This window comes from Juglans microcarpa x Juglans regia, chromosome 5D (assembly GCF_004785595.1).
Source record: "Juglans microcarpa x Juglans regia isolate MS1-56 chromosome 5D, Jm3101_v1.0, whole genome shotgun sequence".
In the NCBI taxonomy this organism is placed as follows: Eukaryota; Viridiplantae; Streptophyta; class Magnoliopsida; order Fagales; family Juglandaceae; genus Juglans; species Juglans microcarpa x Juglans regia.
This window is the reverse complement of record NC_054602.1, coordinates 21,181,607-21,237,319: the sequence shown is the minus strand read 5'-3', so window position 1 is coordinate 21,237,319 and position 55,713 is coordinate 21,181,607. Positions and strand designations below refer to the sequence as shown.

Here is a 55,713-nt window from a genome sequence, read left to right as displayed (position 1 = left end):
AAAGAAATCTTAACTACATGGCATTCACTACCTCTGTCAGCAGCAAAAGTCAATGTAGTGAATCAGTGTCTGATGATGGGAGCATATCTGGAAATGAATCTGGGTATGAAGATCAGTTGCAAGAAGTCTACGAGAAGCTGTACAATGAATGTGTTAAATTGAGAAAGCGCAACAAAGCGCACATTGAGGAGATAGACTTCAGCAAACGAGAAAATGAAGAGCTTCAAAGCAAATTAAATGAAGCCATTGGTTTAACTGATCAGTTGAAAATAAGAAATGTTTCTCTAGAAGAGGAATTAAAAAAACAAGAAAGTGAGATGATTCTGTTGAAGGATGAACTGAAATCCTTGTCCACTAGGAAAGAAAAGCTGGATGAAATCCTGGAGTCAGGAAAGCCTCCTGGTGACAAGAGTGGACTAGGATATAATACAGAGAAATTTGATGCAGCTACTACCTCAAAAGTCTCCTATAAGAATGAGAGGAAAACTGTGTTTGTTCGTGAGTCAATTGCAAAAGGGGATGCTAACCCATCTGACAAGGGTAAGAAATCCTCTCATGTAAATATGGGTGTTCAGTCTCATGATAAGTCAAGAGTTCGAAATACAAGTCCTGTGTGTCACCACTGTGGTAAGACTGGTCATGTTGTAGGAGACTGTGTTAAATTGAAGAGATACACCATGTATGATCATACACGCTCTCAAAGTAGAAGTGTGTACTCACCAAAAATAGATAAAAATCCCATAACTGCTCCTAAGTATGCCTCATTCTTCAGGGGACAAAGAGATCGCAAGGAGAATTATGTGTGCCATAATTGTGGTAAGTTTGGTCACATTCGACCAAACTGCTATGAGCTTAGGAGGAATCCTATGAGAGATGGAAATAGTAAATCAAGAAGAGAGCATTTGACTCTTTGGAGTCAAGTCAGGGCCCTAACCAGACAAAATGAGATGCTAAATGTCAAGATAGACCAACTGTCAACTAGCAAAAAGGACATCTCTCCAAAAGTTAGAAAAATGTGGGTCAGAACTGGAAAAATACACACTTGCCATGTGGCACACATTGCTCTAAAGACCAGAGACACCTACATGTGGTACCTTGATAGCGGATGTTCTCGCCACATGTCAGGTGATAAAAGTCTATTTAAAACAGTTGAAGAGTACAAGTGTGGAACAGTAACATTTGGAGATGGAGGTAAAGCTGATATAATAGGAAGGGGTGAAATTGAAATACCTGGACTGCCCATCTTGAGAGAAGTCCTATTTGTTGATGGATTAAAAGCCAATCTCCTCAGTATAAGCCAAATGTGTGACAATGGTGCAGAAGTCCGTTTTTCAAAAGATATGTGTATTGTTTCAGATAATAATGGAAATTGCATGATGCAAGGAACAAGGACATCTGATAATTGTTATGGCATTGCCCCTAATCCTCAGCATAGTTGCAATAGTGCTAAGAATGAGGCTACTGACCTCTGGCATCAAAGACTTGGACATGTGAATCACAAAAATCTGTCTAAGATTGCCAAGAAAGAGATGGTGGTAGGATTGCCTGAGCTGGGTAAAGTAGAGACTCCTGTTTGTGGGTCATGTCAGTTGGGAAAACAAGTTAGAACAGCTCACAAGCACACAACGGCTATTCTGACCGAACGACCATTAGAGTTGCTGCACATTGATCTTATGGGACCCTCTAGAACTGAGAGCCTGGGGGGAAAGAAATACATACTGGTAATGGTAGATGATTTCACCAGATACTCCTGGGTAGAATTTCTGAGAGAAAAAGGTGAAGCTCCTAATGTGATTAGAACTTTGTGCAAGAAACTTCAAAATGAGCAAGGGAAAGCAATAGTCAGAATTAGGAGTGATCATGGAAGAGAGTTTGAAAACTCAAATCTTGAGAGTTTCTGTGATGAAGAAGGTATCAGTCATGAATTTTCTGCCCCTATCACTCCACAACAAAATGGAGTGGTCGAAAGAAAGAACAGAGTTATTCAAGAAATGGCACGGGTCATGATTCACAGTAAAAATGTACCTACTCACTTCTGGGGAGAAGCTGTGAACACAGCATGTCATATTGTGAATAGAGTCTATCCACGACCAAACACTTCCAAAACACCATATGAGATGTGGAAAGGAAAGAAACCAAATGTGAAATACTTTCGGGTGTTTGGTAGTAAATGCTACATTTTGAGAGATAGGGAAAACTTAGCTAAGTTTGACCCTAAGAGTGATGAGGGAATTTTTCTTGGATATTCCAGAAACAGTCGTGCGTATAGGAGCTACAATCTACGCACCCAAACCGTCATGGAATCCATAAATGTGGTGGTCAATGATGCTCCTAGAGAGGAGTTGAACAAGGAAGAGCAAACTCACACACCGAGTGAAACTGGGCAAGAAGATTTTGGTACTCTAAATGAGAACTTAGAGACCTCATCAAATGAGAAAGTGAGTTACCAAAAGGAGCCCTCGTCAAGAGTAAAGTTAAATCATCCTCAGGATAACATCATAGGACACATTGATGAAGGAATGAGGCTGAGGAGGAAAGTGATAAATCAATTGGCTTACTCAAGCTACATCTCACAAATTGAACCAAAAAGAGTCGAAGAAGCCTTAAATGATGAGAATTGGTTGAATGCTATGCATGAAGAAATAAACCAATTTGTGAGGAATAATGTGTGGTACTTGGTGCCAAGACCAGAGAATCACAATGTCGTGGGTACTAAGTGGATATTTAAGAATAAGTCGGATGAGAATGGTACAATAGTGAGAAATAAAGCAAGATTGGTTGCTCAAGGGTATGCACAGATGGAAGGAATAGACTTTGACGAGACCTTTGCTCCAGTTGCCAGACTTGAATCTATCCGGATATTATTAAGCATTGCATGCCACATGTGTTTCAAGCTATATCAAATGGATGTCAAGAGTGCATTTCTGAATGGGATCCTCCAAGAAGAAGTGTACGTCGAACAACCAAAAGGCTTTAATGATCCAAAATATCCTAATCATGTCTATAGGTTGAAGAAAGCCTTATATGGTTTGAAACAAGCTCCTAGAGCTTGGTATGAGAGGCTTACTTCATATCTTGAAGATCACAATTTTCTGAGAGGAAGTGTTGACAGAACACTGTTTATCAGAAAAGTTGGAGAAGACATAACAGTTGCTCAAATCTATGTGGATGACATTGTCTTTGGATCATCGGTTGACGCCTTGGCTCTTGAGTTTGCTGAAGAAATGAAAAATGAATTTGAAATGAGCATGGTAGGTGAACTAACCTTTTTCTTAGGACTCCAGGTGAAACAGTTAGACAATGGGCTGTTTATATCTCAATCCAAATATGCAAAGGAATTAATCAAAAAATTTGGATTAGATGGGAAAAGCCATGCCAAAACCCCTATGAGCACGAGTGTTAAGCTTAGTACTGATGGGTCAGGCAAGAATGTTGAGCAATCCTTGTATAGGAGCATAATTGGGAGTCTACTGTATCTCACTGCAAGTAGACCAGACATTGCTTTTAGTGTTGGGGTCTGTGCTAGATTTCAAGCTAATCCTAAGGAATCTCATTTAGTAGCTGTCAAACGCATACTTCGCTATGTAAATGAGACAGTCAATTATGGGATCTGGTATTCTAGAGACTCTAATACTGAGCTTGCAGGCTATTCCGATGCTGATTGGGCAGGTAATGCAGATGATAGAAAAAGTACTTCTGGTGGGTGTTTCTATGTCGGCACAAACCTTGTTGCCTGGATGAGCAAGAAGCAAAATTCCATATCGCTGTCCACGGCTGAGGCTGAATATATTGCTGCAGGCAGCTGTTGCACGCAATTGTTGTGGATGAAGCAAATGTTGTGTGACTATGGTATTACTCAAGGTATGATGAGCATTTATTGTGACAATACTAGTGCCATGAACATTTCAAAAAATCCTGTCCAACACTCTAGGACCAAGCACATTGACATTAGACATCATCTTATTCGAGAGCTGGTAGAAACACGTGTGGTGACTCTTGAGTACATTCCCACCGAACACCAACTAGCCGACCTTTTCACTAAACCTTTGGATGGGCTTCGGTTTGAATTACTTCGAAAGGCTATTGGTATTTGTGCATTGACCTGAGGGTTGAAACATGCATAACATGCATTGCATGCTTTACCTGCATTGTCTTTTGTTTTGTTTTTGTCTTTGTTATTTTGTGATTATTCCTCCTCGTATTTTTTTTTTGGTATTACTGCCTTTACATGCTCTCCTTGGTTGTGATATTAGTTATTGGTGTTGTTAATTCTAAAAATCTAGGTGCATGTGTCTTTTGAGAATTGTATCATATTTCTATGGCTTACAAAGGTTTGAAACGTGAGTATCAGTTGTAATCTGTGACTAGCTTCACACACTTCACTCCATGCTTAGTCAATCGACGTTTCACCACCGTGAGTTTTTGGGGAGGCAATCAAAAGTGTTAGGAAACTCTACCTACACACAGAATTGACCACGGGCTAGACAACCTCATTATTGTTCCCTTGTGCAAAGAAAAAGAAAAGAAGATGATATTGTATGTCATTGAAAAGAAAAAAAAAAAGGGCTGTTGTTGCATATATATATTTATAAAAAAAAAAAAAAAAAAAAAAAAAAAAGGGTAAACAAGTATCTTAACATTGATACAGATAATCAAACAGAAGCATTTAGGTTCTAGCAGCATTGGGTTTGACTTTCTGCATCTTGGAAGAGTTTCTCAAACACTTGTGGTTTCTTGTACAGCCCAACCCCACTCACACCTTTGGTTGAAATTTCTTGAGTAAGCAAGGAATTTGTTAACACGGCTGTCTTTATTACTTGTGATACTTTGTGTCTATTACCTGCGTGTTTTATAAGGACATGATGCCTTTCTACATTTGATGTGTGTGTGAATGATTTAAAAATTAACTTCATTAATAGTTGGATCACACTGATTTTCTGCAAGAAAAGAGGAATTTCTGGGCATCCGCTCGAGCGAACTTAAACTCCGCTCGAGCGAACGTGTTTTAAAACCGCCCCTCCCTTTTCTTTTTCCCCAGCCCGTATTCCCCCCCCCCCTGCACCGTTTCCTCTCCCCAGCCGTGCGATAACCTCTCCTCTTCTCTCCGTGTGGTTTCCTTCTTTTTCTCCCAAAATCTTGCTTCAATCACGGTAAGTCTCTTATTTCTCCCTCTTCTCAATCATTTTTGGACATTTTTTTTCATTTTACAACATACATCTCCATGCATATACATTTCGGAAATTAGGGCTTTAGATTTGGGGATTCCGAAATGTCACACATTGGTTGGTTTGTTTGGTGTTTGAATGGACCTCTTGGTTGTCCATTCCTATTCTCTTTGTATTTAGGAGGTTCTTAGAACCCCTAAGGGGTTTTTCATTTTGTGTGTACTTGGATGCACTCCAAGTGCTCGATGAATTGCTTCAATGAAGTTTGATTTCCTATTTTCATCATGCTTTGGTATTGCCTTGTTCCCATGGTCATTTTTGTCTGTTCTAAGTGTAGGGATAGTGTTTGGCATTGAGGCTTGGGACCTCCATTGGGTTTAAAACCCAACATTGGCTTAGTTGCACTTGAAGTGCTCAAAATGCCAAATGGGTTGTTCAATTGTGTTTTTGGGCATGTGCATTGTGCATTTTAAAATGGTTTTTGACAACATTCATGACTTGTTTTAAAAAATTTTTTTTTACCTAAGTTTGGCTTGGTTCAAAATTACGCATGTGCATTCATCAAGCATTGGGCATTTCACATTACCTTTAGCCTTGTCTAACGGTCACTGATTTTGTCCAGCTTCTGTCATGTCTCGAAGAGTTCGTTCACGCCAAAATCCTCCAGCCCCCGCTCAAGCACATTTCCGCAATCCTCGTGCAAGAGAACTTTACACTCAAAATTTTTCTACCCGTTCTCCTATTGTCGAGCGGGAAGTTCTCCTTGGTGAGCTTTCTGAGACTGTTATTCCCCGCATTTTTGAGTCTCGCCAGTGGCTGGCTTTGACCATTGGTCATCCCACTCCTTCTGTGGAGTTGGTTAAGGAGTTTTACTCCAATATTGCTGCCATCTCTGATGATGGCTCTTTTGAAGTCAGTCTCCGGAACATTGTCTTCCGGGTGACTCCGGGCATGGTTGCGGAGTTGCTAAATGCCCCGCGAGTGGCAAACCCCACATATCCATATACACGGACTTCTCCTCCCAGTCCGACTGTCATTGTTGAATGTTTAATCGGTCCATTTTCGAGTTGGGATGGTAAATCACCCATTCTCACCTCACGTTTTACACCCGAGTTTCTCATTCTCAGTAGGATAGTCCTTACAAACCTATATCCTACTGGTCATCAAAGTGATGTCGGTCCTGACCGCGCCATTTTTTTGTATGCATTGATCAATGATGTCTCCATTGATCTGGGGAGTCATCTCTGTCGGGTTATGCTTGAGGCATTTAATTCCCCGAAATTACGGACTGGCTTGCCTCTCGCCTGCCTAATCACTAGGATAGCCCTCTCTCAAGCTGTTATGCTTCTTCCTAATGAGCCTAGAGTTCCTCTTAAGGCTCCTATTGGGCGTAGGACCATGCAGCTGAGTCGTGCTCACATTACCCCTCACCCACTGAATGTTGAGCATCCTCCTGCATCCTCCTCCCAGCCATCCACGTCTCAGCCATCGACCTCTCAGCCTTCAAGCTCACAGCCTCATAGCTCGGCACCTGGTTTGACCGAACCCAGCCTTCAGCGGGTCATTGAGTATCTTGCCCGTCTTGAAGCCCGGTTTGATGCACGGTTTGATAGCCTTGATGCTAAAGTTAACAACCTGCAGCAGCTTGTGACTCAACGCTTCAACGATATAGAGGAGCGCTTTGATGATGATGGAAGTCAGCCTGATGGTGATGATGATGGCAGTCAGCCTCATGGTGATACTTGAGACCCTTGGCGTTTGTGACAAAAAGGGGGAGTATAGATTAAGGGGGAGTGGTATAGAGATTTAGGGGGAGTAGCAAGAAAGATGTTGGAGCAGCTTGTGTTTTTGTTTTGTGGGGGAGCAGCTATTTTTATTTGTATCACATGCTGCTCTTGCTAATATTGTTTGTCTAAATTGAAAACAATGTCTGAATTAAGTCTTAATGAAAAGTCTTTTCTGAAAACTGTGCTACAGATGTTTATGCTTATGATTATTTCTTGCATATCGTTATTGGTACGTTTAACCGTTTGCTAAGTGTTTGCAGAAATATCTCAATGTGCTCAAGACTTTTTGCCTGAAAAATGGGAATCCTGATTTGGGTGTGTTAGGATTAGGTCCTATGTATAGGTTAGAGGTTTTGTCACAGAAATGCCAAAGGGGGAGATTGTTGAGGGAAAAATGAGTTAATTGGCATATTCTTGTGAAAACCTATGTAAAGTTGAGTTGTAACAAGTGTGTTCATGAAAAAGATTGAAGTGTGCTCAACATGGCTCGACTGGCGCTCGAGCGGAACCTTCCAGAGAGGTTCGCTCGATGGGCGCTCGACCTGGCGCTCGAGCGGAACCAGGCAGAGTGGTTCGCTCGATGTGCGCTTGACTAAGCGCTCGAGCGGAACCAGGCAGAGTGGTTCGCTCGATGGGCGCTCGACTAAGCGCTCGAGCGGAACCCAGGCAGAGTGGTTCGCTCGAGGTGAGCTTGACGTAACGCTCGAGCAGAACCCATCCAGAGTGGCTCGCTCGATGTGCGCTCGACTCAGCGCTCGAGCGGAACTCATCCAGAGTGGTTCGCTCGATGTGCGCTCGATGGTGCGCGCGAGCTGAACTCATCCAGAGACCTTCGCTTGACCTTCGCTCGACATCTCGCTCGAGCGGTTTCAGGAAGATAACGTGCGCTCGACATTCGCTCGACACCTCGCTCGAGCCAATGTTCAAGACAACCTAAAGATTCATGTTTTGAGCGCCGTGACTTGCTTGAACTATAAATAGAACAGATCATTTCTGTTCTAATGGGTGGAAAAAGAGAGAAAAACCCTAAGTGTTTCAAAAGCCAAAGAGAGAAACCTATTCCTCACCTTGTGAATCTCTCTTAGCCAAACACATATCCACCACACCACACTCAAGATAAAATCTCATTCAAAGTCCATTGAAATGGACGTGTTGTTGGCCGGAAGGTTTCCGGAGCTGCTGTGATGCAGAGATCGAGAGGTTCTCGTGGAAAGCTATAGAAGGTCGGAGTTCCGACATTACATGCGTGTAGAGATCGAGTGGGTCATTCGTGATGTTGCAAGCCAGGTTTAGGAACTACAAAGGTTTTGTGAGTGTCTCTAAATTGGTTGTAATAAACTTTTTCTATAGTGGATTTTAGGTGGTGCCTTACACCCGGAGTGGTTTTAGAATTTGAAGAAGTTCTTCAAATGAGTTTCCACTTCGTGACCAAAATCATTGTGTTAATTGTTTGTGTCTATTGATTAACTGTTTATTTGTTTCTAATATTGAAAAGACGATCAAAATTGGAATACACCTATTCACCCCCCCTCTAGGTGTAGTGATTGGTAGAACCACTGCTTTTTCAAAATAAGTGCTGACGCGGTGTCAGAGGGGTGCGCATACAGGTACAATTTCTGCTTGTATGTAGCAGAACTGAACAACTAAACACCTATACCAGAAACAAGGCAGCGTCGTTGCGGTTGGAGAGTAACGGAGGACTTACCGACAGAAGTTTCGAGCGGCGGAAAGCGGCTGGGCACGGCGGTTGGGGTCGATACGCTGGCGAGCTGGGCATGGGAGAGAGAGAGAGTGAGAGAGACCTCACGTAGAAAGAGCGAGGGACCGAGAGAGAGCTCGGCGTGAGAGAGAACGGAAACTCACCGTGAGGCAGCGAGGCGTGCGACGGTCTGGGGCTGGGCGTCGACCAGGGCAGCGTCCGAAGGTGGAGGCTCGTCCTCCGGCGTCTTCTGATGGCTGTGGAGTCGAAGTGGAGGGGGCTAACGACGTGGCTCACGGTGGGGATGCTTCCCCTGTTTTGGCGTGCAAAAACAGAGCCCTACACGTCCAAAGCGTATCGGCGGCTGGGCCCGGAAGTGCAGGGCAGAGTAGCGGTGGCCGACTCGAGTTGGGCTTCTGCGATGAAGCGGCGTGCAACAGCTGGGCTTGTTGCTACCGGTGGAGATTTACAGTGGCGCGGGTCATGCACAAAGGTGGTTGGCCACGGGTGCTGTGGTGGTGGCGTTAGTTTTCACATGATCGAAGATGGAGGCCGATATGGGTCTCGGTGATGGTGGTTGAAGGAGGTAGCAGCGGCTGCATGGGGGTTCTATGAAGGTGCTTGCTGCTGCGGTCACACGTTGGCTGTAAAACAAAAGGTGATTTGCTGGGTTATGCTCTCTGCCTTTAATGGCTGACGAGAGATTGTATATAAATAATAAACTGTTTACAAGATAGAGTCAGTTACAAGATTTGATATTCTCAATATGATAAATGTTATCTCCTGGAAACTTGGGCTTGAGACGGTGGTATCCGAATACTTTGGGATGGAGTTGGACTTGGAGTTGATGTCTTTTGAATCTGCTTTGAACTAATCCTGGAGTTCGACTTGTTGTTTGAATCTGTTTTGACCTTATCCTTATCAAGCTGGGCAGTGGGCTGGCGGATTTCGCCGTGCAGGAGAGAACTAGGGAGCGTGGAAATGGAGGTTGGCGTCGAAGCAGGGGAGGCTGGGTGATTCTTGTGGCTGGTTGCAACAACGACGGTAAATAGGCAGTTTCCAAAGGCATGAGATATATGCGTATATTTATATGGGTTATATGAAAACCCTAGAGAAAGAAAAGGGGCTTGAGGTGCATGGGTAGGTAGTGTCGCGCGAAGGGGGAGTCGGAGATAAAAAATGAGGGATTTTCGGGATGAAGAGAAAACTATCGAAGAAATCTCATGATCGTTTTAAACGGTACGCTTTGTACCAAATTGAGCTGGGTGCGGCATTGGGCCATACGATGAACGAGTAGAGTCCATTTTAAAAATTTAGTTACAATGACAAGTAGGGGTGTAAACTGGTCGATCCAGACCAGACCGAACATCCTATAGTTATCGGTCCGGTCGATCTATTTGGTCCGGCCTATTTTTTTTAAATCAATTAATAAAAAAATTGTTTAAAATACTAAATTACATAAATTGACTTATTAATGTGGATTATGTAACAAACTCAACAAAAAAATATTTTATATGGTCAATGATAATAAATTAAATGAAAATTACATTATTAATTTATATAATTACTATATAAATAACTAATTGATATTATATATTTGTTAATTCATATAATATTAAGAAGTGTTAATAACATTTTTAAAATTTTATATTGTTAATAGTGATAGGTTAGATGAAAATATATATAAAATATTGCTAATTTATAGAATATTAACAAGTATTAATAACATATTTAAAATTTTATATTGTTAATTGTACAATTATTATATAAAAAATATATATAATTTTTTTTTATTCGGTCGGTCCGGTCCGGTCCGAGAAATCTCCACCCTGGATCCGGACCGAAGACCGAAATTTATGTAGTGTTTGGACCGAAACCGACCATGCATTTGGTCGGTCTGGTCCGGTTCGATCGGTTTCTCCGGTCCGGACCGACCACTTTACACCCCTAATGACAAGTCTATTAGAAAAATTTGATAATAGTTAAAAACCAATTTTGGGACCATAAAATAGTATTCGAAAAAATAAGACCCATATGAAAAAATTAATTTTTTAAAAAGAATTCTACATGTCCCGATAAAGGGTCCCGAAATTTTATTTATTTATTTTTTACTCAATTATGTGGGAAGTATTTTGTAATGATGTTGTATTTTTTTAAATGTTTAACAGTATAAAAGAAATGTATGAAACAAAATGTCATTCGGCCTTATCGGTGACTTCTCCCGTGCTACATCCACCATTCTTTTAATAAAGTATTCATTTTTTTAAAAGATTGCTCATCGTTTGCACACTCTATGATTGTATCTAACATTATTCAATATAATACATTTTTAAAATTATTATTAAAAGAACTATAAACATTTTTTATCCTTTAAAAATTTATTTTGACAAGAATAAGCTTTTATTTTCTAAGATCGGGATGGCAATTAAAAATTTGAAAAGTAACAATAATATATATATCTGTTCCAATAAGAAAATAATATTTTTATAATTAAAGAATAATATTTTAATACTTCAGGATATCCTTTCATATTATTTCTCATAATAATGAATCATATTGAACACATCTTTAAAATTAATATTACTTTCATTTAAAAAACATTATACTTTTTAAAATTTCAAATTAATACTCTATTTTTATGTTTTATCATTCCAATTACAATTATATCCATTTAGTTTTCTGAAAAAATTAACAATTATTTTATTTGAAATTATTTTCTTTTATAAGAACATTATTATTATTATTATTATTATTATTATTATTATGATTTACATGTCTAATAGGTCTTATAACAGGTGGAGCAATGCATGTCCTGTAATGACTTCAATATATAACTTAATTCTAAACATTTGATTTGTTATGGGTTCAATCATTCTAAATTTTCTGTTTCATTCATTATTTTCAAATATAATTATATTAGTTTGTAAAATTGGTTGCATAGATTTATGATTACGTTCGCTTTCATCATACTTGTTGTTTTAATTTAGATACTTCATTAAACCCAATCTTGATGCAAGGGGATATGGGTTTGATTCGATGTTAATAGCAGCTCTGACTCTGGACTACCTAGAGAAGGCATATCGGCACAAATCCAGTGGAAAAAGGTGAAACTATCTCGCTTTGTCTCTTTCCACGCCACATGTGCCGGATCACCGGAATCGCCACCATAAAATCTTTCAGATATGATTTTTGTGGCAGAAAAGAGACAAAGCGTGTTGCTTTCATGCGTTGTCACAGATTTTAAAGTTTATTGGAGTTGGTACAAAATGTAATCCGTTCTTTTTTGCGTCTATCTTAGTAGTTTCCTTATTGTATAGTAAAAATAAAAATAAAAAAAGGAGTTTGCCTTTTGGACCATTTTTTTGTAGAAGTTGAGTCATCTCTTTCTATGAACAGTGAGATTGAGTCCTTATTGTTGTCTCTTGGATGTTTGTCTATAGAGAGTATCAGCAGTAGTGAAGACCAGACCAGTCACAAAAGAAAATATTGTACTGATTGAGCTCAAAATGCATTAATTGGTTTATGAAATAATGCTTGATAAGGATGAAATAAAATTGTCCAAGAAATGACTTTTTAAGGATGAAATTTAAATTTCATCCCAAAATATTGACAAAAGACATTTACCGTTCCATTGATCAATAAAACATTCGAACGGGATATTTACTGATAAGAAATTTCTTCCTCAATAAATTTTTTGTTGTTATGGGAAATTGTAGGAAAACTCCCCAAAAAGAACCATTTACAACGATTTTTTGTCACCACGTAGTAGCCACTGTTGTCGTCCCCACCCTCCAATAACTTTTTGTCGTATTTTGCTCACCACAAAAAGTCCAAAAAAGTTCTGAAAAAGTTCCACAACAATGGCAAACAATGCTCCACCTAAACTATGTCCAGTCACATACACATGCCATTTGAGCAGTGGCTCAGAAAGATCATCTCTGTCACCAAAACAAAAATCACAATAGGACATGTTAATATAGCCAGAATGCATGACAACAGTGTATCAGTTATTCAACATAGCCTGATCATTCAACTTAAATATCAATATCTTGTAATGCTACATATCAAGCCAAACCCTAAAGATATGAGCTAGGAGCTACATATATGTTCAAACCACTAAAACAAAGTTTGGAAAATCTGTACATACACATGGTTTGAAACATAATATTCTTCTAATTATTCTAAGAAATCATAGCTTTCTTTAGTTTAGTAGCTACTAGAAGCAATATGAAACACTAAAAATAAACTTCGAACATCAGCATTGATTAACTATCAACTATCAAGTTCCTTGCGATTTAACCCTCTACATGTTTCTCTCATGTGACATTAAGATATATATTAGTTTCGCTTGGAATTGATAAAGTTGAACAAAAGAACAACTTACATATGACCAACTGTAGATTTAACGAGAGAAATTATCCTTGTCCTGACTGAATCATATGCACTTAGAAAACCACTGTGAACCTGAAATAATTGGCGAACGGTTACTTACATTAAACTAGAAAACAATTTTTGTTAGCATTCTGTGTATCTCAAGAATCCTTTTATAACTGCTATTATATTCAACAACAGTTGAATTTTTTAAATGATCACTTTTTCAATGGATCCTAACTCTCACGTTTTTCAACACTTATACTCTAGAATGATTGTATTTGTCAATGCAAATCGAAGCATTTTCACTCTACATTTGATTAATTTCAGAAATAGCTAGGCCCTATATCTATTATCTTCTCTTGTAGAACATATTCTTGAACTTGATCACCTTCTATATGACTCTTCCTCCAAAGATGAGTTAGAAATCATTTATGCTTTTGCTATGCGCACAAGAAAAGTGATTGAATACAAAAAGCAAATCAACATGCATGGACATGCCACAATTCTGGCTGACTCAGTAATTCTTATATTAGGCATAGTAGTTTGAAAGACCAACAATACCATTAGGCATGCATACTTTTGAGTAGTATTACAATTTACATCATGTACGTACACATATATTTACGCGATAATATTATATATACTGAAATCTGTCCCTAATTTTTACTTTTTTCCTATTTGAATTTCAAGTAATTTTAAAATCTTCACCATTTCAATAATTGTCACATTAATTTGTACGTATATATATACATTGTGCGTAAAATTATAATTACTATAGATTGCATTTTCAAACCAACATTAATATATCCTCCTGTTTTTCGAAGAAGGCTTCGCATGCTTCATGAACATTTTCTTTGCATTTATTCCCGTATGTTCACAATCCTTCATGTTTTGTCCAAGCTGCAAGAAATGCTACATAATTATAAGATATCTAATAAATAACTATCAGATTAGTACGTATATATATGCATGATTGTGCATAAAATTATAAGTACTATAGATTGCATTTTCAAACCAACAATGTATCTTCCTGTTTTTCAAAGAAGACTTCATATGGTTCAAGAATTTTTTCTTTGCATTTATTCCTGCACCATTCTTTTTCCAAGCTGCTGCAAGAAATGCTGCATAATTATAAGATATCTAATAAATAATTTTTGGTAATATACAAATTTATAGCCATCAAGGACGAAACATCGGATTAGACTCCTTTTTATTGAATCCTAATTTGTTCTACATACTAGGCGTGTAACTGTAAAATATATTAGGCTAATATTTTACCATTTATATATATATATATATTATACAGTATGTGAAATATATAATTTTTTTCTATTTTTTTCTTTTTTGTGTTTTTGACACAATAATTTTTTATATTCTAAGTTTCGTATAAACTTCAAAATAGTTTAATTAATTCATTTCTTAACATTCAAATTATATAAATATTATATAAATGAAACAAGCTAGCAATTACGAGCTGCTATGATCAACAAATAAATGTGTGTCTGTGTGTGTTCAAAATTTTCTAGTAAATATAGGGAAAGAACGAGGCAGATGAAATTAGATATATAAAGAAAAACTCAATATAATTTAGCAAGAATATTTAATTTGCGATTGAAATTTTAAAAATCTGAATCTTATAAATTATGATCACATCCAAGGATTATAGGTTTTTCTTAAATGGTAAAATTTGATTTGTAAGATTTAAATTTTAAAATTTATTTCATAAATTAAATTATGCCATATAGGCACCTTAGTAGTAGTAGGTGTGCTACCTATACACCGGTTTTAGAAACACATACATATGAATATTGATGAAACATAAAAATAACAAAATCACTTAAAATTAACATATATATCAATTATTGTCAACCCTGAAAGCTCTATATAGTACTTGGATCGATATTGAAGATCATTCTTCTCTGCCACATAGGGTTAATGATAATATTGATCGAAGTTTTATTAGGAATTAATAAAAACCATCTCCATAAATCCGGTAGAAAATGTCAAGCCAGTACATAAATTAAGCTGCCAAAACTAGCTAGATCATCATCTTATATAAACTAATACTTAAGTTCTCTCAACAAATTAAAGATTAGTCGTCAGACTCTTCACTGCCATCTCTATCAACAGGATTATTATTTGGAACACTACCGGGAAGATGTACATACGACTCTTGGTAAAAGCTATAACTACAAGGATCCAATTGAGATAGCAAACTCATCAACAGATCCTCTTGGAATTCACTCGGTTCATTTGGATAGTTAGACCCAAAGACTCTCTGATCTGTGGAATTATACACCCAGTTGGACCACCCGATTGGTGGAACCATCGTGGCAGGAAGATCATGAGGACTTGCATAATTGAAGTAGCCATTGAAAGTAGCCCCAGTATCGAGAGCATGAGCATTACTGCATTGAGCATCAAATTCTGGCTGCTGGAACCCGTTTTGGAAGGTACTGGCCGTGGTGGTCGGCATATTATCCCAGGCACCTATTATTGGTACTTCAACATCAGCAATAGCGGCAGCTTCGAGATTTCCAAAATTCATCTCATCATCCCTCCCATCATGATCATCTAGCAGTGAAGTTGAACCAACCATCACAGGAGCATTATCTGCAATTTGAATTTTGATTGATTTAACAGCTTTTTTATAAATCCTGCATAAGACCCAGTCATCCAACTGCATAGTACAAGATTTAGTGCTGATCATGGTCAGTTTTTGAGAATAGAATGAAGAGTCTTAAAATGAACATATATATTAATTAGTAGAAGGATGAAAACCTACATACCCTCATGCCATTTGAGCCTCTTTCGCTACAGGGTGAATCCTTGACTCTAAATTCATGCATAATCCAGTCGGTCTTTTTACCCTTTGGAGCCTTTCCTATATAAAAAACCAATGCCTTCCTATACCCAACTATTGTTCCATTGGATTTGATTTTTCTGTCAGCTCCGGTGGCTTTCCAATATCCATCACCAGCAGCTCGATTTGGCCGTCTTCCATTTTGATACTTTCGATCTCTTGGGGTGAAAATGTACAACTGATCTTCTTGATAATCCTTGTATTTTGTTGTCAATGGAAGAAATTCAAGTGTTACTTTCATAGTAACTTCTGATCTTTAATATGAAATAGTCTTAATTTAAGCTCAAAGTATCGAATGTCATGACTGTATGCACCACATGAATATGCACTCACAAGAAAGATAATTAGTTCTACTTGTTTAATTGCACATGATTTAATTCAGTCAAACGAAATGAAACTCCATCCAACGTGATGAATTAAACAAAATTGAAGCTAAACATGAATATTTGTTTAATTTCATATATTTATTCCCTTCCAGTTTTGCTAAGTGCATTCGACATGGAAAGAAGAAGATGGTTGACATAAGGAATATTAGTTCCAAGAAAAAGAAGCACATCAAGAAAATTAAGGTATCTGCACAATATCTACCATGATTCTCACATTCAGATTATAAATAATTCGCAAACAAGAAACTTTATATCATGCGAAGTTATGTTCAAACCAATTTCATTGGAAAAGATCAAGTTCCAAACAGCTAAAACCATTAAAGAATACCAAGAAAGAAACAGGATGTTTGAACAAGATCAGTACTACCTACCTGCAAGAAAATCTGGGTTATATGCATATAGGTTAACCTCCACGATCTTGTTAATTGGCAGGGGCTGGTTCCATACTTTCTTCTCTAAGTAAAAGATGATGAGCTCTTCATCTGTTGGAAGGAATCTGTACCCGGGAGGCTTGGAAAAAAATCCTTGATCCTTAATCTTGTTGTTGCTGTTGAAATTGTTTGACTCATCATCGAGATCAGCAGGAAACCCCAGATCATGAGCAGCTCCAATATTATTCGTTGTGATCAATGAATTGTCGTTGCTCTCTGGTGTATTACAGTCGAGGGCTACTTGGGGTTGCTCTCCAGAGTTATTGGTGAATGATTGGGTAGTAACAGCAGCCATGAGAATCGGTTTACGTTCCTTGCCATTCTCAGCCTCCATAGCACGACTCTTCTCTGAAAAACAAGTAATTTCAGCAGACGTCAAATAACTTGAAACTCGTACGACATTCTCTCTCTATAAATAAATATATTTTAACTCTTAGCGCCAGTCCACTTCTACAGATTTTTTTGGAGTCTTGGAGTAACTCCTCGGACCCGGATGGGTCAGAGAGTTACCTCTTAACACTTAAATTCATATCTCACTGTACAAATATAAACTCAAATTCCTCAATTACTCATAGACCTCATTGCTTTAAACCATTTACTCCAAAATAAAGAATTAAGAATACGACGAAGTCTCAAAATACATGCCAACTTCCCAAAGTACTAAGTCAACGGAGCAAAATGAAAATATTCAATAAAAATTCTCCAAGAACAAGTACACTCTTTGTATTTAAAATACTATGCTCACAAAGCCTTACCCATGCTTCCTATTCTTGAACCTCCGTAGAAGCATCTAAAATATCTGAAAAATGTTGTGGAGATAAGGGGTGAGTTATCAACAACTCAGTAAGCAGAGGACATATGCTAGCCTCCAAACATGAGTATTTACAAAGTACAGTATGCAGAACAAAATATTTTTCAAAGTTATCATGCAGAACAAAACATGTTTTCAAAAGTACCAGAGCGATGGTTTTAAGACAAGTAAAACCCAGAGTACTTTGGCATAACATAACCTGAGCATCATCATCACATCAAAACAGAGCATCTCACAGAGCAGAGACCATGTTTCACTCCTGTGGTAGGGTTGTGCTAACCCCGGTGGCCAAGCCAGACAGAGATAAAGGTGAAATATTTCCCTTATTACTCCTAGATAGGACTGAACAAAAAAGCCGGCCGAATATTAATTATGCTTTACCGACCCGAAATAGCTCGAACCGTTTAGTTTGCGAATTGGAAACGGAAATACTCGAACTATTTAAAAAACACACAGTTATTAACAGATACCCGAATTACACACAAAAAAGGAGGTCGTTTTTTCCAAAGATATATAACACGACGTTCTCTCTCTTGCATAGGACTGTTCACCAACTGCCTCCCTCAGTCCCTCTTTTCTCTCGCTCGAACCTGGAGCCTCTTGCAGACTTGGGTCTCTCTAGTCTCTTCCATCTCTCTCACAGACCCAACAAAAAAAAAAAAATGTATCGCAGCTCTCTCTCTCTGTGTTTCTCACTCTCTAACTCAGTCTCTCTTGCTCGCTCTCTATGGTGGTTGGATCGTGGAAGCTTTCTCTACAAGCCCCGAAAAAAACTAATCCAATGTAAGGAAAAACACTTGGTGATTTATCTGATTAGGTGGGTTAATTATGAGGTGTTAGGGTTAGGGTTTGTACTGGGTTTCCAGCAGAAGGGTTGCTGTCTTAGGGCCTAGGGTTTGTATTTTTACATCAATGTTTTGTTCGATATTTCTAATGAAGGGGTTGTGCTTGACGTGGTTTGTATCATTCTGATCCACTATGCCTGACTCCCATCATCCTCAGTTGATTTTATTCATATCACTTTTTTGTATTTATTTATGGGTCTCAAATGCTCAGTTGATTACATCAATGATTTATTTTATTTTTTTCTAGCCTTCAATTTAGGAAATATATAAAAACCAATTTCAGATTAAATGTGTCTTTCAATTTAAAGAGACTTCTGATCTGATCTATAAGAAGATCATTTTGGTGAGTTGATTTTCTGGACTAGAGTTTTTGATCTGGGTGTTGTAGTGGAGTGTATAAAATATGATGTGTTGTTGAGGAGGTGCGGTGGGAATGAGAAGAAGGGGAAAGTGGGTGTTAAATAAATATTGATTTTTCAGAAAATAGGTTGTGCTGTTGTATGCATATATATATATATATATATATATATATATATATATGCCCTGTGTATATATGATTTTTTGTGTATGCATGCCAAATATTTGGATATATGCGGCGAAAATAATGATGACTTCTGAGGGACTAGAAGTTCTGCCTCTTTTTTTTTCTTTTTTTTCTTGAAGCTGCCAACTACAATATAAGTTTGTCTATGTGATGCAAATTGGATGGAATTGGGAGTTACATAATGTTGTGGATAATAACTTAGGCTGATGTGCAATGAGGGTTGGGAGTTACTATAGTTTGAAGTTTTGCACTATATATTTAAAATTAGTTTGCCCTGTTTGTAATGTCCCTGGGTATATTGGAGAGTGGATCCTAGGGAGAGGGTTAAAGAAATTTAAAGTCTTACCCCTTTTGTTTAGTCTACTAACACTAAGGGTTTTCTTTACTTTGATGATGGCTACTGATGTGCTTAATAATGACAAGAAATTGCATGCTCTTAACCACACAATTTCGACACTTAACAAGCTGAAGCTCGAGATATTAAGCAACCATTGTTGGAGACTGTTGTGATTCTTTATTCTTCATTCTTTTCTTTTGTATAGAAGAAAATGGTGACTAATGAATGGTGTGTTGTAGTCGCTTATAACTGAAATGTTGAATAATTTGCAATTCAAATGTACAGAAGAATTCTGAAGTGTTGAGCCTTTTCTAGTCCATCATTAAACTCCACGATGGAATGTTGGTACGTTATTTAACGGACTTGTAATAAGCAGGGATGAATGAGGCTGAGGGTAGTGCATGCACTTGAGGATGAAATCATGAAACTGAAACTTTCTGTGGCTTGCCATACAATTTATATTATTGATATAATGTTCGGAGACTCTGGCCATGTGACATACAATTTATATTATTGATGTGGGATGTTCAACAAGATATGGAAGCTCTTATTGATTTGATCCATTAAATGGAAACATTTTATTTGATGTGGAAATATCATGTGATTTGATCGAAATGTGAAGAGTAAACATGGGTTCAATTTGAATGGCTCATTTGGGAATTGGAAAAATTTTGTGGGGGCCTGCCAAATAGAATGTAATCATCTATACCCATTTCAAATTGATAATATCTATATCTCATCTTCTCATAAATGATGAATAGAACAGGAATATATTACTTCTAAAAGCAATTTAGCCTATAACTATTCCCAAAAGTCGTGTCGATGATCAGAAAATTAGGGTTTAACAACAAGAAGAAATACAAAGCCATCAAGTTTGACAATACAATGAATCATAAGACACTCTTCATAATGTAAATTCCAATTACATTGAAATTCAACAACAAACAGATTCTACAAATTAGTGCACAATCACAACATCTTAAACAAAATCACAAAAGAGCATTGGAATAGACCATTTCAATTTTTTTTTTTTTTGAATAGAGTGGTAATCAAATTTTTCCAGTATACATATAGATTTAAAATTAACTAAAAAAAAAAAAGAGGTCGGGTCAGGTCGGCATTCCAAAAGTATTGTCGAGTCGAGTAATGGCCAAATGGAACAAGACTATGTTCAGTTCAGGTCGGGTCGGAGAACAGTTCCACTATTAGGGCCCCGAGTGTGCACACAGGAAAGACCACAATAAAACCACTTTGTTTCCAAAGTGGGTGCACTCAGAGACAAATAAGTTGGTACCAACTTAAACAGAGCAGAGCAGAGCAGAGACAGAGTCAGATACAAAATCAATAAACCATGCCAAAGGTTTTCACATGCCATATCAAAACAAAACAGAGTATCAAAACATAATCGATCATTCTCACATACTGAAAACAAAAACAAAACTCGGAGCATCTTTCTAAATCAATGCACAATTTTTCAGATTCACAATATCGCACTTTTTCAGATTTCAGAGACAACATGACAAAATTTGGCTTATCAGAAATCCTCCACAACAGTACTAAACGAAAATCAATCGTCACCTATAAAATAATCACGTAACTTCCATAAATTTCCAATCTACGTATTTCAATTTTCAATATCTAAACCTGAAATACCTATTTTAATACATCAAAACCTACAATTTCTCTCAGCTCTAAAATACCATCACTTTTTAAATTTATCATTTTTCCCACTTAACAACTCCGACCAAAACATTAATAATAACTAATATAATTTTGTACTAAAATATTTATTGAAAACTTTCGTAGCCCCGTGGAAAAACATGCCCTACCGGAAACACTTGTTCAAGAAACATTTGGCTAAAAGGGTAAAACTCTAATTATCACTCAAAATATTTACTAAACCCACAGAAGTTTACGGGAACAACTAAGAAAAAGTCTATTCGCAGGCGTGAAGGGGAAGGGCCCCGTGCACGCCAGCCATGGTGGCAAAATGCGACGACTTCCCTTTATTAGATTTCTTCCTCCTCCCCTCAAGATCAGTGTTCCCCTTCCTCCTCCACTCGATGAAAACAAACCCTAAGCCCTTTCTCTCAGGAATTTAGCAAAAGTTGTAGGTTCACAAAAATGTGGAGTTAGCAAAAGTTGCGGCAGAAAGATTTGTTCTTATTGAGCCTGACAACAGCGGGGCATACTCAGCCCTGCCAATCTATATTCAGGTTGGGGATGGAAGGATGCTGCTAAAATTAGAAAATCAATGAGAGATAGAGGAATGAAGAAAGATCAAGGATTCAGTTAGCTTCAAATACAGAAAAGAGTCCATGTCTTTGGGGTGGAATATGGGCTTCACCTACAAAAGGATGCTATATATGATATGGTGCCAAATATCTGGAAAGACAAAAAAAGATGGGTTTCATTACGGACATCTAATCAGATATTGAATGATGTTTAATTTCTCTTGATTTCAATGTACGTATGTGGTTTAACCATATGTGTCGAATTATTGTGCTCAAGTTTTCCTGGTTATTTCATTGTTCTATTTGACTTCTGAAATTATTTTCTTACATGTTTCTAATTCTCTTTCGGAAAGAAACCATGTGAGAAAAATGCAGCAAGGTTTCTAACATGATCATCAGTTTGGTATGAAATTCTGTAACTTATGATGGATGAAACTGTAAAGAAATGAAACAAAGAGATGATGGACGAAACTGTAAAAGAAATGAAAGCAAGAGAGAAGCCAGTCCAAAACTCAGCTTTTTCGAAATCATGAGATAAAAAAAGAAAGAAATGAAAAGTCTGTTTTCCCTTTCTTCTTCCTCCATTTTGCGTTTTTTTATTTTGAAAATAAAATAAGTGCTGACGCGGTGTCAGAGGGGTGCGCATACAGGTACAATTTCTGCTTGTATGTAGCAGAACTGAACAACTAAACACCTATACCAGAAACAAGGCAGCGTCGTTGCGGTTGGAGAGTAACGGAGGACTTACCGACAGAAGTTTCGAGCGGCGGAAAGCGGCTGGGCACGGCGGTTGGGGTCGATACGCTGGCGAGCTGGGCATGGGAGAGAGAGAGAGTGAGAGAGACCTCACGTAGAAAGAGCGAGGGACCGAGAGAGAGCTCGGCGTGAGAGAGAACGGAAACTCACCGTGAGGCAGCGAGGCGTGCGACGGTCTGGGGCTGGGCGTCGACCAGGGCAGCGTCCGAAGGTGGAGGCTCGTCCTCCGGCGTCTTCTGATGGCTGTGGCGTCGAAGTGGAGGGGGCTAACGACGTGGCTCACGGTGGGGATGCTTCCCCTGTTTTGGCGTGCAAAAACAGAGCCCTACACGTCCAAAGCGTATCGGCGGCTGGGCCCGGAAGTGCAGGGCAGAGTAGCGGTGGTCGACTCGAGTTGGGCTTCTGCGATGAAGCGGCGTGCAACAGCTGGGCTTGTTGCTACCGGTGGAGATTTACAGTGGCGCGGGTCATGCACAAAGGTGGTTGGCCACGGGTGCTGTGGTGGTGGCGTTAGTTTTCACGTGATCGAAGATGGAGGCCGATATGGGTCTCGGTGATGGTGGTTGAAGGAGGTAGCAGCGGCTGCATGGGGGTTCTATGAAGGTGCTTGCTGCTGCGGTCACACGTTGGCTGTAAAACAAAAGGTGATTTGCTGGGTTATGCTCTCTGCCTTTAATGGCTGACGAGAGATTGTATATAAATAATAAACTGTTTACAAGATAGAGTCAGTTACAAGATTTGATATTCTCAATATGATAAATGTTATCTCCTGGAAACTTGGGCTTGAGACGGTGGTATCCGAATACTTTGGGATGGAGTTGGACTTGGAGTTGATGTCTTTTGAATCTGCTTTGAACTAATCCTGGAGTTCGACTTGTTGTTTGAATCTGTTTTGACCTTATCCTTATCAAGCTGGGCAGTGGGCTGGCGGATTTCGCCGTGCAGGAGAGAACTAGGGAGCGTGGAAATGGAGGTTGGCGTCGAAGCAGGGGAGGCTGGGTGATTCTTGTGGCTGGTTGCAACAACGACGGTAAATAGGCAGTTTCCAAAGGCATGAGATATATGTGTATATTTATATGGGTTATATGAAAACCCTAGAGAAAGAAAAGGGGCTTGAGGTGCATGGGTAGGTAGTGTCGCGCGAAGGGGGAGTCGGAGATAAAAAATGAGGGATTTTCGGGATGAAGAGAAAACTACCGAAGAAATCTCATGATCGTTTTAAACGGTACGCTTTGTACCAAATTGAGCTGGGTGCGGCATTGGGCCATACGATGAACGAGTAGAGTCCATTTTAAAAATTTAGTTACAATGACAAGTAGGGGTGTAAACTGGTCGGTCCAGACCAGACCGAACATCTTATAGTTATCGGTCCGGTTGATCTATTCGGTCCGGCCTATTTTTTTTAAATCAATTAATAAAAAAATTATTTAAAATACTAAATTAAATAAATTGACTTATTAATGTGAATTATGTAACAAACTCAACAAAAAAATATTTTATATGATCAATGATAATAAATTAAATGAAAATTACATTATTAATTTATATAATTACTATATAAATAACTAATTGATATTATATATTAGTTAATTCATATAATATTAACAAGTGTTAATAACGTATTTAAAATTTTATATTGTTAATAGTGATAGGTTAGATGAAAATATATATAAAATATTGTTAATTTATAGAATATTAACAAGTATTAATAATATATTTAAAATTTTATATTGTTAATTGTACAATTATTATATAAATAATATATATAATTTTTTTTTATTCGGTCGATCCGGTCCGGTCCGAGAAATCTCCACCCTGGATCCGGACCAAAGACCGAAATTTATGTAGTGTTTGGACCGAAACCGACCATGCATTTGGTCGGTCTGGTCCGGTTCGATCGGTTTCTCCGGTCCGGACCGACCACTTTACACCCCTAATGACAAGTCTAATAGAAAAATTTGATAATAGTTAAAAACCAATCTTGGGACCATAAAATAGTATTCGAAAAAATGAGACCATATGAAAAAATTAATTTTTTAAAAAGAATTCTACATGTCCCGATAAAGGGTCCCGAAATTTTATTTATTTATTTTTTACTCAATTATTAGGGAAGTATTTTGTAATGATGTTGTATTTTTTTAAATGTTTAACAGTATAAAAGAAATGTATGAAACAAAATGTCAGTCGGCCTTATCGGTGACTTCTCCCGTGCTACATCCACCATTCTTTTAATAAAGTATTCATTTTTTTAAAAGATTGCTCATCGTTTGCACACTCCATGATTGTATCTAACATTATTCAATATAATACATTTTTAAAATTATTATTAAAAGAACTATAAACACTTTTTATCCTTTAAAAATTTATTTTGACAAGAATAATCTTTTATTTTCTAAGATCGGGATGGCAATTAAAAATTTGAAAAGAACAATAATATTATATATCTGTTCCAATAAGAAAATAATATTTTTATAATTAAAGAATAATATTTTAATACTTCAGGATATCCTTTGATATTATTTCTCATAATAATGAATCATATTGAACACATCTTTTAAATTAATATTACTTTCATTTAAAAAACATTATACTTTTTAAAATTTCAAATTAATACTCTATTTTTATGTTTTATCATTCCAATTACAATTATATCCATTTAGTTTTCTGAAACAATTAACAATTATTTTATTTGAAATTATTTTCTTTTATAAGAACATTATTATTATTATTATTATTATTATTATTATTATTATTATGATTTACATGTCTAATAGGTCATATAACAGGTGGAGCAATGCATGTCCTGTAATGACTTCAATATATAACTTAATTCTAAACATTTGATTTGTTATGAGTTCAATCATTCTAAATTTTCTGTTTCACTCATTATTTTCAAATATAATTATAGTAGTTTGTAAAATTGGTTGCATAGATTTATGATTACGTTCGCTTTTATCATACTTGTTGTTTTAATTTAGATACTTCATTAAACCCAATCTTGATGCAAGGGGATATGGGTTTGATTCGACGTTAATAGCAGCTCTGACTCTGGACTACCTAGAGAAGGCATATCAACGCAAATCCAATGGAAAAAGGTGAAACTATCTCGCTTTGTCTCCTTCCATGCCACATGTGCCAGATCACCGGAATCGCCACCATAAAATCTTTCAGATATGATTTTTGTGGCAGAAAAGAGACAAAGCGTGTTGCCTTCATGCGTTGTCACAGATTTTAAAGTTTATTGGAGTTGGTACAAAATGTAATCCGTTCTTTTTTGCGTCTATCTTAGTAGTTTCCTTATTGTATAGTAAAAATAAAAATAAAAAAAGGAGTTTGCCTTTTGGACCATTTTTTTGTAGAGGTTGAGTCATCTCTTTCTATGAACAGTGAGATTGAGTCCTTATTGTTGTCTCTTGGATGTTTGTCTATAGAGAGTATCAGCAGTAGTGAAGACCAGACCAGCCACAAAAGAAAATACTGTACTGATTGAGCTCAAAATGCATTAATTGGTTTATGAAATAATGCTTGATAAGGATGAAATAAAATTGTCCAAGAAATGACTTTTAAGGATAAAATTTAAATTTCATCCCAAAATATTGACAAAAGACATTTACCGTTCCATTGATCAATAAAACATTCGAACGGGATATTTACTGATAAGAAATTTCTTCCTCAATAAATTTTTTGTTGTTTTGGAAAATTGTAGGAAAACTTCCCAAAAAGAACCATTTACAACGATTTTTTGTCACCACGTCGTAGCCACTGTTGTCGTCCCCACCCTCAAATAACTTTTTGTCGTATTTTGCTCACCACAAAAAGTCCAAAAAAGTTCCGAAAAAGTTCGACAACAATGGCAAACAATGCTCCACCTAAACTATGTCCAGTCACATACACATGCCATTTGAGCAATGGCTCAAAAAGATCATCTCTGTCACCAAAACAAAAATCACAATAGGACATGTTAATATAGCTAGAATGCATGACAACAGTGTGTCAGTTATTCAACATAGCCTGATCATTCAACTTAAATATCAATATCTTGTAATGCTACATATCTAGCCAAACCCTAAAGATATGAGCTAGGAGCTACATATATGTTCAAACCACTAAAACAAAGTTTGGAAAATCTGTACATACACATGGTTTGAAACATAATATTCTTCTAATTATTCTAAGAAATCATAGCTTTCTTTAGTTTAGTAGCTACTAGAAGCAATATGAAACACTAAAAATAAACTTCGAACATCAGCATTGATTAACTATCAACTATCAAGTTCCTTGCGATTTAACCCTCTACATGTTTCTCTCATGTGACATTAAGATATATATTAGTTTCGCTTGGAATTGATAAAGTTGAACAAAAGAACAACTTACATATGACCAACTGTAGATTTAACGAGAGAAATTATCCTTGTCCTGACTGAATCATATGCACTTAGAAAACCACTGTGAACCTGAAATAATTGGCGAACGGTTACTTACATTAAACTAGAAAACAATTTTTGTTAGCATTCTGTGTATCTCAAGAATCCTTTTATAACTGCTATTATATTCAACAACAGTTGAATTTTTTTAAATGATCACTTTTTCAATGGATCCTAACTCTCACGTTTTTCAACACTTATACTCTAGAATGATTGTATTTGTCAATGCAAATCGAAGCATTTTCACTCTACATTTGATTAATTTCAGAAATAGCTAGGCCCTATATCTATTATCTTCTCATGTAGAACATATTCTTGAACTTGATCACCTTCTATATGACTCTTCCTCAAAAGATGAGTTAGAAATCATTTATGCTTTTACTATGCACACAAGAAAAGTGATTGAATACAAAAAGCAAATCAACATACATGGACATGCCACAATTCTGGCTGACTCAGTAATTCTTATATTAGGCATAGTACTTTGAAAGACCAACAATACCATTAGGCATGCATACTTCTGAGTAGTATTACAATTTACATCATGTACATACACATATATTTACGCGATAATATTATATATACTGAAATCTGTCCCTAATTTTTTCTTTTTTCCTATTTGAATTTCAAGTAATTTTAAAATCTTCACCATTTCAATAATTGTCACATTAATTTGTACGTATATATATACATTGTGCGTAAAATTATAATTACTATAGATTGCATTTTCAAACCAACATTAATATATCCTTTTGTTTTTCGAAGAAGGCTTCGCATGCTTCATGAACATTTTCTTTGCATTTATTCCCGTATGTTCACAATCCTTCATGTTTTGTCCAAGCTGCAAGAAATGCTATATAATTATAAGATATCTAATAAATAACTATCAGATTAGTACGTATATATATACATGATTGTGCATAAAATTATAAGTACTATAGATTGCATTTTCAAACCAACAATGTATCTTCCTGTTTTTCAAAGAAGACTTCGTATGGTTCATGAACTTTTTCTTTGCATTTATTCCTGCACCATTCTTTTTCCAAGCTGCTGCAAGAAATGCTGCATAATTATAAGATATCTAATAAATAATTTTTGGTAATATACAAATTTATAGCCATCAAGGACGAAACATCGGATTAGACTCCTTTTTATTGAATCCTAATTTGTTCTACATACTAGGCGTGTAACTGTAAAATATATTAGGCTAATATTTTACCATTTATATATATATATTATACAGTATGTGAAATATATAATTTTTTTCTATTTTTTTCTTTTTTGTGTTTTTGACACAATAATTTTTTATATTCTAAGTTTCGTATAAACTTCAAAATAGTTTAATTAATTCATTTCTTAACATTCAAATTATATAAATGAAACAAGCTAGCAATTACGAGCTGCTATGATCAACGAATAAATGTGTGTGTGTGTGTGTTCAAAATTCTCTAGTAAATATAGGGAAAGAACGAAGCAGATGAAATTACATATATAAAGAAAAACTCAATATAATTTAGCAAGAATATTTAATTTGCAGTTGAAATTTTAAAAATCTGAATCTTATAAATTATGATCACATCCAAGGATTATAGGTTTTTCTTAAATGGTAAAATTTGATTTGTAAGATTTAAATTTTAAAATTTATTTCATAAATTAAATTATGCCATATAGGCACTTTAGTAGTAGTAGGTGTGCTACCTATACACCGGTTTTAGAAACACATACATATGAATATTGATGAAACATGAAAATAACAAAATCACTTAAAATTAACATATATATCAATTATTGTCAACCCTGAAAGCTCTATATAGTACTTGGATCGATATTGAAGATCATTCATCTCTGCCACATAGGGTTAATGATAATATTGATCGAAGTTTTATTAGGAATTAATAAAAAGCATATCCATGAATCCGGTAGAAAATGTCAAGCCAGTACATAAATTAAGCTGCCAAAACTAGCTAGATCATCATCTTATATAAACTAATACTTAAGTTCTCTCAACAAATTAAAGATTAGTCGTCAGACTCTTCACTGTCATATCTATCAACCGGATTATTATTTGGGACACTACCGGGAAGATGTACATACGACTCTTGGTAAAAGCTATAACTACTAGGATCCAATTGAGATGGCAAACTCATCAACAGATCCTCTTGGAATTCACTCGGTTCATTTGGATAGTTAGACCAAAAGACTCTCTGATATGTGGAATTATACACCCAGTTGGACCACCCAATTGGTGGAACCATCGTGGCAGGAAGATCATGAGGACTTGCATAATTGAAGTAGCCATTGAAAGTAGCCCCAGTATCAAGAGCATGAGCATTACTGCATTGAGCATCAAATTCTGGCTGCTGGAACCAGTTTTGGAAGGTACTGGCCGTGGTTGTCGGCATATTATCCCAGGCACCTATTATTGGTACTTCAACATCAGCAATAGCGGCAGCTTCGAGATTTCCAAAATTCATCTCATCATCCCTCCCATCATGATCATCTAGCAGAGAAGTTGAACCAACCATCACAGGAGCATTATCTTCAATTTGAATTTTGATTGATTTAACAGCTTTTTTATAAATCCTGCATTAGACCCAGTCATCCAACTACATAGTACAAGATTTAGTGCTGATCATGGTCAGTTTTTGAGAATAGAATGAAGAGTCTTAAAACGAACATATATATTAATTAGTAAAAGGATGAAAACCTACATACCCTCATGCCATTTGAGCCTCTTTCGCTACAAGGTGAATCCTTGACTCTAAATTCGTGCATAATCCAGTCGGTCTTTTTACCCTTTGGAGCCTTTCCTATATAAAAAACCAATGCCTTCCTATACCCAACTATTGTTCCATTGGATTTGATTTTTCTATCAGCTCCGGTGGCTTTCCAATATCCATCACCAACAGCTCGATTTGGCCGTCTTCCATTTTGATGCTTTCGATCCCTTGAGGTGAAAATGTACAACTGATCTTCTTGATAATCCTTGTATTTTGATGTTAATGGAAGAAATTCAAGTGTTACTTTCATAGTAACTTCTGATCTTTAATATGAAATAGTCTTAATTTAAGCTCAAAGTATCGAATGTCATGACTGTATGCACCACATGAATATGCACTCACAAGAAAGATAATTAGTTCTACTTGATTAATTGCACATGATTTAATTCAGTCAAACGAAATGAAACTCCATCCAACGTGATGAATTAAACAAAATTGAAGCTAAACATGAATATTTGTTTAATTTCATATATTTATTCCCTTCCAGTTTTGCTAAGTGCATTCGACATGGAAAGAAGAAGATGGTTGACATAAGGAATATTAGTTCCAAGAAAAACAAGCACATCAAGAAAATTAAGGTATCTGCACAATATCTACCATGATTCTCACATTCAGATTATAAATAATTCGCAAACAAGAAACTTTATATCATGCAAAGTTATGTTCAAACCAATTTCATTGGAAAAGATCAAGTTCCAAACAGCTAAAACCATTAAAGAATACCAAGAAAGAAACATGATGTTTGAACAAGATCAGTACTACCTACCTGCAAGAAAATCTGGGTTATATGCATATAGGTTAACCTCCACGATCTTGTTAATTGGCAGGGGCTGGTTCCATACTTTATTCTCCAAGTAAAAGATGATGAGCTCTTCATCTGTTGGGAGGAATCTGTACCCGGGAGGCTTGGAAAAAAATCCTTGTTCCTTAATCTTGTTGTTGCTGTTGAAATTGTTTGACTCATCATCGAGATCAGCAGGAAACCCTAGATCATGAGCAGCTCTAATATTATTCGTTGTGATCAATGAATTGTCGTTGCTCTCTGGTGTATTACAATCGAGGGCAACTTGGGGTTGCTCTCCAGAGTTATTGGTGAATGATTGGGTAGTAACATCAGCCATGAGAATCGGTCTACGTTCCTTGCCATTCTCAGCCTCTATAGCACGACTCTTCTCTGAAAAACAAGTAATTTCAGCAGACGTCAAATAACTTGAAACTCGTACGACGTTCTCACTCTATAAATAAATATATTTTAACTCTTAGCGCCAGTCCACTTCTACAGATTTTTTTGGAGTCTTGGTGTAACTCCCCGGCCCCGGATGGGTCAGAGAGTTACCTCTTAACACTTAAATTCATATCTCACTGTACAAATATAAACACAAATTCCTCAATTACTCATAGACCTCATTACTTTAAACCATTTACTCCAAAATAAAGAATTAAGAATACGACGAAGTCTCAAAATACATGCCAACTTCCCAAAGTACTAAGTCAACGGAGCAAAATGAAAATATTCAATAAAAATTCTTCAAGAACAAGTACCCTCTTTGTATTTAAAATACTATGCTCACAAAGCCTTACCCATGCTTCCTATTCTTGAACCTCCGTTGAAGTATCCAAAATATCTGAAAAATATTGTGGAGATAAGGGGTGAGTTATCAACAACTCAGTAAGCAGAGGACATACATATGCTAGCGTCCAAACATGAGTATTTACAAAATACAGTATGCAGAACAAAATATTTTTCAGAGTTATCATGCAGAACAAAACATGTTTTCAAAAGTACCAGAGCGATGGTTTCAAGACAAGTAAAACCCAGAGTACTTTGGCATAACATAACCTGAGCATCATCATCACATCAAAACAGAGCATCTCACAGAGCAGAGACCATGTTTCACTCCCGTGGTAGGGTTGTGCTAACCCCGGTAGCCAAACCAGATAGAGATAGAGGTGAAATCTTTCCCTTATTACTCTTAGATAGGACTGAACAAAAAAGCCGGCTGAATATTAATTATGCTTTACCGACCCGAAATTGCTCGAACCGTTTAGTTTCCGAATTGGAAACGGAAATACTCGAACTATTTAAAAAACACACAGTTATTAACAGATACCCGAATTACACACAAAAAAGGAGGTCGTTTTTTCCAAAGATATATAACACGACGTTCTCTCTCTTGCATAGGACTGTTCACCATCTGCCTCCCTCAGTCCCTCTTTTCTCTCGCTCGAACCTGGAGCCTCTTGCAGACTTGGCTCTCTCTAGTCTCTTCCATCTCTCTCACAGACCCAACAAAAAAAAAAAAAAAAAAAACTGTATCGCAGCTCTCTCTCTGTGTGTTTCTCGCTCTCTAACTCAGTCTCTCTTGCTCGCTCTCTATGGTGGTTGGATCGTGGAAGCTTTCTCTACAAGCACCGAAAAAAACTAATCCAAGGTAAGGAAAAACACTTGGTGATTTATCTGATTAGGTGGGTTAATTATGAGGTGTTAGGGTTAGGGTTTGTACTAGGTTTCCAGCAGAAGGATTGCTGTCTTAGGGCCTTGGGTTTGTATTTTTACATCAATGTTTTGTTCGATATTTCTAATGAAGGAGTTGTGCTTGACGTGGTTTGTATCATTCTGATCCACTGTGCTTGACTCCCATCATCCTCAGTTGATTTTATTCATATCACTTTTTTGTATTTATTTATGGGTCTGAAATGCTCAGTTGATTACATCAATGATTTATTTTATTTTTTTCAAGCCTTCAATTTAGGAAATATATAAAAACCAATTTCAGATTAAATGTGTCTTTCAATTTAAAGAGACTTCTGATCTGATCTATAAGAAGATCATTTTGGTGAGTTGATTTTCTGGACTAGAGTTTTTGATCTGGGTGTTGTAGTGGAGTGTATAAAATATGATGTGTTGTTGAGGAGGTGCGGTGGGAATGAGAAGAAGGGGATAGTGGGTGTTAAATAAATATTGATTTTTCAGAAAATAGGTTGTGCTGTTGTATGCATATATATATATATATATATATATATGCCCTGTGTATATATGATTTTTTGTGTATGCATGCCAAATATTTGGATATATGCGGGGAAAATAATGATGACTCCTGAGAGACTAGAAGTTCTGCCTCTTTTTTTTCTTTTTTTTCTTGAAGCTGCCAACTACAATATAAGTTTGTCTATGTGATGCAAATTGGATGGAATTTGGAGTTACATAATGTTGTGGATAATAACTTAGGCTGATGTGCAATGAGGGTTGGGAGTTACTATATTTTGAAGTTTTGCACTATATATTTAAAATTAGTTTGCCCTGTTTGTAATGTCCCTGGGTATATTGGAGTGTGGATCCTAGGGAGAGGGTTAAAGAAATTTAAAGTCTTACCCCCTTTGTTTAGTCTACTAACACTAAGGGTTTTCTTTACTTTGATGATGGCTACTGATGTGCTTAATAATGACAAGAAATTGCATGCTCTTAACCACACAATTTCGACACTTAACAAGCTGAAGCTCGAGATATTAAGCAACCATTGTTGCAGACTGTTGTGATTCTTTATTCTTCAACCTTTTCTTTTGTATAGAAGAAAATGGTGACTAATGAATGGTGTATTGTAGTCGCTTATAACTGAAATGTTGAATAATTTACAATTCAAATGTACAGAAGAATTCTGAAGTGTTGAGCCTTTTCTAGTCCATCATTAAACTCCACGATGGAATGTTTGTACGTCATTTAACGGACTTGTAATAAGCAGGGATGAATGAGGCTGAGGGTAGTGCATGCACTTGAGGATGAAATCATGAAACTGAAACTTTCTGTGGCTTGCCATACAATTTATATTATTGATATAATGTTCGGAGACTCTGGCCATGTGACAGACAATTTATATTATTGATGTGGGATGTTCAACAAGATATGGAAGCTCGTATTGACTTGATCCATTAAATGGAAACATTTTATTTGATGTGGAAATATCATGTGATTTGATCGAAATGTGAAGAGTAAACATGGCTTCAATTTGAATGGCTCATTTGGGAATTGGAAAAATTTTGTGGGGGCCTGCCAAATAGAATGTAATCATCTACCCATTTCAAATTGATAATATCTATATCTCATCTTCTCATAAATGATGAATAAAACAGGAATATATTACTTCTAAAAGCAATTTAGCCTATAACTATTCCCAAAAGTCGTGTCGATGATCAGAAAATTAGGGTTTAACAACGAGAAGAAATACAAAGCCATCATGTTTGACAATACAATGAATCATAAGACACTCTTCATAATGTAAATTCCAATTACATTGAAATTCAACAACAAACAGATTCTACAAATTAGTGCACGATCACAACATCTTATACAAAATCAATGCCTTCCTATACCCAACTATTGTTCCATTGGATTTGATTTTCATGTCAGCTTCGGTGACTTTCCAATATCCATCACCAGCAGCTCAATTTGGCCGTCTTCCATTTCGATACTCTCGATCTCTTGGGGTGAAAATGTATAACTGATCTTCTTGATAATCCTTGTATTTTTCTTTTAATGGAAGAAATTCAAGTGTTACTTTCATAGTTCAACTTCTGATCTTTAATATGAAGTAGTCTTAATTTAAGCTCAAAGTATCGAATGTCATCACTGTATGCACCACATGAATATGCACTCACAAGAAAGATAATTAGTTCTACTTGGTTAATTGCACATGATTTAATTCAGTCAAACGAAATGAAACACCATCCAACGCGATGAATTAAACAAAATTGAAGCTGAACATGAATATTTGTTTAATTTCATATATTTATTCCCTTCTAGTTTTGCTACGTGCATTCGACATGGAAAGAAGAAGATGGTTGACATAAGGAATATTAGTTCCAAGAAAAACAAGCACATCAAGAAAAGTAAGGTATCTGCACAATATCTACCATGATTCTCACATTCAGATTATAAATAATTAGCAAACAAGAAACTTTATATCATGCAAAGTTATGTTCAAACAAATTTCATTGGAAAAGATCAAGTTCCAAACAGCTAAAACCATTAAAGAATACCAAGAAAGAAACAGGATGTTTGAACAAGATCAGTACTACCTACCTGCAAGAAAATCTGGCTGATATGCATATAGGTTAACCCCCACGATCTTGTTAATTGGCAGGGGCTGGTTCCATACTTTCTTCTCTAAGTAAAAGATGATGAGCTCTTCGTCTATTGGGAGGAATCTATACCCGGGAGGCTTGGAAAAAATTCCTTGTGCCTTAATATTGTTGTTGCTGTTGAAATTGTTTGACGTATAATCGAGATCTGCAGGAAACCCTTGATTATGAGCAGCTCCAATATTATTCGTTATGATCAATGAATTGTCATTGCTCTCTGGTGTATTACAGTTGCAGGCTACTTGGGGTTGCTCTCTAGTGTTATTGGTGAATGATTGGGTAGTAACAGCAGCAATGAGAATCGGTTTACGTTCCTTGGCAGTCTCAACCTCCATAGCACGACTCTTCTCTGAAAAGCAAGTAATTTTTGCAGACGTCAAATAACTTGAAACTCGTACGACGTTCTCTCTCTATAAATAAATATATTTTAAATCTTAGCGCCAGTCCACTTCTACTGATTTTTTTGGAGTCTTGGACTTATCCAATAGTATTATTTGTCTTTTTAAATATTTTTTAAATCCATTTAAACATTTTATCCTTCTGTTCGGATTGTTTTCCTTGACTCTATATTCATGCATAATCCAGTTAGTCTTCTTACCCTTTGGAGGTCTTCCCCTATAAAAAACCAATGCCTTCTTATACCCAACTACGGCTCCATTGGATTTGATTTCCCTGTTAGCTCTGGTGGCCTACCAATATCCATTATGAGCAGCCCGATTTGGCCGGCTTCCATTTGGATACTTTCGTTCTCTTGCGGTGAAAATGTACAGTTCTGCTGAATTTGCTCCTCCATATCCCATGTAGTATTCTTGTAATGGTAGGAAAATGTTAATTTGATACTAAATTTATTAAAAAATAATAATACTAATAATCAACCTGAAAAAAGGAAGAGCTAGCTAGCCTAATTCTTCTTATGTTTATTGCTTTGATCCTCTGCTTTTGAATGTTTCAACTGGAAATAGACGCTGATGACTGCATGCATATCGTACAGATACATTGATTTGCATACAAACACTGTACCATCGATGTGGATGATTATTGAATCAAAATCTCATTGATCTTGTTTCTAAATGTATATGTACTTGGTATCATGGATTTCATTATAAAACTTTGAATATTGCAGAATTACACATTCAGTCAAATGAAATGAAGCACTATCCAACACTATGAATCAAAGGACATATTCAGCAAGTTCACCCTGTTTTCTTTAATCGCATTTATTCCTAATTATACCAATGCAAGGAAAAAGAAAAACAGCACATCAAGAAAAGGTATCTGCACAGTATCTAATATGCCATGATTCTCTCGTTCAGATTAAAAATTATTAGCAAGAAAGAAACTCTATATCATGTGACGTTATGTTCAAAAGATCAAGTTAACAGCTCAAACCATGGAAGAATACCAAGAAAGAAACAGGATGTTTGAACAAGATCAGTATTTATACCTGCAAGAAAATCTACGTCATATGCATATAAGTTAACCTCCACGATCTTGTTCATTGGCAGGGACTGGTTACGTATTTTCTTCTCCAGGTAAAAAACGATGAGCTCTTCTCCTGTTGGGGAGAATCTGTACTTGGGAAGGAATCCAAAAACATCTTGAATCTTGTTGCTATTGAAAGGCTCATCATCGATATTTTCTTAAAATCATTTATCAGTAGTAGCTGCAATATTATTCATTGTCATTGAACCATCATTGCTTACTGGTGTAGTACTGTCGAGGGCTAATTAGGGTTGCTCTCTAGAGTTATTGGCAAATGATTGAATGGTAACAGCAGCCATGATAATCGGTTTACATTCCTTGCCAATCTCAACCCTCATAGCAGGATTCTTAGCGGAAGCAGAAGTTTTAGGAGACGTAAAAAATCTAAACTCGTATGACTTATAATGAGGAGTAATCTGTGTGTTTTAGTTGGACTCTACCCTCTTATCTATGTTTGAGTTTGGATCTCATTTATAAAATCACATTTTGGCCCTCATTTGCATTCCCACAATTACGATCTTGTCCTCCAATTCATTGTTAAAAAAATATATAATTAAATTTTCTGTTATTCTAATATTGATTAGAATATAATAATAAGAAGACTGCAATATTCATATATTAGAAATAATCTCAATTGAAGATTTTTGTTTACTGAACTTTTGTAGAACAAATTATTAACAACTTAGGATTTTTTATATTTCTTTTTAAATTTAAAAATAATAGTATTTTTTGCATATAATATTATTTGAAGAAATAACAATTATCTTCATATTATTTTTTGTAGCAATTCATAAAAACAAATCATAGTCATTGGACTGATAATATTTTCATTTTACAAAATACAATTATTATTTTTAGGTTCCAATTTACGGATCAGTTTGTAATTAATCTTTAATATATCATATTCACTATTTTGTTTTTTGTGATAACACATTTCATATTGAGAAATGATATTTGCAGTCGTGCAGTACAAAAGTGCCGCACAATCTCTTTGAAAAAAGTGAGCAAATATGAGACCCATATGAAAAAATTAATTTTGTAAAGAGAATGCTACATGTCCCGATAAAGGGTCCCGATGGCGGGTCCCCGAATTTTATTTATTTATTTTTTACTCAATTACAAAGGAAGTATTTTTTAATGATGTTATGATTTTTTTAAATGTTTAACTGTATAAAAAAATGTATGAAACAAAATGTCATTTGGCCTTACCGATGACTTCTCTCGTGCTACATCCACCATTCTTTTAATAATGGATTCATACTTTTAAAAGGATTGTTCATTGTTTGCACACTCCATGACTGTATCTAACATTATTCAATATAATACATTTTTAAAATTATTATTAAAAGAACTATAAACATTTTTTATCCTTTAAAAAATTATTTTGACAAGAACATGCTTTTATTTTCTAAGATCGGGATTGCAATTAAAAATTTGAAAATAACAATAATATTATATTTCTGTTCCAAAAAGAAAATAATATTTTTAAATTTAAAGAATAATATTTTATTATTTTAGGATATCGTTTCATATTATTTCTCATAATAATGAATCATATTGAATACTTTTTTTAAATTAATATTATTTTCATTTAAAAAACATCATACTTTTTAAAATTTCAAATTAATACTCTATTTTTAGGTTTTATCATTCCAATTACAATTATATCCATTTAGTTTTCTGAAACAATTAACAATTATTTTATTTGAAATTATTTTCTTTTATAAGAACATTATTATTATTATTATTGTTGTTGTTGTTGTTGTTGTTGTTGTTGTTGTTGTTGTCGTTGTTATGATTTACATGTCTAATAGGTCTTATAACTGGTGGAGCAATGCATATCCTGTTATGACTTCAATATATAACTTAATTCTAAACATTTGATTTGTTATGGGTTCAATCAATATAAATTTTCTGTTTCATTCATTATTTTCAAATATAATTATCATAGTTTGTAAAATTGGTTGCATAGATTTATGATTATATTTACTTTTATCATACTTGTTGTTTTAATTGAGATACTTTGTTAAACCCCAATCTTGATGCAAGGGGATCTGGGTTTGATTCGACATTAATAGCAGCTCTGAGTCTAGACTACCTAGAGAAGGCATATCAGCGCAAATCCAGTGGAAAAAGGTGAAACTATTTCGCTTTGTCTCTTTCCACGCCACATGTGCTGGATCACTGGAATCGCCACCATAAAATCTTTCAGATATGATTTTTGTGGTTGAAAAGAGACAAAACGTGTTGCCTTCATGCGCTGTCACAGATTTTAAAGTTTATCGGAGTTGGTCCAAAATGTAATCCGTTCTTTTTTGTGTCTATCTTAGTACTTTCCTTATTGTTTAGTAAAAATAAAAATAAAAAAAGGATTTTGCCTTTAGGACCTTTTTTTCTGTAGAAGTTGAGTCATCTCTTTCTATGAAGGATGAGATTGAGTCCTTATTGCTGTCTCTTGGATGTTTGTCTATAAAGAGTATCAGCAGTAGTGAAGACCAGACCAGTCACAAAAGAAAATATTGTACTGGTAAAGCTCAAAATGCATTAATTGGTTTATGAGATAATGGTTGATAAGGATGAAATAAAATTGTCCAAGAAATGACTTTTAAGGATGAAATTTAAATTTCATCCCAAAATATTGACGAAAGTCATTTACCGTTCCATTGATCAATAAAACGTTCGAACGGAATATTTACTGATAAGAAATTTTCCTCAATAAATTCCGAAATGATAATGATAATTTGTATACAAGTATCATAAGCATCTATCCCTTGATAGTCTTCCTTCGCGATAGCAATCAATCCAGCCCCTTAATTTATTTCCACCAAGTCAAATTAATGAAGGTAATCATGATTATTATCATAATTCAACAAATCCAATTCGAAGACAATCTTCAGCAATGTTAATCAATATTGTCTGTTGATTATAAGATACCTTTAAATTAGTCTATTTGGGAAGAAAAGATTAATTATAAGATAGAATACGATTTGATTTGTTTCCTTTAGTTCTGAAAGACATACATATACAATCATGCGAGATTTTTGAAATTAGAATAAAAGAAAAAAATACTTTTTCCCGCTACTGAAGTTGCCGAATATTGTTGGCAAAATTGGCAAAATTGACGAAATGAACCATTTCCAACAATGTTTTCTTGTCACGGCGTATTCATTGTTGTCCCCCCCCCCAAAAAAAAAAAAAAAATCTTGCAGCAATGTTTTTTTTTTTTTTTTTTTTTTAAGTTGATGTAAATGCTTGGCTTGTTCTGGCAATTTTTCTCGGTACAAAAAATCCAAAAAGTGGCTGCAAAAAGTCCCAAAAATAATCTTGAGAAATACAATTAGTTTTTTTGGCAATTTTTTGGTAGCCGAAAAGAAACACTTGCGACAAGACATTACCACCGGAAATCATTATTATTCCCGATGAGGTTTGTTGCCAGAAATACAAATTACAAGCGAGCTTTTCTCACATGAAATAATTTCTACGTTCTCTATTTAGTTTAAAACTAGAACGTTTTCTCTCTAGAAAGGAAAAACATTTTGTAATATATTTAACTAGAAAATAGAAAATAATATACATTTAAATTAGTCTGTTAGAAAGAAATGGTTAATTATAAGATACAATATGATTTGATATGTTTCCTTTAGTTCCAAATTAATTGACTATATATGTGTAAATATATATATACATATTTCTCATTCAAGTCTTATTTTCTTTTTGTCGGATTATATCATGCGAGATTTTTAAAATTTTACTACAATAAGACCACCATTTCTAGTGACTGAAGTCACTCGAAATCGTAGCCAAAATTGCTGAAAAGAACGATTTCCGGCGATTTCTTCTCATCACGGCATAGCCGCCGTTGTTTCCTAGCCCCCTCTCCCAAATAACTTTTTGTGCTATTTTTTGAGTTTTCGCGAAGACTTGATTTTCTCTAGCGATTTTACTTGCCACAAAAATTCCAAAAAATGACCGCATAAAGTCCCACAACAATGATAGATAATCGTGAGAAAACAATTAGTGTTTTTGACAATTCTTTGGTAGTTGGAAAAAAACATTTGCTACAATATTTCCGTAGAGGTCTCCTAACGTTGGCTCATGTTGCCGCACAATATAACGACATTGAAACTGTCTCCTCTCTTAACCTTCAGAACTCCTGTGAGTTTGTTGGCGTGAAATACTTTGTACATTCTTTATCTAGTTTGAAATAAACTATTAAAAAAAAATTATACGAGTCTCATATTTATTCAATTTTTAAAAATGAGTACTCGAGACTAGCATATCTTAAGACTACATAATAACATCCAAATTCTTTTCCTATTTCATTTACATATTCTTTGTTCACTCTTTCTTTTTTTTTTCTTTTTCTTTTTTATTATTTTTTAACCATTCAAATGATTACTCACTACAACAAATATTACTTTTTCTCAAGAGTGGATGTCGTGGGAAAAAGTATATCCCTAGTGGGAAAAACTTTTGTGCCACCATGGGAGGCTTGTAGCATATAACTAGTGAAGAAAGAGTCTTTCTCCACCAAACCACAAGTTCATGGAAAAAAACTTTCTTTTTCCCACGACGACATCTGTGGCGGTTAAAGCATTTTTTTCTTCGTGGCAAATAAGGTCCCATCTAGTATTGATGTAGTGGGAAATAATACCGATTTCCATGATATTAGGTGGTGGAAAAAAAACTTTTTGCCCATGAAACTTCTTCGTGGAAAATGGAAACTGATAATTGTTTTGTTCATGAATATTATTCATGGCAATAGACTTTTGATCAATTTCAACTGCTAAACTATTTCTCACCAACCATTAAACTAGAAAACAGTTTTTGTTAGCATTCTGTGTATCTCAAGAATGCTTTTATAACTGCTCTTATATTCAACTATAGTTGAATTTTTTAAATGATCACTTTTTCTATTGATCCTGACTCTCACATTTTTCAACAGTTATACTCTAGAATGATTGTATTTGTCAATGCAAATCGAGACATTTTCACTCTACATTTGATTAATTTCAAAAATAGCTAGGCCTATGATCTATTCTCTTCTCATGTAGAACATATTCTTGAACTTGATCATCTTCTATATGACTCTTCCTCCAAAGATGAGTTAGAAATAATTTATGTTTTTGCTATGCGCGCAAGAAAAATGATTGAATAAAAAAAGCTGATCAACATGCATGCACATGCCACAATTCTGGTTGACTCAGTAATTCTTATATTAGGCATAGTTCTTTGCAAGACCAACAATACCATTAGGCATGCATACTTCTGAGTAGTATTACAATTTACATCATGTACGTACATATATATTTACGCGATAATATTATATATATTGAGTTTTGTCCCTAATTTTTACCTTTTTTTTTTTAATTTGAATTTCAAGTAAGTTTAAAATCTTCACCATTTCAATAATTGTCACATTAATTTGTACGTATATATATACATTGTGCATAAAATTATAATTACTATAGATTGCATTTTCAAACCAACATTAATATATCCTCCTGTTTTTGAAAGAGGGCTTCGTATGTGATACCCCATATAATATGAATAAGGGTAGGTGGTGTATGGGATCCCATATTACTTGGGAATGAGAAATTCTTGCTCTTTATAAGGTTCCACTGGGGCTCCAATTGTATTATTGACTAGTTCTTTTGGAGTATAGGCCATGTGGTTTGGGTCTTCCATTGGGATGTTACAGGTTGTATTAGAGCCAGGTTTGAGGTTCTGCAGACTATAACGTATGAGATTTTTGATATTGTGGGTTTAGGATGTAACTTCCGATTTGAGGTGTAGAAATTCTAGGACTAAGAGATGATGAAATTTGTATTTAAGGTTTTAGAATCTGATAGGCTTTTGGGAATATGTTCTAGGAAATTTGAGGTATTAAAGTTTGTAAATTTTAAGAACCAATCTTCATGACGTTTAAGGTTTTAGATCCATTAGGCTTTTTGATGGAATGTAGAAAATGATTTTGATAAGATTTAAGGTTTAGATTTTATAGGTGTAAATAAGCTTGATTAAAAGCCAGGTTTGAAGTTCCGTAGACTCTGATAAATGAGGTCTTGAAATTATGGACTTTAGGAAATAAATTTTTGAATTGAGGTTTAGAATTCTACGGACTTCAAGAAATAGATTACCGATTCGTGATTTATAGATTAATTGGTAGTTATATTTTTCGCGCAATCATTACTTTATTATTTTCTTCCTTTGAAATGTTTAACCAAGGATGAGTCTTCCAGGATGGCTGCTCGACATCGTGTTCGAAATCTTGGGGTCTTGAATGCAGGAAATGAAGAGGACATATGCACCACAGAGCAGTTCAATCAGATGCACCCACCCACTTTTGATGGTCGTGGCGACCCGACCTTAGCTGAGCATGAACCCCAACCCGCTTCAGAGGACTGATTTGACGGCACGAAGCAGGAATCAACACAACATAGTGTAGGCCCGATTTCAACTCAATACAGAGTGCGCAATGGAATCGTGATTAGCCCATTGGAAGTAGCAACAGTTAGCTAAGCAAATTTAGAGGATGAATTTTTTTTTAAAGGGGGGAGGATTTGATACCCTGTATTTTAGTGTATTTATTTTTAGTGAAGGATTATTTTAATTAATTTAAATATTGGTTCTCTTGTTTTAAATTTATCGAATTTCTCGTTGGATTTATTTTATAATTCTTAAGTTGTGAAATTTACTTTGATGTGCTTTCTTCATATTAATTAGTGATTGCATTTAAATTTGCTCTTTGCTTTAATGAATAATTTTATTGTTGGACTTTAATTATTTTATTTTATTAATATTGAGTTGCAGTGTTTTTATTTGGCTCTTATTTATTTATTTTTTATTGTGCTTTTTTTTTTTCTTTTGTTGGACTCTTATATTTTCGGACTAGGCCTTTTTGTGTGTGTGTTTTATTTTTTTCTTTTGGGCCTAGCCCTTTTGGTCCCCAGCCCAACCCTTGAGGTTTCAACCCAGCCCAGTAAATTCCCCCCCCCAAAACGGCGTCGTTTGGTCTAGCCCTTAGGGCTTTCCCATCTATTTTTCTTCTCCAGCGCCGTTGCTTCTCCACCCTTCCATTTCAGATTCGTTTCCCCTTTCTTCAACCCATGCGGCTGCTGCTTCTCCTCTTCTCCTTCATTTTATGTCATTTTTTGTTCTCCTCTGTTTTTCATTGAGTTGCCGTCTGCAGTGTTCCTTCTTCCTCTCCATCTTATTTTCGGATCTTCCCCTCTACAAGTCAGCAAACGCCACCACTCATTCCTCCATCTTCGGCTGGTAATGTTTCCTTTTCCATCTCTTTAATTTTCGGTTTCCCTTTTTGTTGTAAAACAGTGCAAATCTCTTCCTCTTTAGCATATATTTTTCATCTGTTTTTCTCTCCATTTGCAGGTCTGTCCGTGAGCCTCCATTGTTGTGCTTTCTCTTAAATCTTCCTTACTAATTTTGTTGCTCATGCTTGTGATTTATTTCCATTGCATTCTCTTTTTGTTTGGTCTTTAATTGCTCTGTTTTGCCTTATTGCCGTGCCCTGTTTTTGCCATAAAAGTCGTGAGCTTCAATTGTTTTTTGGTGTTTTTGGTGCTTGCCGTGAATGCATCTTCTGCCATCGCTTGTTACCTCTCGATTTCCGTTGGGTAAGTCTCTGCCGCTGCTCATCTCCTGATTTTCTTTTGTTTTGTGGTAGTTTTCATAAGAAGGAAATATACATATGTTTGTGTATCTCGGTTACTCTAATAATATTAGGTGTTTTACCATTTTGCCTTCTTTGGAACACACTAGTTAATATTATGCTTATTGAATCTGAATGCTTGAGTTTTGTTTTACGTGGGTTATAGTCTATTTTGGGCATAGATGTATGGGCTTATAAACTAAGCCAATGTACTGGTGCTTTAAACAAAATATTTATAAGTTGATCATGTTGTAGTTTTTATATGTTAAATTCACTTTGTTTGAGTTTTGTTTTAAATACAAATTGAATAAATATTTGAAAGATATTATAAGTATTAATATTTTTAGAAGTACATAGTAGTGCAAGATTTCTATTTTGAACTCTTTAAAGAGATACTAATTAGTCTATTTTTATTAAATGAAACATTTGCCTTCCTACTTTAATCAGTTTTGTTTTAATGAGCCTTTAAACCAGATATGTATTTTATGACATAATTGTATCTATTACTAATATTATTATGAAATTTTAGAAATATTCTGAGTTTTATAGTTATGTGGATATTGAGAAATTTAGGAAGTGATAGTATTTTAGAATTAAGAGAAATCTTAAGTTTTTGAGGAATTAAAATAGGTACTTCAAGTGTAACATGAGATTTATCTGTTCACTGGAGATTTATTTAAGTTACATGAAACAGAATGCCATAAATTTACTCATGTCTACACTAGTCATGACAAAAATATTTTTATCTTTTATACAGATTTCATGAATAATGTAGAATGAATAACTGAGGTTGTTTCAAAATTCTTTTCATAACAAAAACATGCATATTTTTTATAAAATCAATCATAGTTTAATTTTTTTATGCAAAGTCTAGCATAGGAACCCTACTTACCTGAACTTTTAATTTTTTTTGAATTTTTTCACAACAATACTGAACGAATATCAATCGTCACCTTAAAATTAGACACGCAACTTATGTAAATCTCCAACTAAACAATATTTTGATATTTAAGACTAAAAATATCAAAATTAACTATTTTCCTAAAACTTCATAGATTCTCGCAACCTTAAATATCATCACTCCTCAAATGAATCGATATCTACTTAATCTCTCAGACTAATACTTTGAACCCTAAAATATTTTACTATTGAAATCTAACTATAAAAGATTTAATACTAGTAAATATAATTATACAAAAAACCTATTACAGTAAACAATAAAATTTCATTTAATAAAAATAAACTAGATTAGATTTAAAGTGTCTAAAATAAGATTACACGATTACTTAAAATATAAAAATTAATGATTAACAACATAATTTAAATCCCTTAAATATTTGCTATGAAAATAAAGTTTCTGAACTATTTTGAAATAAAAATTGAGCGCACTGAAAAAATATATATATAAAGTACAGTACGTAAACAAAACAGCCCAGACCCAATTGTAAAAGAATAATGATAGGGTTATTACCCTACTACTACCCATCTACTACTATTTTTGTATTTGATTTTTTTAAAATTTTTTATTTTACTTATGATTAAGGAAGTGTGTATTAGTAAAGTTATATATATATTTTTAATTTTTTTTAGTGATTAAGGATATAAAAAAATAGTTAAAAGAAAATGATAAAAAAAAAAAACTTGAAATGCACTTGTAGCAGATGGGTAGTGATTCACTGCCCATTGTAAAATAAGGCCATAAATGTAATATCAGTTCGAAGCTCCCCTTTACCAATGACAATATTTTCATTTTGTAAACCAGGCTTCACTTAGAAGAGAGGAGCAGTGCATGGATCCTTACCATGAGGCTATGTGTGGTGGTGGTTTGGGTGGATCTAGACGGCGGTGCGGCTGGGCTCAACGGTGGTGGGACTTCTGAGAGAGAGAGAGAGAGAGAACGAAGAGAGGGAGAGAGCACTTTGAGAGGGGAGGATACCAAGGTGTGTGGTTTGTCGTAGGTGTGCAATCGTGAGGTGGGAGGGGTGGTTCATGGTCGGTGTCCAATGATGGAGAATATTTTTCCAGCGAGTAGCAATGGCCAAGCCGCTGAGATATTCAAAGGTGGTTAGAAACGTGATATCAAAAGAGAAAGAGAGAGAGTGTGTGTTGTGGCAGTGGCAGTGGCCTATGGTGTTCTTACTGTGCTTGAACTGTGGCAACCGTAGGGTGGAGGCTTGGGCAGTGTTTTCGGTGGAGTTGGATGGCTGAGGAGGCTTGCGGGATTGCTGTGCATGGGAAGAACCGGTGCTCTGTTTCTGGTTATGAAAACAGAGGATGTTTTGGGGACGTGCGTGGGTGGCCAAACATGGGTTGAGCGTCGATTGGTGGTTGTTTATAGTGGTTGTGTTGAAAAAGAAAGGGTTCTTGTGTGTGGTATTGTTTTGGTTTACGGTGGGTGATGCAACCAACGGGAGAGACTGTGAGAGAGAGAACCGATGGCTTGAGAGACATGGATAGAGAGAGTTTGTTGAGAGAGAACTTGAAGGGAGAAACAAGTTGACTTAAATATTGATTCAATTGGATTAACTTCTTCTGAATGGATGCTCCTATATACAAGGAAAAAAAAGCACGATAAATCCTGGAAGTATCCAAAAAAAAAAATAATAATAAGAAAATAATCCGAATAGAAGGATAAAATGTTTAAATGGATTTAAAAAGACAAATTACACTATTGAATAAGTCCAAGACTCCAAAAAAATTTGTAGAAGTGAACTGGCACTAAGATTTAAAATATATTTATTTAAAGAGAGAACGTCGTACGAGTTTCAAGTTATTTGATGTCTATTGAAATTACTTATTTTTCAGAGAAGAGTCGTGCTATGGAGGCTAAGAATGACAATGAATGTAAACCGATTCTTAAGGCTGCTGTTACTACCCAATCATTCACCAATAACTCTAGAGAGTAACCCCAATTAGTCCTCGACTGTAATACACCAGAGAGCAACGACAGTTCATTGATCACAACGAATAATATTGGAGCTATTCATGATCAAAGGTTTCCTACAGATCTCGATGATGAGTCAAACAATTTCAACAGCAACAACAAGATTAAGGAACAAAGATTTTTTTCCAAACCTCTTGAGTACAGATTCCTCCCAACAGACGAAGAGCTCATCACTTTTTAATTGGAGAAGAAAGTATGGAACTAGCCGCTGCCAATTAACAAGATCGTGGAGGTTAACCTATATGCATATAACCCAGATTTTCTTGCAGGCAAGTAGTATTGATCTTGTTCAAACATCCTAGTTCTTTCTTAGTATTCTTATGGTTTTAGCTGTTTGGAACTTGATCTTTTCCAATGAAATTGGTTTGAACATAACTTTGCATGATATAAAGTTTCATGTTTGCTAATTATTTATAATCTGAATGTGAGAATCATGGTAGATATTGTGCAGATACCTTAATTTTCTTGATGTGCTTGTTTTTCTTGGAACTAATATTCCTAATGTCAACCATCTTCTTCTTTCCATGTCAAATGCACTTAGCAAAAGTATAAGGGAATAAATATATGAAATTACACAAATATTTATGTTTAGCTTCAATTTCGGCAAGTTCACCCTGTTTTCTTTAATCGCATTTATTCCTAATAATACGAATGCAAGGAAAAAGAAAAACAGCACATCAAGGAAATGTATCTGCACAATATCTGATATGTCATGATTTTCTTGTTCAGATTAAAAATTATTAGCAAGAAAGAAACTCTTTATATGATGTGACGTTATGTTCAAAAGATCCAGTTAACAGCTCAAACCATGGAAGAATACCAAGAATGAAACATGATGTTTGAACAAGATCATTACTTATACCTGCAAGAAAATCTGCGTCATATGCATATAAGTTAACTTCTACGATCTTGTTCATTGGCAGGGGCTGGTTACATATTTTCTTCTTCAGGTAAAAAACGATGAGCTCTTCTCTTGTTGGGGAGAATCTGTACCCGGAGGGAATCCAAAAACATCTTGAATCTTGCTGCTGTTGTTGATAGGCTCATCATCGATATCTGCAGAAAATCCTTTATCAGTAGTAGGTGCAATATTATTCATTTTCATTAAACCATCGTTGCTTTCTGATGTAGTACTATCGAGGGCTAATTGGGTTGCTCTCTAGAGTTATTGGCGAATAATTGAGTGGTAACAGTAGCCATGATAATCGGTTTACGTTCCTTGCCAATCTCAACTCTCAGTTTATAATTGATATTTAATTTATCTTATTCACTATTTTGTTTTTTGTTATAACACATTTCATATTGAGAAATAATATTTGCAGTCGTGTAGTGCAAAAGTGCCGCGCAATCTCTTTGAAAAAAGTGAGTAAATATGAGACTCATATAAAAAAATTAATTTTTTAAAGAAAATGCTACATGTCCTGATAAAGGGTCCCGATGGTGGGTCTCAAAATTTTATTTATTTATTTTTTACTCAATTATTAAGGAATTATTTTTTAATGATGTTGTGACGTTTTTTAAATGTTTAACGGTATAAAAAAATGTATGAAAAAAAATGTCGTTCGGCCTTTTCGGTGATTTCTCTCGTGCTACATCCACCATTTTTTTAATAGTGGATTCATTTTTTTTCAAAATATTGCTTATCGTTTGTACACTCAATGACTGTATCTAATATTACTCAATATAATATTTTTAAAATTATTATTAGAACTATAAACAATTTTTATCCTTTAAAGAATTATGTTGACAAGAACATTTTTTTATTTTCTAAGATCGGGATTGCAATTTACAATTTGAAAAGAACAATAATATTATATTTCTGTTCCAAAAAGAAAATAATATCTTTAAATTTAAAGAATAATATTTTATTACTTTTGGATATCGCTTCATATTATTTCTCATAATAATGAATCATATTGAATACATGTTTTAAATTAATATTATTTTCATTTAAAAAACATTATAATTTTTAAATTTTCAAATTAATACTCTATTTTTATGTTTTATCATTCCAATTACAATTATATCCATTTAGTTTTCTGAAACAATTAACAATTATTTTATTTGAAATTATTTTATTTTATAAGAACATTATTGTTATTATTATTATTATTGTTATTATTACTATTATTAGGTTTTACTTGTCTAGTAGGTCTTATAACGGGGGGAGCAATGCATGTCCTATTATGACTTCAATATATAACCTAATTCTAAACATTTGATTTGTTATGGGTTCAATCATTCTAAATTTTCTGTTTCATTTATTATTTTCAAATATAATTATAATTGATTGTAAAATTTGTTGCATAGATTTATGATTATGTTTACTTTTATCATACTTGTTGTTTTAATTGAGATACTTCGTTAAACTCCAATTTTGATGCACGAGAATTTGGGTTTGATTCGACGTTAATAGCAGCTCTGAGTCTGGACTACCTAGAGAAGGCATATCAGCACAAATCCAGTGGAAAAAGGTGAAAATATCTTGCTTTATCTCTTTTCACGCCACATGTGCCGGATCACCCGCATCGCCACTATAAAATCTTTCAGATACAATTTTTGTGGCTAAAAAGTGACAAAGTGTGTTGCCTTCATGAGCCATCACAGATTTTAAAGTTTATCTGAGTTGGTCCAAAATGTAATCTATTCTTTTTTGCGTCTATCTTAGTACTTTCCTTATTGTTTAGTGAAAATAAAAATAAAAAAAGGAGTTCGCCTTTTGGACCTTTTTTCTGTAGAAGTTGAGTCCTCTCTTTCTATGAAGGATGAGATTGAGTCCTTATTGTTGTCTCTTGGATGTTTGTCTATAGAGAGTATCAGCAGTAATGAAGACCAGACCAGTCACAAAAGAAAATAGTGTATTGGTGGAGCTCCAAATGCATTAATTGGTTTATGAGATAATGGTTGGTAAGGATGAAATAAAATTGTCCAAGAAATGACTTTTAAGGATGAAATTTAAATTTGGTCCCAAAATATTGACGAAAGTCATTTACCGTTCTATTGATCAAAACAACGTTCGAACGGGATATTTACTGATAGGAAATTTCATCCTTAATAAATTTTTTGTTCTTATGGGAAATTGTAGGAAAACTCCCCAAAAAGAACCATTTACAACGATTTTTTGTCACCACGTCGTAGCCACAGTTGTCGTCCCCACCCTCAAATGACTTTTTTCCGTGATTTTGCCCACCCAAAAAAGTCCAAAAAGGTTTCCAAAATGTTCCACAATAATGGCAAACAATCACGGGAAAAAAATTAGCTTTTCCAGTTATTTTTTGGTATCCGAAAAAAAGGTTTCTCTTTAGCTCATAATACTTTTAAACTAGTACGGTGCCCCCCCTCCCCAAAAACTTTTTGCTGCAATTTTTTGAAGTTGTTGCAAATACTTGATTTTTGAAGGTCTTGCAAAAAGTCTGAATTTTAAAATTTCATATTTTCTAGTATTTATTTACTCAACTTTTAACATTATTTAGACTTTAATGACTAAATTCATTTAGCCCAAGAATAGAAGACGTGTCTCAATAGGAATAAATCTGTTGCTTTGCACCAAAAATATTATCTTGCTCTAAAGATATGTATGCTATGAAGACGATAAGAATAATAGTAATTTATTTAAAATAGTAGGTATATTAGAAATAAATAATGTGCATTTCATGTGTACTAGTGCGACAGAAAGAGGTTAGTTTTGCCTTTTTATTTAACTTAATTATTATCATATTTATTCTTAAATATTATATATTACATTACTCCTATCACTACCTACAAAACTATCTGGAGAAGAACTAAAGGTAGTGCTACATATACTGACAATTTTACTTGCAGAATTCATTTTGTTAGTTTTCTTTTGAGATTTAAATTTTGAATTTCAAATTTCCTGATTTTCAGCATATCAATAATTCACAAGTGGAGAAGTAATTTTTTTGTAAGTTGTTCTTAAGTACATTTGGCTTTTTCCAAGAACAAAATCAATAATTCAGAAATGATAATGATAATTTGTGTACAAGTATGATAAGCATCTATCCTTTGATAGTCTTCCTTTGCGATAATAATCAATCCAGCCCCTTAATTTATGTACACCAAGTCAAAGTAATGAAGGTAATCAGAATTATGATCATAATTCAACAAATCCAATTCAAAGACAATCTTCAGCAATGTTAATCAATATTGCCTGTTGATTAGAAGATACCTTTAAATTAGTCTATTTGGGAAGAAATGATTAATTATAAGATATAATATGATTTGATTTGTTTCCTTTAGTTCTGAAAGACAGACATACATATATATATACACATATATATACATACATACATATACAATCATGCGAGATTTTTGAAATTAGAATAAAAGAAAGATACTTTTTCTCGCTACTGAAGTTGCCAAAAATTGTTGGCAAAATCGACGAAATGAACCATTTCCAACGATGTTTTCTTGTTACGGCGTATTCATTGTTCTCCCCCCCACCCCCCAAAAAAAAAAAAATTCTTGCGGCAATGTTTTTTTTTTTTTTTTAAGTTGATGCAAATGCTTGGCTTGTTCTTGCAATTTTTCTCGAAACAAAAAATCTAAAAAGTGGCTGCAAAAAGTCTCAAAAATAATCTTGAGAAATACAATTAGTTTTTCTGGCAATTTTTTGGTCGCTGAAAAGAAACACTTGACACGACACATTGCCATCGGAAATCAATATTATTCCCGGCGAGGTTTGTTGCCAGAAATACAGATTACAGGCAAGATTTTCTCACATGAAATAATTTCTACGTTCTCTATATAGTTTGAAACTAGTACGTTTTCTCTCTAGAAAGAAAAAACATCTCGTAATATATTTAACCAAAAAATAGAAAATAATATACTTTTAAATTAGTCTATCGGGGAAGAAATGGTTAATTATCAGAATCAGTATGATTTGATATGTTTCTTTTAGTTCCAAATTAATTGACTATATATGTGTGTGTGTATATATATATATATATAAATACATATTTCTCATTCAAGTCTTATTTTCTTTTCAACGGATTATATCATGCGAGATTTTTAAAATTTTACTACAATAAAACCACCATTTCTAGTGACTTCAAGAAATAGTAGCCAAAATTGCTGAAAAGAACGATTTCCGGCGATTTCTTTTCATCACGGCATAGCCGCCGTTGTTTCCTAGCCCCCTCTCCCAAATAACTTTTTGTGCCCATTTTTTGAGTTTTCACAAATACTTGATTTTTTCTAGCGATTTTACTTGTCACAAAATTCCAAAAAATGACCACATAAAGTCCCACAACAATGATAGATAATCATGGGAAAACAATTAGTGTTTTTGCCAATATTTTGGTAGCTGGAAAAAAACATTTGCTGCAATATTTCCGTAGAGGTCTCCTAACGTTGGCTCATGTTGCCGCACAATATAACGACATTGAAACTGTCTCCTCTCTTAACCTTCAGAACTCCCACGAGTTTATTGGCTTGAAATAATTTGTACATTCTTTGTCTAGTTTGAAACTAACTATTAAAAAAAAAAATTATATGAGTCATATTTATTCAACTTTTAAAAATGAGTACGCAAGACAATCATATCTTAAGACTACATAATAACATCCAAATTATTTTCCTATTTCATTTACATATTCTTTGTTCACTCTTTCTTTCTTTTTTTTTTTTTTTTTGTGTCTTTTTTATTATTTTTTAACTGTCCAAATGATTACTCACTACAACAAATATTGCTTTTTCTCGGGGGTGACTGTCGTGGGAAAAAGTATATTCTTAGTGGGAAAAACTTTTTTGCCACCAATTTGGTCCGTGAGAGGCTCGTGGCATATAACTAGTGAAGAAAGAGTCTTTCTCCACCAAATCACAACTTCATGGGAAAAACCTTCTTTTTCCCGCGACGACATTCGTGGTGGTTAAAGCATTTTTTTCTTCGTGGCAAATAAGGTCCCATCTAGTATTGATGTGGTGGAAAATAATACCGTTTTCCATGAAATTAGGTGGTGGAAAAAAAACTTTTTGCCCATGAAATTTCTTCGTGGAAAATGGAAAATGGAAACTGATAATTGTTTTCTCCATGAATATTATTTATGGCAATAGACTTTTTACCAGGATCAATTTCAATAGCTAAACTATTTCTCACCAACCACCAAGTGATACAAATACAATCAAATACTCAAACCTATTGAAGACTTTCTACTCAACAGACCATCAAGTGATAAAACCAACACCTGAAATTTTATTCCAACCAAAAATTAGGATAACCAATATATATAACATAAATAATATAGTAATTTACAACTTTGCCCATTGCGTTAACCAATCAATTAAGGCTATGAAAATACATCAATGTTTACAAATAGGACATTACAAGGAATTAGCCAACATGGTCAGTAATGTTCATAACAAATCCTTGTGCCTAACTACATGTATACATATTTTTGGACATATGATACGTTACTGCAACAAACACATGTTGCTCGTGTTTGTAAGTGAAGACTCTGCAGAAGGGATAAGGCTGTTTGAAAAGCATGCAGGGGATAAATGTCACATCCACAGTAGCCAATTGACAAGGCCAGTTGAGTTGTTCTTAGAAGTAATATTTCCACATAATCAAATGAATTAAGCAATCAAAATTTAGACTGCATTTAGTGACTCACTAAAAAATAAGTAGCACAAAGGCTATCCCATGTGCAGGAGGGTGTCGCGTAATAATTAGGAATAAATTCCTAGATCGTCTCCTTAGGGAAAGTTACTTAAAATCAAACTCGTTTAAAATTGTGAAAATATTCACAAAGAAAAAATAAAAATGATGGTATATGCAATGAATGGAAGAGTGCTACAAGAATGAAAAGGGCACTAGTCATGGACTAGATTCATATTTTTAGATTTTTGAGTGTCGAAATGAAATGTAAAAGACTAACAAATTGAAATTAACAATAAAAAAAATCAACTAAACTAAACAATCTTAATTAATCTGAAAATTAAATAATAAAACTGAAATTATTTAAGTCCTAATTAAGCTTTAATTAATCTAGTATGCAATGAAACTAAGAGATTAATAAAACTAAACTACAAATTAAATTAGATTAGAAAATAATTGACAAAATACGAGCTGAAAATTGAAAAGCCCCAAAATCAAGATTCTAGGGTTCATCCTTGTACTTAAATCACAAATTCTCAAAATCAATCTATAGCAATTGTAATCACTGTTAAGTGAAAGCTTAAAGAAGCAAAAAAAATAAATAACACGAAGTAAATAAACAGCAAATAAATTGCCCAAACTTCTAAGCCAAAAATCTCAAAAATATTTCATAAACTTTAAACTGAAATTAAATAAAAAGTAGGAAATAAAAAGAGCAAACTAAATAAATGAAAATGAAGGTGGTAGGCAATGGAGGAGAAGGATGGAGCGCAGCAGTTGGATCCTCGAGATTCTTCAAGCGGCGCTACATGCGTTACTACCTCGTCCGTATGAAAAAGAAAGAAAATATACCCCCGTGCTTCCGTGAGTCTCCTTCAATTAAGGAGCCGTGTGCATTTTTAATTCCTCTTGCGTTTGCGTGTGTGAGTTTCCTTTATTTTTTTTCCTTTGCTTTTCTATGTGAGTTATCTGCATGTGAGAGACCAAGAGGTTGCTTTTATTCTTTGACTTTTCTCATGCATTTCTTTGCCTATATAAAAATAAATAAAAATTAGAAAAGAAATAAAATAATAAAAAAAAAGAATTGAATATAAAAAAAATATGTTATGCATGTGAATGAAATTAAACCTAAACAACGTTTACCAAAAACGTCCATGAAGATAACAAATTATCTTGTTAAGTTCGCTTGGTTAGCTTGCTTGGTTTCCCTTCTTGCTCTTGTTAAGTTTCTGCATGCATGCTTGTGGCCTAACTTCATCACAAAATACAGAGCCATAGGGTAAAGTAAAGATATTTATGCAAAATTATATCAAATAAATGGGGATTTATGCGAATAAAATTGTAAATGGTGATTTTTATTACCTTGTTATAAACTTCTGCAAACTTTTTGTTAGCAACTCTAGGAGACCCAAACTTATACATAGTCACAGAGATTGCCCCACACCTAATACACAAAAAAAAAAAAAAAAAAAAAAAAAAAAGATAGTTAAATTTCATTGCCATTACTCTCCAAACGCCGCACTACATTAAAAAGTACTACAAATACGTAAGTACTAATTTTACAATGATCAAGTAATCTCTATCAATTTCTAATCATAAAAATATCAAGTTAGCTTTCCACAGTTTCCAAATACATAGACCTGAATCGTGAATGGAATTAATTTTCATAAGTATGGAAGAATGAAGGACTCTATAAGTAGAAATATAAACAACGTACTTAGCTAACTGGCTAGAGGAAAGCTCGAGAGCAAGAAGGGTAGCCAATGCTCCACCTAAACTATGCCCGGTCACATACACATGTTATTTGAGCAGCGGCTCAGAAAGATCATCTCTATCACCAAAACAAAAATCACAATAGGGCATGTTAATATAGCCAGAATGCATGACAACAGTGTGTCAGTTATTCAACTTAAATATCAATATCTTGTAATGTTACATATCAAGCCAAACCCTAAAGATATGAGCTAGGAGCTACATATATGTTCAAACCACTAAAACAAAGTTTGGAAAATCTGTACACACACATGGTTTGAAACATAATATTCTTCTAATTATTCTAAGAAATCATAGCTTACTTTAGTTTAGTAGCTACTAGAAGCAAAATGAAACACTAAAAATAAACTTCTAACATCAGCTTGAAGCTGATTAAGTATCAACTATCAAGTTCCTTACGATTTAACCCTCTACATGTTTCTCTCATGTGACATTAAGATATATATTAGTTTCGCTTGGAATTGATAAATTTGAAAAAAAGAGCAACTTACATATGACCAACTGTAGATTTAACGAGAGAAATTAAGAGAAATTATCCTTGTCCTGACTGAATCATATGCACTTAGAAAACCACTGTGAACCTGAAATAATTGGCGAACGGTTATTTACACTAAACTAGAAAACAGTTTTTGTTAGCATTCTGTGTATCTCAAG

At 34.7% G+C, this 55,713-nt stretch overlaps 2 protein-coding genes and 2 long non-coding RNA genes across 4 annotated transcripts; 3 read left to right on the top strand and 1 right to left on the bottom strand.

Moving 5' to 3' along the window:
• Window positions 1-15,245: 15,245 nt before the first annotated feature.
• Window positions 15,246-17,039, bottom strand: LOC121265806 (NAC domain-containing protein 1-like). The gene is made up of 4 exons (XM_041169470.1): window positions 16,646-17,039; window positions 15,815-16,092; window positions 15,667-15,705; window positions 15,246-15,299 (listed from the first exon to the last, which is right to left on the bottom strand). Exons 1-4 carry the CDS (start codon window positions 17,037-17,039, stop codon window positions 15,246-15,248), a joined length of 765 nt encoding a protein of 254 aa, XP_041025404.1.
• A 12,735-nt stretch (window positions 17,040-29,774) lies between these two features.
• LOC121266430 lies at window positions 29,775-30,342 on the top strand. Its single transcript, XR_005940802.1, has 2 exons — window positions 29,775-30,014; window positions 30,264-30,342. It is a non-coding gene; the product is annotated as an uncharacterized LOC121266430 (long non-coding RNA).
• Window positions 30,343-34,811: 4,469 nt separating this feature from the next.
• Window positions 34,812-35,265, top strand: LOC121266432. Its single transcript, XR_005940804.1, has 2 exons — window positions 34,812-34,893; window positions 34,934-35,265. It is a non-coding gene; the product is annotated as an uncharacterized LOC121266432 (long non-coding RNA).
• Window positions 35,266-42,297: 7,032 nt separating this feature from the next.
• On the top strand, window positions 42,298-47,717 carry LOC121265805. The gene is made up of 4 exons (XM_041169469.1): window positions 42,298-42,406; window positions 43,110-43,332; window positions 43,604-43,691; window positions 47,594-47,717. Exons 1-4 carry the CDS (start codon window positions 42,298-42,300, stop codon window positions 47,687-47,689), a joined length of 516 nt encoding a protein of 171 aa, XP_041025403.1. The 3' UTR covers window positions 47,690-47,717.
• Window positions 47,718-55,713: the final 7,996 nt, after the last annotated feature.

Excerpts from the sequence above, each read along its gene's own strand:
- LOC121265805 (XM_041169469.1), top strand. The coding sequence starts at position 42,298 with ATGGCTGCTCGACATCGTGTTCGAAATCTTGGGGTCTTGAATGCAGGA. Across the intron at positions 43,333-43,603 it reads CATTCCTCCATCTTCGGCTG|TCGTGAGCTTCAATTGTTTT; the intron begins GTAATGTTTCCT and ends TTGCCATAAAAG. Across the intron at positions 43,692-47,593 it reads TACCTCTCGATTTCCGTTGG|GGGCTGGTTACATATTTTCT; the intron begins GTAAGTCTCTGC and ends GTTCATTGGCAG.
- LOC121265806 (XM_041169470.1), bottom strand. The coding sequence starts at position 17,039 with ATGGAGGCTGAGAATGGCAAGGAACGTAAACCGATTCTCATGGCTGCT. Across the intron at positions 15,706-15,814 it reads GAGGCTCAAATGGCATGAGG|TTGGATGACTGGGTCTTATG; the intron begins GTATGTAGGTTT and ends TGTACTATGCAG. Across the intron at positions 15,300-15,666 it reads GCAGGATTTATAAAAAAGCT|TCTTTGGGTCTAACTATCCA; the intron begins GTTAAATCAATC and ends CAGATCAGAGAG.